The sequence below is a fragment of the Thermobia domestica genome, chromosome 2 (genome assembly GCF_964235325.1).
Source record: "Thermobia domestica chromosome 2, izTheDome1.hap1.1, whole genome shotgun sequence".
NCBI classification, from domain to species: Eukaryota; Metazoa; Arthropoda; class Insecta; order Zygentoma; family Lepismatidae; genus Thermobia; species Thermobia domestica.
In genome coordinates, this window is record NC_137455.1 from 140,211,121 (window position 1) to 140,283,209 (window position 72,089).

General features: G+C 35.2%; 1 protein-coding gene across 3 annotated transcripts; it reads right to left on the minus strand.

The window, feature by feature from the left end:
* Nucleotides 1-1,262: 1,262 nt before the first annotated feature.
* LOC145675736 (putative monocarboxylate transporter 5) lies at nucleotides 1,263-54,147 on the minus strand. 3 transcript variants are annotated; one of them, XM_081746368.1, is made up of 7 exons: nucleotides 53,918-54,147; nucleotides 35,595-35,696; nucleotides 25,662-25,788; nucleotides 18,424-18,567; nucleotides 11,018-11,935; nucleotides 9,002-9,193; nucleotides 1,263-5,831 (listed from the first exon to the last, which is right to left on the minus strand). In XM_081746368.1, exons 2-7 carry the CDS (start codon nucleotides 35,679-35,681, stop codon nucleotides 5,689-5,691), a joined length of 1,611 nt encoding a protein of 536 aa, XP_081602494.1. In that variant the 5' UTR covers nucleotides 35,682-35,696; nucleotides 53,918-54,147; the 3' UTR covers nucleotides 1,263-5,688. The 3 variants fall into 3 exon arrangements, with proteins under 3 accessions (XP_081602494.1, XP_081602504.1, XP_081602514.1); XM_081746378.1 differs by lacking the exon at nucleotides 53,918-54,147 and adding an exon at nucleotides 53,615-53,894; XM_081746388.1 differs by lacking the exon at nucleotides 53,918-54,147 and adding an exon at nucleotides 53,356-53,502.
* Nucleotides 54,148-72,089: the final 17,942 nt, after the last annotated feature.

The window sequence follows — 72,089 nt, forward strand, 5'->3', positions numbered from 1 at the left end:
GGATTGGAAACAACTCAAGCAGAATGGACAATGAAATTCACGCTTCGGACTCGGATTTTCTTTCGATTTTACCACTATTGAGAAGATCTGCTTTTTTCTCTGATTTCTTTTAATTTGACTAGTACTTCTAGTACCTAGAAAATTAAATGTCATAAATCAATAAGGAACGCATGTGTTTTACATAAAGCTCTTATCTAATACTGCTAGGTTCGATGCTCGTGAGGGACAAGGGGATATTTACAATACATAAAAGAAGTTACACCATTGATGATCACTTGATTATGACACTGTTTTCTTTTTCTTTGCTCTCCACGTTCGAAACAATCAATAAATTCAGTTTCATTTAAACTTAGTTTCAATTAAACATTCTTTGGCTATGCTCTGGAGTTGCTTCTACTCGATCGGATAAAACGCACTGGCTTGTTTGTTTTTGTCGAAACACAGTACCTCTTAAACAATGAAATGACTGATTTGATTTGATTTGATTTTTGAGTTTAGCGTGCCTTTCAACAACAAGGCTATAGAAGACATGGACCCACAGCTTAACGTGGGATCAAAACCACGAGCTCTTACCGGAAATCGAAACCGGATGGATCTCCTTTGCCAAAGGCGAGTATTCTAACCGCTTAGCCATGAGGAAACTCTCAAATAATGAAATGAAGGATAATAAAACGTGGCTAATTTACCACTCCCCTTAAGATCTTCATACACTATACTTTTTTCCATGTTAAATTGCATAAAAAATGCAATTATACCTTACAAACCGTCTCCCTTCTGCTCACGAGTTTATGTTAAATGTTTTAAATAGTTGCTGAGTAAAACATATCAATGTTCTGTATTATCACTACTGTAGTGTGTAAATACAATTGTTTAAATATCCAGCGTATCTCGTTCTGACAAACAGCCCATCGGTGTAAGTAATGGGAAATAGTGTATATATTATCACTTTTAAAGACATTGGTTCACACTTGTTTTTATTGTTGAACTGTCTGAGTTTGCAGTTACGGAGTGTGAAAATTTGCAGTAAAGACACCAGTTTTTCGGTAACGAAGACCGAAGTAGCAATTGATTAGTAGTGTGTTTCACCATAATCCACAAAGTTTCGTAGCTATCTTCACAAAAATAAATCGGGAACCGAGTTTAACAGGCAACTTTGTGCTTTAACTGAGTGAGGTTAAACCTACAGAACAATAGAATTAATAAAATAGATACAAAGAAAAAATACATATCAGATTTATAATAAGACAACTTAAAATACTGTGTATTTTATATAATTTATTACAGTAATGTCTTCTTAAAACGAAGTCAAAATATTACAATATTTTTCAAGTACTGGCACACATTTTATAACAAACAATACGAATAATACTGATTTGTCTATTTAAAAAAAGTCTACATATTAAGTTTACCAAAAACCTGATAAAGCACTGCATTATATAAATACCAACATAATGTACAGTACTTTACGTATACTTTGTAATACTGTTACCTTTCTACAGTTTTATCACATCTCACGTTTAGAATAAGATATAAAAATAAATATTCGTTGCTAAATATCATTATGTTGAAATACATTTTAACCTACCATATATTAAAACGCAAAAACCTCCTTTATACACATTACATTTGTGTATTTTTATAATATATTAATTTATACAGTTATTTTCTTTATTATATTGAACAAACTAAATAACGAATAAATAAATAAATACAGTAATATTTAACAGACAACACAACAAAACCAAATAAATATTTTATACTGTTTTAGTTTATCTCACCTATACAGTTTAAAATGTTTTCTTCTAATACGTGTAAAGATTCTCGTGTGGAATTTATATCTGTTTCAAGTACGATCTTCGTTTAAAAAAATTCTAACGACCTATGTCTCTTCAAAGTCATTGAAGTGTTATCCATAAGTGGAAGTATAGGGCTTCCTTTGTGGGTACATGGTTAGTGTACTCGGGTTCGATTCCCGGTGACACCTCATGTGGCTTGAATTTTACGTTAAACTTAGGTTCACGTCTTACATAGCCTTCCTTTTGAAAGACGCTCATATCTAATCAACATAAACATAACATATCATCAAAGAAGTGTGGATCTTCTTTGCCTGTTTAAGCTATTTATTTTGAACAAACATATTAAATTGTTTTACGCACACATGTATCAGAGAGAGGTGGAAAGCTAGAATTTTTTATCATCACTGTACTTTGTGTGTTCCTATTTAGAAAATAATTTAAATCAGATATGAATATCCCAATTCCTAAAAAAACGAATGATTAGCGAAAGTCTTATTTATTTATATGTATGTACAAAATAGACCTAAAATTCATCGATACGTATTTCAAAACCGTTCCTCAGAGAACAAGAATGCGAAGAAAAACTCAGAGCAAACGAGATCTTATTTAGGAAATCATTTTAGCAAATGAAATAATGTACATAAAGTTTTTAATCCAAGAAACCCTAAGAGGTTCTCAAAGACTCACTGTTTACTTTTAACACCAGATTATTTACTATGTATATTTTTCTTCCTTCTTGGACTCTTCTTCCTATAGGGACTCATATTTTAATTGCATATTCTTGGCATTCTCTAACTTATTTTTTTCTAAAAATGTAATTCCCAGCAGTAATAAAAAGGATCAATGGGTGGTGTTATTATGTTAGACAATTCGTTGAGCCTGGGCACAACTGACCCACTCCCCAGTACCTCGTAATCTCAGTAACCGTGTTCTATTAAACAAAGTTGATCGTAACTAAATTCTGGATAAGTTTTATTCTCAGAATCGCGTTATCGCTTGTTATATAGTATATTTTTGAATCAAATGTCCCAACAAGAAATGAAGCATTGTAACACAATGTTCTGCAAGCCCTACGGTTTGGGTAAGTGTTTTGTTTTCTTTTGTAGAGGAAGGTTAATGGCGACTAACATGTTTATTTTTGGTTCAAAGCAAGAGAAACAAATGCTTAACGGTTCGTTGCATAGTATGCCTCATAGGTACCTTGTGTTTTGTTTTGCTTTTCTCTTTTCTTTGTCTTGTTTTGATTGGAATTACACTCACGCAATTTTTTTTCTTTCAAAAACACTCAATATACCTCTGGTGAAGAAAACAACAAGAGTTTTAAATATGTCAGCAGCAAAACAGCAGAAGTTGACCAACAAATAAACGAACAAATTACTAATCTCTACAAAATCGTGTTGAGAAATTTACTCAGCGTAATTTGAATGCTCGCTTTATAATTTAACGATTGATAGTAAGATAAATTATGCAGTGACCAACACAGGAAAGAATTAAGCTTGATTAATCTAATTACGTAATGAAAGTGCTCTGACAAGTTAAACAATATATGGAAAATTGTAGTTACCTTGCTACCAAGTATAAACCGTTATCTCAAAGCATGAACTTAATACTCAATTTACAGTAAGTATCTATAATTTTTGAGAATCACTTGTTTCTGTTTTGCTTCATATTGAACTTAAACTTGAGATGTTGAAGCTTCAAATTAAGATATAAAGTCATTAGCATCGATGCTTTATTTCACTTAAAAAAGTAAAGTAAAATATCAAAATGAGACTAAATATTCATTATGTTAACTCTTTGGTTTAAAGTGCTTTGTATGCATTAACCTTTACAAAGTAATGTGATATTATTCTATTTCATTACTATTTTGATTTTTGTTCTAAAACAAATTAGAATCTATTATGGTTTCCATTTGAGAACTCAAATAAAAGTAACTCATGTTTTTGCACGATAGATAAAACTAAGAAATATAGGTTTCAGAATTATGCTCTGTTAGTGTTAACAACAAGAACTCCAAAAAAGTATAAATTTACTTATATCCAACATATTCTGGATTTTGGTACAGAGAGTTTTACAAAGCAACCACCTTATATTTTAATAATCATATTTCATTAATACCTGATAAATAAAAGCAACGATTTTAATGATTAAGCAAATCATTTTAATACTTTCAAGAAACAAATCGAATTGGTGTCTTCTTTAACAAAAAAATCGTGTGGGAAAACTAATTGAGCAAATCGACAAAGGAAAATTAAGCCCATCCTTCTGTACTGAAGTTTCACATGAATCCACAACTTGCTGAAATCAAGTTGAATACATACATATAAAACGATACAGTATTTTTTAGTCTCTGTAATTAATTTTTAGTCCTTCATTTGACGTTTCTAATCAACATCAGAAGGACCGTACCACACGGGATCGATGAAATCCATTAATCTGGACCAAAATTGGGATGGTGATAGAACTTTACGAGCTTAGTATCCGTATGAAAGTGTGAAGGGGTCTTTGCTTCCAACTTATTGGCCATCAAATTTGGGGATCGACTTAGTGATAGATTATTATTATATGAAGTATAATATTGACGGTACTGATCCGATCTTGACCAAATTTGGTATGATTATAGAGCTCGTGCAGTGTAGTATGTAAATGACCTTATGGTGTACGGGTAGTTGGTTCTCGAGTTATCGGCCATCAAATTTGGGTTTGAGCTGACTGACATCAAGAAATTTCACTCAGAGCAATTGATGGAGTTCATCCGATTTTGACGAAATTTGGCATGATGGCAGGTCTTCATGAGATTACGTCACATATCTGCCGTGTCGTGACAAAACGCTGTAACTTTGGCGCAGCAGTTTTGCGAAAAAGAGCCGTAAAGTTTTCATCCGAAAATGTGATCTGTATCGTGTAGAACCAGTGTAACTAGGCAATAATGGTCAACCAATCAATTTTCACCAAATTTAATCACACAACATGCATTTACGTAACATTACATGTAACCACGTGTTTCCAAAGTCAAGATACACTGGTTCTATACGATACAGATCACATTTTCGGATGAAAACTTTACGGCTCATTTTCGCAAAACTGCTCCGCCAAAGTTACAGCGTTTTGTCACGACACGGCAGATATAATATTAGGTTGAGCAGATATTTGGTTCTTATTTGCCATCGAATTTGTGGTTTGGACTCAAGAAAGTCTAAACCCAAACTTTGAAAGCCAGTAATTCAAGAACCAAATGCTTGCACGCTACGGTGTTTCACACGCATATTAAACTTGTTAATATTTTAAATTTGGTCTATTGGATATCTTTAGTTCAAGAGTTCCTGGCCAATAGATTTTAGGCTTGGATTTAAGAAACTTCTTACAGGAAGAAGTGCTGTGCGTATTTATAATCAAGATTTTTCTAAAAACCACTGAAGAACGATTTGTTTTTCACGATAGGGAAACTTAGTAGTTTACGTTTGGACATCAAAATATGTCAATCCCAAAATCCTACGAGATTTAGGTGTTTGAAATCCTAGCAATTTCAACCATTTTACTATTAGTTGAGCTCTGGCCTAAACAACAGAAACATTGTATACCAGCTCATCAGACCTGAAACTTTAAATCCTGCTCATTTAGATTTCTGTTCTCTGCACAACAATATACTTGGCTAATTTTGATTATATATATATATATATATATATATATATATATATATATATATATATATATATATATATATATATATATTGTGTGCAAGATCAAAGCACAGTATAGTAACAAAAGCATTACACTTGTAAAATGTAATACTCAGAACAAAATATAAAACTAAGTAAATAAACAATAAATTAAAACATGGTGTTAAGTTAAATATTCCTTCTATTTCGTATTTTCTGCTTATAGCAAAGAATCATGCGTCTGTGTCTGATACTTTATCCTTCTTCTTACACGTAACGAGGAATTCAATTGCCCACGACACCACTGATAAAACTAGAAGTAGTGACTGGACGTGGACGCAAAGAGGATAGCTTTTAGTATAATCACGAAGGAACCCTGTCAAAAATAGATAAATTAAGTTTAATGATGTTAATTCTATATATTTAATAACATATTATTGTTTATAATTTTAAATATAAGTCACACAATGCATTGTAACTGAAAGCTTCCATATATAAGCTATGCGGTCATCTAATTGACCTGGAGTGGTATTGTTGGTCTTATAAGAATGTACGATATTATTAGAAAAGGGAGAAAATGCACTATTTGGTTGCCTTATTTTCTACGCACAGATACTCGGATGTTACGATATTTCTTGAAGTTGGCTCCAAGTTAGTGCTAACCAGTGGCATTGCTGTTTTAATATACCATAGTTTACATACTATTTCAAATAAAGTGCTACCTTAACACGAATGGAATCCTATCTTCGTAAAAAAAAAAAAAAAATGTTTTGGTATTTGATATAGTCCAATGTAGTGGATGAAATAATAACCTGCTTGTTCAAATTTAAATTATATAGAATAATTAATTAAGAATGTAAATAAATATAGTATAAATGGCAATTCTGTACTCAAAATTAAGTTCATAAATAAAAAATAGACATACACAATATAGGAAAGCAAAGGAGTAAACATAAAATCATGCTGTTTATCACGCATATAATAGTCTTAAATGAGGCCTTCTCTAATTATATAGTAATCAACTAATTTTAATCATTTCTTTAAAAGTGGAAAAACTGTGCTTGTTGTTCTATGTTTTACGTTCGTTCAGTTTACAGTGTTAACATTATTAAGAACTGGTATTAATCATGAAGATAGCGTAATTTTGAAAAGAAATAAAACATTGAACTCTTCCTGATGAAATTTAGGAATAAAAGAAATGGGCAATAAAAATCAATGATTACAGAAAACTTAGTGAAATGAGAAAGTGAAAGAACTGACAAAATTCATGGACACAATATTATCCATCATAAATCCACTTGCCTTAAGATTGGGGTCGACCCAGGGAACTTAAGACCAAAATTAATTCTCTTGCCATCAGTAGAAATATCGAGTATATTTAGAAAAATGATCTAATTACATTTTGTCTTCTACTAAGTTCGCATCGTACAATCCTCAGCAAAAGTGATGTGTAGACCCTATATGTTCTCTTGTCAATAACTTTGGAATAAGTAGGTTGATTTTAGTTTACTTTCTTCGTTGGAAAGAGAAAATTAGTCTCTGATACATTACTGAAAACTATTTATATTAACCAATACAATGAGAAATTATTAGCAAAAGGACACGTACAATATGCACGTCTATTTTTGCTTCTGACTCATTGTGCAAGATAGATTTTAACTAGCGGCTGTCTTTAGAGCCTTTGAAACAATATATTACTAAACCGACATGAAACCAGATAAAATAATTATATGTAATAATACTAGGTAGTGTTAAATGTGAAAATTGTGTTTCCATGAAAGAGTTGCAGACTATATACAAAATATGTTATTACTCCATTCCAATTAGAAGTCAATCAATTACCTATTAACCATCATATCCAGTATTTTTAATGAAGAATTTCTTCTGGTTTAATCAATACTGGAACATGTGTTGAAAAGTTAGCTTTCAGCATACCTGAAAATTGGGTCAATAGGCGAAATTGGATAGTTATTGCAGAAATACCAGAAATTCAAAGCAATCTTTTCTATATGCAGGGTGAATTTCGAAGTTGACTTATCACGTAAACAGTCTCAATATAGAAAAAAGATTGATGATTGAATCTATTTTTAAGACAGAATCCATATTTTAAAAAAGAGAGTTTCTCGTTCCTTTTTACGGGTTTCCCTCTATTGAAAACAAGTATAGCAGCTTTCTTCATTCTCTTAGTTTAAATAAAAGGACAGAATATACTAATATAAAGGGTGCCCCCGTACAGAACGCAACTTTTGAAATGCTGCCATTTCAGTTTTAGTAAGTTGGCAGCACTGAACGTTACACGACTTTCATCTGTTATCTTTATGGTTAGTAGTCACGGAACGCCGAATAGTGCCATGATCGTAATCTCTTTTCTGTACGCGTAGTAATGGAGCGCTCACCACATTTGTAGTAGGTTTTCATTATGGCAACACGCTGTTCCGTCGTGAAGCGCTCCATTCCTACCCCATTGAAAAACAGATGATCATGCGCTATTCAGCGCTAATCACAAAGACAATAGATTAAAGTTGTTTAACAATCAGTGCTGCCAACTTACTAGAACAGAAATGACGGACATTTCAAAACTTCCGTTATTTATAAGACACCCTTTATATCTCGACAGATGAACGGACGGACATAACTATTCTATAACACTTCTCACAGTTACACTCTGGAGACTAAATCAAATATTTTTCTCACATATTAAATGATGGAATTACACCAACTCATCAGGAACAATGTTTAGGTAAATGGGACAATATTTAGTCCATTCACATCGAAAGTAGATGAAATGGACAAAACACACAGCTATCGTTTCGGACAAATTCCCGAACCGACATAGCGAGTGATTGGCTCGTATAATAAACAGAAGGAAAGACAATGAAATGTGTACGAAGATGAAACAAGAAATTAAGAATATAATGGAAGAAGAATTAATAACAAGGGACGAAGTTAGCTCTCAGTTAAGAAGAGATTGGGATGAAATAAGGAATCAGTAGAGTATAAACGATTACTGAGTATATATAAAACAAAACTGTTTTTTATTTTAAGGCGACCACTGAGAATGTAGGAGTAGGATGGAAAGGTTAAGTATATGTGTTGATATTGATGAATACGAAACCGTATGTTAAAAAATAAATATTTGTTATTGTCATCTGTTTAAATTTAGTGCCCATTTTTCTGCACCAAAGCTATATGAAACATCGATGTACAATTTAAGGTGTAATTCAAATCACCGTAATATGTTTCAATTTTGATGTCCTTTCACCGGAATCGAACCCGGCAAAACTGAATGTTTGGTATAATTATTATGCCTATAGTTACCAACTGATTTACAGAGGAAGAAGCTCTTTAGTGAATTTAATATTATCCAGAATTAGCTGAATTGCTGAAGATATGGTGGAATTAGTAAATTGTGGGGTTTTGTTTATGTGCTAATTATCAAAAACGCTCTGATTGCTCTGTTAACAGTTTCATTATGTTATTTAAAAAATTGGTCTTAACCATTATATTATATATATATCCAATACTCTACTATAATTGAATTCTTACCTAGAAGTGGGCCAATACTGATAATAAATATTCCTTTAAGTACCATATTGATGCCCAGTGCTGCGGGCAGCTTCTCATGTGTACAATGTTCGGAGATTGAGAGGTTGAAATTTACAATTGTAGCTCCTCGCACAAATCCACTCAGGGCTGACACCACTAGGATAATAGTGTAGTCCGTCAACTCAACCAGTGCTACAAACAAAAGATTCACACTTATTAAAATGCTTAGAAATAAACGTTACATTTTAATAATTTTTATTAAACCAAATAAATATATAATTGTTAAGAAAGGAATCATTTAAGAGCTACGCTAAGCCAACTGAACTAAGGGCAACTAAAATTTTTGCAAACTTTTATTTGATACTACTAGCAAAGTTAGCTAATACTTCTAACAATATGTTACATTCTAATATCTACATCACTTAGAATACATATTTTAGAAGGTGCAAATTACAAGTATAATGAAAGAATCATTGCGACGACTAGACATTCATACTTCACCGAAAAAGGTGTATTTTGAGGTTCTTGTTTCAGGCCCCAATCATTTTGTGATTATTTCGATAGAAAAATAAGAAATATTTCTTTAGTGTGTGCACATTTCACGTTAATCTACGTACTTACATCATAGACTAAAATACTCTGGCGGAAAGATAATTTCAAATTTCTTCATTACAATGTAAAATTTGGAAAAATATTTCAGCTCGATATATTTCTTAAGAAATCTTTTCGAAAACTATATGTCTTCTAGTTCTTTTTTTAACTTATTATATGGATATCAAGTTAATGATACATTAATGCAATTGTTTCAATGTCTAGGTGACAGCTTTAATAAAATCCGAATATTTATAGTGTTCTCTCTTACTGCAAAGGTTTTTCTGAAGATTAATAATGGTAAAATCATTGAATACTAGAAAACACAGTACACCATTCTTGAGGTCAATTGAAAACTTGAAATAAACAAATTGCTAAACAGGATGAATAGCGTATACCTAGGTAGTTTTGCTTATTTGATTAGGGTGTATTTCATATTTTATGAATTATTTTCTTCATGATCCATAGATTAAATTTAGTTTTGTAGCCCCGTTTAGCGTAATCCCTAACGCTCTCGCCTTTGGTGCAAGCGGTCCCAGATTCGATTCCCGGTGGAGACACTCGGTCGAAGAAGTGTAAAAGCTTTCTCAGGACAGCCATCCTGAATGAGGTTTTCCTGGGTTTTCCTCATTCAAACCAAGCAAATGCCGGGGTGGTACATAATTTATAGGTCCCAGGCCGCTTCCTGCTTTCCCCAATCATTTCTTCCTTTCCTTTCCCCGCATAGTGTGTTCGCCGAGGGGCTTCATCCCTCATACGTGACGGGCTAACATGGCCATAGATGCCGAAATCCCATAAATCCTAATCTTTAAATTTAGTTTTATTGATATATTATGAATTTGGAATACGAATTTCTCTGAGTCGCCCTATATCAACAAGCTGAGTCGTTGCTCAAAGCAAGAGAACGAAGAACAATTGCAATGAGGCAGGATCACTTACACCCTTGACTAATAAGTAGGTTTCTCGTGATGGAAGATCAGCCCAACACAACTCCGAACCTGGAGGACTAAAGGTAATGTCGGTGACAAAGATCAGCGTGCACGAATACTCTTATTAATATGCGAGAGATTGATTTTCATTACATGATTAGTAAACAATGCAATTAGCTGCAGCTTTGAAGTATTTTAAAACCCGATGAATCATTTGTAATAAGTACATAGTTACATCAGCAGAAAATCACAAAGGAAATCAATTTACCAATTTATCTCCAAAACATTGAGACTAGATTCCTAGAAAAAGGAAATTAGATATTTTAATTAAGTAGTTCAATGTTGTATATTGCATTTTTTTCTTTGTAGTATCGTGTTCCGCTTCTAATGCAAGTTACTTTTTTACGGCGGGGGGGGGGGAATGTTTAGTCACTTCAAAATTTTGTGAAAAATTTTGAAGAATGATAATATTGCAAAAATAAAACTAAGTGCTTACCTGATCTTGTGGCTGCTAAAGCAATTGCTCCTAAAATAAACGTCACTCTCTTCCTAATCTGCAAGCGGTCAGTGATCGAAGGGAGGATAAGTCGAGCGACAATATCAGCTGCTGATAATGTGGACATGCAAGTAGCAGTTTCTTGTTTAGTATAACCTTTGTCCATTAGGAATAGTGGGAAGATAAGAGAGAAATTAACACCTACTGTGTACGCAAGAGCCAAACCCACTACAATGTTTATAAATATAGGATCACTAAATAGATCCAAGTCCATAAAATGTGCAAAACGTATCCAAAAGCTACGTTTAGAGCTTTTTGTTCGTTCCGCATTCTTAGGAATGGATTTAGTAGAAGCACTTTTGTCTTCATCCACTTCACAAACATTTTCATATAACCTCAAGCTACTACCTAAATCTATATTGGACTTTATGGAGTCAGTTTTAGTGCGTTTTCTTCCAGACATTACTTCCTTTTGTTTATGACAATTGGCAATTTCTCCGTTTTGATTACTATCCACTGAATCTACTAGAAGTTTCACTTGCGTCTCATCATCCGAACAACTTGTCTTATTTGTTACTCTTCCTTGAGTTACGAAATTTTCAGTTTCTTCACTCTCTGTAATCTGATCAGACACTCCATTGCCACTGTTTTCTTCAACTTCACTTCTTCGCCGTGAATGCCATTCTACTGGTTGGAAAAGCATTGCACCAACAATCGAGTGAAGCGCAATGCCTCCAAGAAGTAATACAGTTCCTTGAAATGCATAATAGTCCAGTAGAATCTTCACTGCCTGAGGCATTAACATTTGACCTAAGCCAGTACCAGCAAGGGCAAATCCTACTGCTCTGCCTCTCTTGGACACAAAATAAGTATTTATTGCTACGAAGGACGATGGTGTTAGAAGTCCACTGCCTAATCCTAGAAGAATGAAAAAACAATCAAAATTTTGTCAAAAATATTCTTTTCCAAGGGAAAGTACGAATTCATAAAGTCTACAATATAACAAAAATATCTAAACCATCAGATTTAAGTTTTTGTTTATTTATTTATTTATTTATTTATTTTTCATGTTCATTTAAAGGACCAAAGTACAAGCAAACTTAATTTCGTACATGAATGTTGAAATAGAATTAGCTGCGCTAATATTTTGTGTTGCTATTAAAACAAGTTATTTTATTGTAGAAATCTAGGGCACAAGAATAGCTATTTCCTTCTGTGGTCATCGTGGCAATACCTGCTGTCTGTGTATTGCAATCTCGGTATAGATTCCCAGTGAAAACGTTAGGTTCAATTTTGTTTATTTTACCTATTCAGCACCACGACTATACAACAGGTGGAACTACAATTTATTGTGGGGTTACGAAACAGATGCAATTTAGCATCTTATACTAAAAACAAAAGCTACGAAGAAGTCGATACGTACTTCTGCTGAAATTCAATTTCGATCTCGTATAGTTTTAATAACTAACTCTAAACAAGAAGACAGAATCTCTTAGTTGTAAGTCACGACTGAATTAATTTCCTGTTATAACTTCAAAACTTAGTAAACTGTCTCCAACTGTGCAGGTGCGAGCGTCAATAATAGTGGTCTGACACTTCCAGTCTTTTCGTTAAACTTCCTCAACATCAAATGAGCAGAGTTACCATCCTAAGGAATTTTGTTGCTCGTTTAACAAGAGTAAAGAGATCTTTTTTCGATAAATATTTGCCATGTTTACACTCCCTGACTTTTTGTCTAGGATAGCATCTGAATATTTGATTTATTCAGTATGGGTCATTCCATATCAGTTCAACGAAGTGACTTAACCTCACCATCTCAGATTTTAATTAAATTTGGTACATAGGTGCCCTCTAGATAGACTAAGAAAAATACCAAATTTAAACTGTATATATCGACCGGTATTGAAAATAGGGCTATGTAAAATTGGAACAAAATGACCAAAATAGCATGTTCAGTGTATTTTGAAATTGGAATTGCAGATCTAATTGATCTACCGAGCTGGTTGAGTGTCATTTTACAGCATTTTGCATGCCCATTCCTGTGGTATACAACAGCATATACGCTAATACAAATTTTTATTTTCAAAATCAAAATCAAAATTTTACTTCAAAATTTTTCAAAAAGTACATATTTTAAAATTTTGAAAATAATTCCATGAATAGATAGTATTGTTGTAAAGCACCTGGCAAAATATGAATTTGAGATGACAATGGGTTCATTATTTTAAAAATTCAAAACTAACCCTTGTTTTTCAAGAATACTCTGTACGTAGGGTAATAATACAAGAATACTAAAGTTTACACTTCTGTAAAAAATAAGAATGAACACTAATCTGAAGAAAGAGTACAAATGATTTCATAGTAAAACTTTTCAATAAGTACTAGGATATGTTTATCACTTGACATTTGGAAAAGCCACATTTGTTCGGCATACATCACTTTCAAGGAGGGCATAACTTCTTCCGTCGGGAGTTACAGGATTCAGTTTTGTCAGAAAGTCCACGAGGGTTGGATTAACCCATCTGGAGGCCTGCGGCTAAAACAAAAAAAAAAAGTATGTGGCATTCCTCTGATTTCACCTTATACATTTCTGTGAAAGTACAGTAGGAAATTTAAGGGAATATATTTCATATTTTTGGTCATATTTATGATGATTGTATCTTCACGATTCTTTTTAGATAGCCAGTTGAGATTTTGATCAGAGTGGAGGCACCTAATCACCTGGAGGTCCGGGACTATAGCCCCCCTAAGCCTCCCTTAATCCGACCCTGACACTCACTACAGACATCCACACAACATCAGCGTTTCTTTGATATGAGAATGATGGAGATGGCCCAGGTGGACGAAGAAAAGTTACTTTTACTTCATCGAGTCCTTCATTTTTCTGTAAAACATACCCGAACCCCCAATTTTCTTCATAGACAGTGGTGACATAGCCTGATGTAGCTTCTAATTGAAGTTTATTTGGAGATTTTGAGACTTCCTTCTCCCAATTCTGCAAACCATCTGAAAAGTGTCTCACCAATAATGTTGATGTAGTTTTCGGAATGAATCCATGATACTGTTTTGTTCCTTTGAAAGTCAATGCTTGATCGAAGCGACTTTCCAGGAACATTTCAGCTACAGTATATTCATCTTGGGTTGAGTAGGTAAAATTTACTTTGGTAATGTTTTCTACTGTCCACTCAAAAAGTTGTCTTGGAGTTGGAATTTGATTGTCATAGGATCTTTGCAAACTAACACAAGCTGCCAGTCTCTTTACTGAACCGCCTACTCCATCGCAAGGCCCTTTGTTGTGTGCTATAGCCGAGAAGTACCACCCTCCTTTCACTTTAAAAGCTGCCTCATGAAGCAGAGGTTCAAAAAGTTTTTTTCTTATTTTTGTATTGCTCGGTAGACCTGTTGGAAAAAATAAGAAATCTTGTTTGCCATTTTTTTTAAATTTGGATGTCAGAAATGATACGAGTCTTGTTTTGAAACAACTCTATTGTGCTCTAGGTAATCGGAAACAACTAGATATTTAACATGTTCAACTTTGTTTTCCTGTTTGAAATATAAAACAAAAGGATGGATTGTGACCTGTTAGCTTGTCCAGTGGCAGCTCTGTGCTTCATCTTGTAGCGCTGTACTATAATTTTCGGAAAAATCACAGATGACAGCAAATTCTGATTTTTTGAAATTTTCTTTTGTGTAGTTAAGGAAGGCTCTCTGTTGCATGCCAATGAACCCATGCCTACCCGCTAAAGCTGCTTCAGTTCGTTTGGTTTGTTTACGCTTAACGTCCTTATGTAACAGCGAGATTATGAAGGATTTGACATATTACTTGAAGTGGCATCTGAACCACTACTCGGTTTCCACCTGGGAGAAATTTTGTAAGCTCATTGGGACCCCTTAATAACAAGGCGAAAATTAGATTCAACTAACACAGATGACTCGACGTATTTGAAAACGTCATTATGAAATTCACGTGGCATTTGTGATTACGATTTGTGGCATTTCTGCATTGTTTTTACACTATTTTTTTAAAATAAAAAAAACACCTGGTTTAAACCAGCCAACGCTGCTGTTGTACCAGTGCTATATGTATACTTTTTACAAACCGAGTTTATTTATAGTAACATTTTTGGATCAAAAGATCCAATATATTTCAGACAGAAAAATATTGTAGACCTTATATCTGGAGAACTACATATAGTGTATCCAAACCAAAACTACCACTTAGTATGATGTGCTTATTCCGTAATAAAAAAAAGTATGAAATCTCGATTTAGGGTCCATTCAAAATATTTATGGCCTCTGATTCAAAAAAAATCCAATTAAAAAAATCCAATGTTTTTCATTCAATCAAGTATTTTCTCGTACGCCCTATATCTCGATAACTACATGTAGTGTAGCCAAACCAAAACTACCACTTAACTCAGTATGATGTCCTTATTCCATAGAAAAAAAATACAAAATCTCGATTTAGGGACCATTTAAAATTTTTGTAGCCCCTGATTCAAAAAATCCAATATATTTCATTCAACCAAACGCTTTCATGTACGTCTTATATTTGGAGAACTGCATATAGTGTATCCTAACCAAAACTACCACTTAACTCAGTTTGATGTGCTTATTCCATAAAATATACGGAAACTCGATTTATCTAAAGGTCGTTCAAAAATTTTGTGGCTCCTGACCCAACATCTAATTATTGGCCAAGATCACAATCTGTTGATCCATTTTTTGTATCATTCCTAAAATTCTTGTTAATTGTGAAACTTTTATTGATATAATTTTAAGGTTCAAAAGTATCAGCACTTTAATTTGCTTTAAGTTAGTTTTTAAATTATAGTACAGCCAGCAGATTACAAGTCGGTATGATATGTTTTAGATCCATTACTGTAGTCTTCATGTTAGTGTTCATACTTATTCACGCAAGTTAAAAGAAATAAATGCATTCGTGTATTTTTCAGCTAGGTACAGGGTATTAATGAAATTTTTAAACAATGAACTCGTTATCATCCCAAATTCATATTTTGCCAGGTGCTTTACAATAATACTATCTATTCATGGAATTAATTTCACAATTTTAAAATATGTACTTTTTGAAAACTTTGAAGTAAAATTTTGATTTTGATTTTGAAAATAAAAATTTGTATTAGTTTATATGATGTTGTATACCACAGAAAAGCGCATAAAAAAATGCTGTAAAATGACAGATATCAACCAGCTCGCTAACTCAATTAGGAGATCTGCAATTCCAATTTCAAAATACATTGAACATGCTAGTTTGGGCATTTTTTTTTTTTCAAATTTTACATAGCCCTATCTTCAATACCGGTCGATAAATAAAGTTCAAATTTGGTATTTTTCTTAGTCTATATGAATAGTACCCCTGTGCAAAATTTCATGACAATCTGACATGGTAAGGTAAATTTTGTCTCAAATTGTGTTGATATGATCTGGAATGGCTCGTCTGTAATATGCTGAAATATCTTAAAGGCCATGTATAGAATAACATACTTTCAAAAATAGAAGTAACGCTATAAGTAACAATAAAATAAAACAGTTACTTGTTCACTAACTTGTTCTGTCAACATGGAAATTAGAATACGCGAGGATGTTTTTGCCTATTGCCGGGTATGAAGGAGGATTTAAATTTTGTTGTAAAACAAACTCGAGGTCGCTACTCTTCTTGGTTGTCGAGTTATATGCTTTTAATTACGTGCTTTGCTCGGCAAATCTGTTGAGTGGTTGCCGCGCAGAGAAATGAGTAATCTGTAAATGGAGTAACAAAAGCATAAGCCAATGAACTTTGTAATTTAATTAGTCTTAGAAGCAGGCAGAATAAACCATAGTTACAAGAAGAATGAAATCCTATTTTATATCGTAAGTTCAAAATTCAGCGTCTGAGAATTAAGCCTACAATTCCTCAATTAAAAGAAAGAGAACATTGAACTTGGAAACATCGCGAAAGTCACGCTGTTATTATTATTATTATTATTATGCGTTATTGAATGTGTCCTTATAGAAGTACAAAAACTACATTTCAATATTGATTTAGTTTTTTAAAAATACAAATTAGAAATTTTCAGCTTTGTAATATTACTTTGAAAAATTATATTACTGTGAAAAAATATTTTAACTGGGGGAGTTGCTACAGTGAAATGGAACTGATTAACGAAAAATAAATATTGTAAATTAATATTAACTTGGGTCTTTATCATAGAAATGTTAAGAATCCTTAGAGCTCATTCCTGGAAGTGACAAATACACTTGTTTTGTTCTTTATTTGTCTTGTAAGATCTCGAATGTAAGAAATACTTCCCATTCTTTAAAACTTGTTCGAAACGTAGGAATGAACTCAGATAAATTGATTAAATGACACCAAGTATACGAGGTAGGTTTAGAAAAGTACAAGATCCTTGCCCACGGTTTCAAACCGTAATCATGACAGAACAATAATGGATTTATTAATTCAAGATTCTGCAACGTCATAACGAACTGGCACTGCTCTAGCCAACCGTAGGAACAGCAAATGATTATGCGATATTTATTAGCAGTAACGTACTTCAAATATTTATTGAGCAGCCAGTAAACATATATTTTATGTTTAAGAAATTGATATCTAGATAAATAAAAGTTGTATACGAAAGCAACGCTCACAAGAATGCTGTCTTTTGGAGATCAAATTTATGTTTGATCTATCACTATTACTACTTTTGGTGATCCACAAGTTTTGTTTTCAGTATAAATTTGGACCATATTTTTCTCTATAGCGATCGTTAAAACGAGAAATAGAATAATTACTACCATTTCCGGTTTGAGTATTCGGCCCAAATTCTCTACATTCTGACCAAATATAGTGATGATTGATCAATAGTTCTCGAGACATTTTGTCTCCCGAACAAACAAAATTTTAACCCTTTATACATGGTAAATATATAAAGGAGTTTTGGAAAACCAAAATCCTTTTTAAATAAACGTAATCTACCTAATGACCGGAATTCATTCAATTGAGAAATTTAATACTTGATATCTTTGTAATAGGGATAACTGTTTCGGAAAGAGATTCGCTATTTTAGTCCACCCTGTGGTTGCACCATTGATTAAGTAAAAATTTTGAAACTTCTCTTTGTTATTGAGAGCATCTGTTGAGTAACAACAAGCATAGTCTTTTCCATTATTGAAATAATTAACCTTCCCGAATTCAACTTCGCTAGTTTTGTTTTGTAAAAAACAAAATTACTACCTTCAATCAGCACTAAATTCAAATGTCAAATCAGTAGATTTTTACAATACTAAATATCTATTTTTCTGTTTATAATAAGATATGTCGAGCATCATCTGGTGTTCTACGTTCACACAACATAGCGTTTGAAATTCAAATTATTGCAAATTAAATCAGAACATAATGGATTTACCTCCAATTAGACTGTATGAAGCAATAATATAAGCAATGCTATTAGCTTCACTGGTAAGCATCATCCCTAAAGCGCTGAGAATTCCTCCAACAATTGCAACTTTTCGGTATGAGAATTTTCTTATCACTGGCCCCGTAAATAGACCTGAAAAACAAATATATAATTTAAAAATAAAAGAATTAACAGAAGTAAATTCCTGAAAAACAGTAATATGTTACAATAATTACTATTTGTTTCAAACTGCAGACACGAAGATCAACTGTATAGTTAAGAGTTGTTCTTTTGGTATAGAATCAAGTAATGTGACATAACGTTAGTAGCAGAAGGAAATCGGCCATTAATTCATTTTCATACGATAATCAAATTAAATTTAGATTTATGTACTAACACTAGTCAGAAATCATAGAATAACATTTACAAACAATCTTTTTGACCTATGATTCGAGTTAATTCAAGCTCAGCTTCATTTGAAAAAGTTTAATTGTTCTTCAAATATGTTAAAAATAAGAGCGTAAAATACTCCTAGAAATCTACGAAATTTCCAGATACACATAACGTAATAGAATAGATGTTTAGGCAGTAAAACTATGGAAAAGGGAAGTTCAAGAAATAGTCGGTAAAAAAAAGTACGAATTATTGGTAACTTTCGTATAAATGTCTAAATTATTAAATATCTTTTTAATTTAATACATTTGATGTCAGTAAGAATTATTGGTTGTGATTGCATGTAATTTTATCTTTAAGGTTCTTTTTTAAGTATCTCTGACTATACATCTCTTCTTCCAAATCTAAATCAATTCTATTTTGAGAGACATACTCGGAAATATTCAAAGCAGGAAAGAACATTCGGATCATATTCATTCTTTGTTATTTGAAATTTCTCAGAACAAAATCTTTTCTCCAAAAAAGACATTTGTGTAGTTATTCCAATGAAGTACTGATTTTGAAGGAAATGCAAATAGGTGGTATTAGGCGCTTAAAGAATAATTTAAGCAATATACAGTGAAATAGGCAAAACTAATTTTGCTGAAATTGACGCAAAGACTTGAGCTTCAGCACATTTATTTATATCATATTTTTCACATTAAGGAATACGCATTTTGCCTGACATCTGGTCTAATGGTAACAAAAGATTTTTCCAGTACAACCGAAGTACAAATTATTCAGTTATGATTAGTGAGCGATTTTCAATTCTTAGGCCGCTGAAATAAGTACATTTCTGTCAGCTTCCAAATGTCTTTATGATATGATTTTGCCCAAATACTTTTGTCGAAATCACTCGATTGTGATGCAGTATGGAGATAGTTTCTTTGAAGCTTCGTAATCGTCCCATTGCTTGAGGTTGAAATCTGCCAGGAATGAAAGAGTTTACACCTCTCTCATTAAAACGTTTCGTAAATGATTTTTATGTAATACTAGCTGAACCTGCGCTCTCTACACAGCGCATCATTCGCATATGAGCATAAATCTCCTTTTCATTCCTCACAACATATGTACATGTCCCTTTACACACACAAGTGAAAGACGTATTGATTTAAAAAAAATGGCAAGGGGTATCATAAACGGTTTTCGATTATTTTTTTCTCAATATCTCGCACCGTTTGCAAGATTTGAGCCTACTTCCGGTTGGAGTTTCTAATTCATGTATGACCAGTATTTTCTTTCTTCTTGCATGCAGTATGTAATAAGCAAATACATAACATATACAATTAATTATAATGTCAGTTATATATGGTGTTCATTGGGCAAAACACTCAAAAAATAAAGATTTATCTTAAGACTCGAGAAATTATCCTTCCTTTTTCACTATTATTTGGCCATGGAACAAACGCCTGAGACATATACAACGCCAATATACAACATTGTGGTGTTGGAATGAATAACGCATAGGTTATGTTTTAGTTTTTTTTTTTTAATTTCAACGCTTCCAGCGTACCCTAAAAAATGTAATAAAGGAATAACGGCCATCTCTTTTAAATATTCAATTAGAGCTGGACAATCTACGCAAAATTTCCAATCGATCAGTGAAAACGTCATCTTTCTAGAGCCTGTAGTTTCCGAGATCTCATTGTCGAAAGGATTGGCCAGAAACATATAAACATAGTTTAAAAGAACTCGGAAGAGGGCAGCACAATTCACTTGCATTTATTTCGGAGAAGGCTTATTAAAATGCAAAGGCTTAGAACAATAATTTAAAAAGATAAACTTTGTGAAAAATATCTCTAAGTAATTTACTTAAAATACACCTTTTTAAAAATATCTGTCTTTGTTATAAACGTGAAATCAAAAATAACCGTAAATCAAAGATTTGAAAGCTAAAGTTATAGGTTGGAACTCGGTCGCTCGTAATTGGTATCGTAGCATTTTAATAGATAGATTGCGTATATTGTGTGTTTTGTTTAACTATATTTTCTACTATTGTTAGCGGATGAAATTAGCGAAATGGAAACGGATGAATTTACCTTATCTTAAAGTACGTTAACCATATTTTTCTCTTTAAAATTACCGTAGTTTATGAAATATTGCTTATACTTTATTTTCAGCCTTTCCAATGGATCTGTTGCTTCCAAGGTAAGGAAGGATATTTACCCGAACATTAAATGCATATTTCAGGGTAACTTTCGTATACATGAACATTTGGTGCGAGTTTTCTTGGAAGCTTAATAAATTACTCGCTTAGTTGCACTGGCGGATCTAAGGGAGGGCGGAGGGGGCGACCGTCCCCACCAAGGTCTGTTTTTTACTTCCAGTATTTATCGTTGGAAAATACAAATATGGTCTTTTCCCGACCGATTCAATTTGTGTGACAAGCCTAGCAGAGTCTAATCAAAATGTGTGGTACTTAATGCAGACACATTTGAATTGTTAATACTTCTGTCCCTAGTTCCTTGAGGCGATCACCATAAGCTCCAAAGGAGCAAGAATATGATTCATTCGTTGGACGAACAGCTGGGTAGGACAGTTCACTCTTTGAACTAAAAAGGTATATTTTAAAATTGTGTCCTAGAAAAAGGATATGCAAATGGAAATCGGGTCCCGAAACTTCAAGTACTTCTACCTTGAATAAAGAGAAATATAGAATTTTCAGCAACCCTTACCGAAAAAGCTCTCTGAATCTGAGACTTTTCGGTTGGTTACGTCGTTTGTCAAATGCGATGCTTTACAGAACGAGAACTAGAGTTTAAAGTTAGATCTGAATTACTGTAGTGCGTTCGATGCTCATTCACCGGGAATCAAACTATAGAACTTCATATATCAAAGATACGTTCGCTAGCTACTATATCAACAGAGAGAGCCGTGACTTTTGGGGTTCAACACGGAAACATTAGGAAGGGACCAGGGATTCATTGTAACTTTTAATGGCATTTCATCCTTTCTTGGGAAATAACACAAGCTACAAGCTGTTATATAAAAGACGCAGTCCTGAGTAAATAACTGATCGCACAGGCCATACCGTTCAAGCTAGAATCTTGGAATTCGGACAGTAGATAAGAGTTTTTGACGTAGGGTATCACTAAGGAAGAATTTCTTGGAATTCGAAGAAAGGAAGGGGTGGTCATCTCTCCGAATCCCTTAAGGATGGAGGTTTGAAATTTGGAATTTGGATTTCTCATTTTAAATAATTTGACACGCGTTACAACGTTTATTGATACTTTAGTAAAATGGGAAAAAAAGAGGTGAAAAGAAAAGGGGGCGGGGAATGCAATTATTATAATATCAATATCTAAGAATCTTTGAAAGTTAGAAACATGTTGGTGTATGGACTTCTCACTCAAATAATTCAATACGCATTTCAGCGTTTTGGATATTTTACCTAGAAGGAAAGAAAAGGGATGGAAATAATAATAATAATATTATACCCATATCTCGGGATCCCTTACGGTTAGAGACATGAAAGTTGATAGTTTATTTTTTCATTTAAAATAAATATGTATTTGAGCTTTTTTTGTTACTTAACATAGAAGGGAAGGAAAAGAGTTGGGGTGGTTCACTAAAATGCCTTACGAGACAGAGTTTTCATGACAGAGTTTTAGCTCAATCCAATTCTATATGAAAAAGACAGAAGGAAGAACGCGAAATATTGTGCCACAGTAGCACGTAGGAGCATTTTCTATTTCGTGCGAGGCCGTATGTAGAGCAAATTGGGGTCTGGGGGCGAAGCCCTACCTAGGCGTAGGCTAGTATAATATAACTTTATTGTTGTTGTAAGCATAGCTATAATTACACTATGTTTATAAAAACTGCATTTAAGAAATTACCTAATAATGTCAATTTCCAACTCCCTGTTCCTAGTCTGGTCTAATGTTTTTTTTTTTTTTTCTTAACATACTCAATTACACTACTACAAAAGCGGTGTAGTCAGACAAAATACCCTATACAGAACATCAACCGAAAGAACATTTTCAACACTAAAAAGGTTGATGACATGGCTACGATCCCGGATGAGTGCAGATCGACTTAGCAGCCTGGCACTACTGTATACGCACCGGGACAAACGTGGCTTATGATCGTGTCGTCGACAGATTTGCCAGTAACAAGAAAGGACGTAGAATTGAGTTTGTGCTGTAACTTTCACAGAGATGGACGGCAAAGTGACTAAGGCCGTTGTGTGGTTTCCGCCCGTCGTGGTTTTTGCCGTAATTACTTTCAACTCGTAGGTATTTCCCAAAAGTCATGAGTCTGAGTATAAAGTTGAACTCCTTGGACGTATCTGAATCGCAAACAAAATCAAGAAAGATGAACGAACTCCAAAAAGTTTTTTTAAATTACTTTTTTTAAATCTTTAACTGAAACAAAAGGGCACAACTACAATCGTAAAAAAATGTGTACCGGCTTATAGGCTATATTATATTTAATGAACAGTTATATATTATATACAGAGCCGTGCCGTGGAAAATCAGCGCCCGGGGCGAGAGTATACGACGGCGCCCCCATACATATATTCCAAGCAATTTTTCCTATCTTTTTTCCTTTTTTCTCCCGAATTTTTCGCCCCCCCCCCACGGCACGGCCCTAATTAAATATATGATATTTGTTTGTTTAACGTCCCACGGTTGTGCCAGGACGGCTAAAGGAGACGTGAACCTACAGATTATAGTGGAATCCGAACCATTATTTTCGTTCAACTGTACCCTCTCCAGGAATCGAACCCGAGGTAAGGCGCACAAAAGACAAGCGTGTTAACCATTAGACCAAACGGGGTCCATGTTATATCTGAGATAAAAGAAAAACAACAAGTTTTACGTACTTTATTGGTAATTTTGTTTAAAGGTGAGAATTTTTCAAAATTAAATTTTAATTTGCATTTTTTTTTTTTCAAATATCTGATATTGTCAGTCGGTATGTTTTAGAAAATGTAGTTTGTGTGCTGTGATGAACGGAAACATCACTTTGGTTTTACATTTCCGATCTTTCGTTAATTTTGTTGTAGGCTTTGCTAATCTTTTAGTTTTTTTTTTTTCTATTTATACATTATAATGGCTTATATTATGATTTTATATAATTTTAATTCATATTTTAATTCATGTAAAATTTATACACATTTCGTGCTATATCCAACAAAATTTCTGTTGAGTTTGTGTAAGAGAAAGTTTAGTATTGATATTTTTGCTATTACATTATTTGCAGTATTTTATGAATAAATTGTGCAATTACTTTCGTAGTGATTTATATGGTTAAGGAGTACTGCAATATATTATATTTATATAGGATTTATATTCATAAATAATTTCCATACATGTTCATAAATCATTTCCACAGTTTAACTTCAAATGGTCGCTCTGGGTTACTGTTAGTACAGTACAAGATTTAAATACAGTGAGGATTAGTATTATGTATTAGGAAGTGTATCCAATTCATTCTCCTGTACGTGATCTGTGCCCTTGAGTGCGCAGGCCAGTTCTTTTAAGGTAAAAACCATAACATTCTTGTTTGGGGGGAAGGCCACGAAATTCATGTTCGGGCAATCACTATCACAGGGAATAATCACTAATCACAGAGTCACTAAAAATCCTTGGAGTTCAGTTTGAATATTATATTTTTTTCTTTTCAATTTTCAATCTGCTGAATTATATCTGATATAAACAGAAATGAAAGTAATCTGTAAAGATTGCTCCCTCCATATTTTGGACCAGTTTGAACACTGTGTGCCATATACTATTAAACATCACTTTATAATTAATTATTGTAGTATTTTTACTACCAAGAAATGTACAATCATGTCCAAAATTATTGTCGCATATCTATAAATATGTTGTTGTAGGAATATATACAAATTCGCCCGGTATTTCTTATAATGTTACTATGTGTATAATCGTCAAAGACATGTATGTGGCAAATTTCATGTCAAACGAGCAGTAAATAAGAACAATAAAACTAAAATAAAACTTTCTTGTCAGCTTGGCAACATTTTGTTTTACTCACTCTAATTTTCGTATTATAATTTTTTTCCTATGAAATTTACCACAAATATACATTTCCCGATTATACACATAGTATTAGTATAAAAGTACCCTGCAAAATAATTATCAAATTATATTCGTACAAGAAAACAGTTATAGATATGCTACAATCATTTTGAGCATGAGTGCACATAGAAATATCATAATGTCTTTTGTTATTTGTTGACACCTGGTATTATTCCTTATGCATGTAAAGTTTTGTTATCTATCTTTGCGTAGACCGAGTGTGTGTGTGTGTTTTCAACTGTTCTACCGCAATTGTTATTCAAAATATAAATGATTAGTACAAATTGTACACTCTCGTTAAAATGAATGCCATCGTCAATACAGTATTTTTTTTTTTTTTTTTTTTTTTTTTGTAAGTACTAGTGAATCATGACACCGCCATATCTCCGAAACGAAAGTGCGCATTTAATTTAAATCTACAGAAGGAATATACTTTCATTTAGAAAAAAAAAATACAAATTCGAGTCCCAAAATGGAATCTGGTAATCAGGTTTACCCGCGCCTCCTCCAGTCCCGCATTCATATGCGTCAGATTCTTGCAAAGTAAAATTATTTTCACCTTGGGGCTATGCTCATCTTCCAGGAAGCGGACCCCCTGCCCGCCCCCCCCAAACGATCCTTCTGGATCCGCTAGTGCTTACGTTAGTTGGGATTGAAATTGGTGAAGAGTAATGTTATGAAAATTTTCAACTTAATAAAAACTTCCGTTGGCTTCTACAATGTATATCATCAGTACTCCGTATTAATATATGACAAAACATAAAATCTTACCTGAGAAATTCATAACAGCAGTCATGATGTTCAATATGAAAGCAGCTCCCGTGGTTTCAAGACCTAGTCGTTGCAGAGTATCGGAAAACAAAAGACCAAAAGATCCAACACACGAGAGAGCTGATAACTAAAAGAATACAATAATAATAATAATAATAATAATAATAATAATAATAATAATAATAATAATAATAATAATAATAATAATAATCATAAAAGATCATTATAAGCTTAGAGTATATTATGATTATGAAGTGTGTGGGTCTTCAGTAAACATTCACTTAATAAAAATTAATTGAACATGATAATGATTTGAATCAAGCTTTTATTCAGACTTCAAAAATTAGGACTGTTTATCTCGTTTTCATATCGGCAATTATTATTAACCTTGCTGCTGACACTACATTTTAATTCTTTGTTATGACACTGTAAAGGTTTTTTGAAATGAGAGTAACCAAGCTTCTATCTTACGACTTTTTTGGGGGGGTCCATTTTCCACCTGTTTCACGATAAGTTTTGTAAAGCTTCCTGATTTTAATGAAACTTGGTATGTACTTCTGTTAAAATTTAGAAAATAAGTCTATTGCTTTTATTTTAGATTAGTCAAGAATAGGAAAATCTCGCCGCATGCTGCAAGTTTGCACATATACAAGACGTGATCAGAAGATACGATGAATGATTTTCTTTACCAGCAACTGCTGACGCTACAACCATTTGATGTAATTTCACAGCCTGATACGTTGAGACAAGCAACGTCAAGTTACAACACGTTCTGACTTGTCAGTCAGCGTCCAGAGCCGCTAAAGTGAAGTTGTATTTACCTTGTCTGTCGCGCATCATGGACTTCGAACAACACGTGAACATTACGTGTAAGTTCAAATTACAAAAAAATGTCAAAGAAAGTCATGAAATGCTGAAATTGGTGTATGGCAATGCTGTAGCTCTGAAAACTGTTTACAAGTGGTATGAGTGATTTAAAATCGGAAATGAATCGGTAGAAGACAAGCAAAATTTGGGACATCCATTAACCTCAAAAGTAGAAGAGAACGTGCAAAAAGTGACAAAAACTGTTCGTTCAAATAGGCGAATAACTATTCGAGATCTTTTCAAAGAACTTAGCATCTCAGCATTTTAACCGATACTTTACAAATAACAAGAGTGAGTGCAAATTTCGTTTCCCTACACCTCGCTTTTGATTCGCGAATTTTTAGCCGAAAAAAGAATATTCTTGCCTGTCCAAACCTACCGTACTCTTCGAATATAGCACCATGTGACTTCTGGCTTATTCCAAAACTTAAAACCGTGCTTAAAGGGAAACAGTTTGACACCATTCCCGACACACAGAGGGCTACGACAGAACAACTGAGTGCCCTTCCAAAAGATGCCTTCCAGAAATGCTTCCAGTCATGGATTTGATTATTGCATTGCTAGCCAAGGACAATACTTTGAAGGAGATTAAATCAACTTTCATGTGAGGCTTATTACTTTGTTTCTAATAAAATTATTCACCATATTTTTTTGATCACATCTAGTACATAATTAGATTATACGATTTTGCTGTTTAATCTAAGGGGAAAAATATTCTACTTTGACAAAACAAAACTTCCCGCTATTACCATTGTCTGATAGTCTGATTGTCCGTGATAGTCAAAAATGAGTGGGTAAAAGGATGTCTTCCCAAACTTCTACACGCTTGAAAATTTCCTTGCTCAGAAACGAGAAAAATGCATGTTCAAAACAAAACAACTAATTTTTCCTCATATTTGAGACAAAATTTCTCATTATTTTCAAATATCTTTTCATGTGTGAGCTTAAGGCAAATTTTCAGGTTCCCATTTATGAGATTTTCTCATTTCTTATAAATGAGAATGAAATAAGTGCGTTGTTTGTAATATAATAGATGATCTAAAAGTAACGGTAACAATCTTACCGCAATAATATTACTATCTTTTACTAGGGTGTAATATTACTAGGGTTTAATTACTATAAAGAGAACGACAAAGGATTTCAGTTGTAGCAGAGTGCGAATGGATATGAGTACGCAGTAGAGTGATTCGGCTGAGGTGGCGTATGAGTACACCATACCATTACGAGATCGAAGAAGTTAACAGCATGTTAAACATAGATCTTCCTTCAGATCAAGAACTCGTTCTGATATAATTCTCATCAACCCAGTAGCATCTCTGGTATTTTTCCTTTCCGGAATTTAAACTGATCTTGTAACATCTCTTCTATCTTATTTCCAGTCGCAATCACTAAATACGTTCTCTAAATACACAATAACGTCTAATCAAAACGTATACGCCTATATATATAGGTGTATTAGACCAGGAGCCTTCGCCTACCTGGAGGAACTTCTACTATTCTGTTCAACCAGTATTTCTATATTATCTATTCCAAAATATATTCGGTAATGAAGCTTTGTATGTTTCTTCTCCCAACCTTAGGAAACATTGTCTGAGGTTGAATTCAACAAGGAGTTAAGAAAGGAAGAAACAGTAAAATACATGGATGTCGCAGGTTTGCACATGTACATGATGTGATAGGGAAACAATTTTCTTACGTAAAAATTATACGAAAAATATCATTGAATATAGTGCACATTTTTTCCTTTAGAACTGTCCGATTACTCCCATTCCTTGCGGTTAAAATCCATGAAGAATAAACAGATAGGAGGTAGGTACCCTAAACCAAGAAATATCCTTGTATAAAAAATAATTTTTTGTCGATAAGTTCCGTCAAAATTATCCAACACTGATTCAATATGTTGTATATTTTCTTTAGGACTCCCACAGCCACCACCTTTGGGTTGAAGTCAATCAAAAATGATCCCCAACCCGAGTTGAAGAATTATTAACTCAAAAATAAATAAATAAATAAACCGCTTTTGATACAATATAGTATATATTAACACTAAATATATTATACGAATACATTTATGAAACACGCACTTTTTACGTCAGATAATCCTGGAAAAGAGCGTATGAAGTTCTAACATAGAGGTGATAAAGTGCATAAAATTTTAAAACAAGACGTCGAAAGCCATTATTCCAGACTAATAGTGTAATAAATTTTCTTCTTAAGACTTCTTAATTGATTCATAGGTATTCATATACATTACCCTAAATAAAGTTAGCGAAATTATGAAACGACTATATATTTTCATTTCTAGAAGAAAAACTACGTACGTAATTGCACAACACAAGAAAAGCTTACGTAATGTGACTATAAAATTAACATGCGCATACAAAAGATTTTTTTTATGTATTGAAAAACTATTTAGAGAAGCTATGCACGCCTCTTCTATTCGGAAGAATGATTTTATTGCATGGTAAACAGTGAAATAATATGTTACATACCATCTTCTTGCTTCTGAAACAACATCGTAACTGATCGTTGACTAGCTAAAATAATATTTTCCCCCTTATAATTCTACATCAATTTGAAAAACAAAACCATTCAGGAAGTATTATTACTCAGGCTTAAATAACATCTTTTTCAATGTATTCGTCAGGATATGTTGACGTTATAACATATACAAAACCAAGCACATAACTGCATTACCCAACAGACGGAAATTTTTGTTATTGCAACTGAGCTGAACACTACGTACAAATGTTATGTCGTACAAAGACGACTAGATTACATTAGCATCTGGTAGAGTAGTCATCGTCCTTGTTGCTGTCCGTCTCTCTCTCTCTCTCTCTCTCTCTCTATTACATATTTTATAAATGTAGCTTAAATTGATACAGTAACATTTTAAGCTACTTTCAAGTTCCTGTAACTACTGTAGTAGAAACGTATGCATGGTGGAAAAAAGAAATCGACCTTTACTTTATTATCATTCTACGTAAACCTAGGAACTAAAGGTTGGCAAATTGTAATATTTCACAAACTTGTATAGAAGGTCAAGGTCTATTAATTATGCCAAGTTTGATCCAGATCGGATGAGTTCGGCCAAAATAGTACGATATAAATAGTACGGTGTCCTTGGCATTGATTTTTTAAGAGAAAAACAAGCAAATGAAGGTTGAAAATAGTAGTTGTTCTCTTCAGACATCATCTCCTCCTCCTTTCCGATTTTTTTCTTCTCGATATGACCTTCATTCTTACTATAATCAAACTCAATTATCTGGCACTTACTATTACAGAATTTAATTAACATTTTCCTTATTTATCATTATTATTATTACATACTACTACACGTTCATGTTACTATTACTAGGAAACTAGTGGTTAAATTATTAACGAGCATCATGACCTCCCCTTCTGTAACTACGCAACGAAAAAAAAAATTAATACTATATACGAGTAATCCTTCAGTTGGTAGTTTTCTATCGATTGCTTACAGTCAATTTAGATTTTACTGTTAGTATATGGCAGACCATTATCATTAGATGACATAATAAAAAATATCCAAAATCCACCAATAGGCTACTATAAGAGAAAGCTATAGGAGCTAGAAGAGGAGTCTGAGTTGATTTCCACAAAGGTTTATCACTATGTTTGCTGTCCCAAACACGCAATAATAATAATAATAATAATAATAATAATAAGACTATCAGTAAGCATCAATCCTAAGCACTGGTACTCACTGTACAAAAGTTTTAACGGAAGAACGTATTTATGTTGTTTTTCAGTGGCGGCTCTTGAGAGAAGTCACGCCGTTACTTCAATCACTTGAAACAAAGGAAGGAAAATTTGCCAATTAAGTTGGTACGAATGATATGTCCACCATCCTTCTGCAAAGGCCAAAAAATACATAATAAAAACTACAATATTACTATTATTATTAAGTACTCTGCCTGCTGGCAGGTTCCGTTTTTTTTTATTTTTTACTTATTTAAGATCTTCGGCGGGTCTCGATCTTCAGTTTCCTCTTTTAACTCCCTATATTTTCATCTATTTTTCAAATCATTGATCAGTTGTGTTGTTCTTCACACTCCTCGCTTTCCTTCCGTCTTTTCCTCTGTAGCGGTATGAAGACAGTTTATTCGCAAGATGTGTCCAACCCAATTCGCTTTCCAACAAAGGATGTTAGCTAAAAGCGTCCTCTTCTCTCCCACCCGTTTTAAAACATCTTCGTTTGTTACTCTCTTCGCCCAGTATCTTCTCCATCTTCCTTCAACATCACATTTTAAAGTTCAGTAAATATTTCTTCTCTAGCTTCCGTAATGTCCAAGTCTCGGCAACATACAGTCCAATATTCCATATATAGCACTTCTTCAACTTCTTTCTTAGCCCAATGTTAAGTCTGCTAGTTAATCATAAGAGTGATCTTTCTTGTTGAATGCCTCTTTGGTTACGGCAATTCTTGACCTGTTTCTTTGCTGCAGTACCGTAAGCGTCTCTCGTCAAAATACTTACCAGATATTTGGAATTGTCTACTTCTTCCAGTTCTCTTTGTTCTACTCTGACCCTAAGGGCGTATTTCCACGTGATATTCTCATGATTTTCAATTTTTCAACATTGATTTCCGTTCCATATTGTTTCCCAGTGTCAACTATTTTATCCATGTTCTATAAGCCTTCTTCAGTTCTAGTTATAATAACTGTATCATCTGCATGCCTGGCCTTGAATCTGCCTTCCAATCTTGAAATCTCCAAAAACTATAACGCGTAGTAAATTAAAATAGTCGTCGTCTGCAACCACACACTTTTGCCATAGTTCAGCTAACGATTGAGGTTCATGCCCCCCTTCCCTCCCAAAGAAAGAGTGAAGTTTATGACGTGAAGAACATGTTTTGCCGCCCAGTTTTCAGGAAAGATCTCTCTGAAGAAAGATCCAGATGTCGGAAGAGGTGGTAGTGGAAGAGACAGGCGTCACCAGAATATGGTAGGTGAGGAAGGGTTTCATATCGTAATTCGTGGAATCTCCACTGTGCTTTGAGCGATATGTGAATATAACATCTGCTACATGAGAACAGTATGTATGTTGATTATTGATGGATACTTGCGGTCAACTTTGAGCTCCACTTCATGGAGTTCAGGAATATAACGATCTGCAATTATGGTTTTACCTCAACGAAGAGATGCATGATCGATCACATCCACCATTACAGCAGCAACATTTTCTGTGGATAGACGGGTGGTTTGATGCACTGTTCTGGGCATTGGTCACAACCCACCATTATCCAGACAGTTTACGATGGTCGTAAGGAATCCATATTTCGTCAGAAGTGACAATCCGAAAGAGAACTGCACACCTTCAGAGAGTGATTCTTGTTGGGCGGCGTCAATTTATGTGGCATCCCTGAGTAAATTTTCAGGGCCCACTTCCACAGTGTTCTTGAGGAGGTCATTCTAACATGATATTGGTCGGTGTTCTCCATGTGGTTTACAGAGAAGGAAAGCAGAAAGAAGGGATTTTTTTAAAACAAATAGTGACTATACGGTACATTGTTATGTAATAAAACATCCGAGTTAGCTAAATCTTTACACAGTACAATTTCTAGATTATCAGTAAGAAAAACCCTGATTATTAGATAATCTATAAGATTGAACAATATAATAGACGAGTGGCGATCATGAAGTGTGTGATTTGTAACTCTTCTTAATTCCACGCGTGACACGAAGACTGTACAGACTGATTGGTAATCATAACGTGCCTGAATTGATATTTGGCTTAATTGTGAAAATACAGTAGGCATTGGGTGGAGCGGCAACCACGGGTAAGCGAGTTCCACAGATTATAATCCGCAAAATGACCGAAGAACCCAAATAAACACAAAAATGCTTTTGAACATTTATTTTTACTTACAGTGAGGGCTTATACAAACAATTGTTATTTAATAAATAGTAGTTTTCTGTACTTACAAGTTTGTTGGTTTAACTCTTCAGTAAAAAATCGGTCATTTTTTTCGTGTTAAAACACCTCTTTTTTTTTTATTTGCGATTGAAATTTTTATACCGTACCGTAATTTATCGTCGCAAGAAAAAAGGAGAGAAAGACTGCGGACAATCCACAAAACGATAATCCACCCGCAAGTTAATAGAGAGTTTATTGTATTTTCTTTAATCTTTTGTTTCCAAGCCCATTCTGCTCGGTTAGTCCATTGGTACCGGGACGATTTTTAGACAAATGAAAGATTTCATATGGTTAGTTTCATTTACGTAGATTGGCAGTAATTCACCTATAGACACATGAAACAAGAAGCAAGATTCGCAGAATTAAACAAAAATTCAAAAAAATGTTTGAATTGCATACATTGAGTGAACCACTACCTCAGGATGGGGAAAGAAAAATGTCTCCCAATCATATGGTTCTTATTTTGTTCTGATCTACAAGCACATTCTAAATTGGGCATCACTGCAATAATGCGTTCCGTTTCATCACCACCATAATAGTCGTCTTAATGGAATAGAATGAATATTTCAGTTTTACGTCCCACGATTATGCAGTGTAAGCTAAGACACAATGGTGATGAGAATGAATGAAATGGTGGAATGAACAAAGTGGACGAAACTGGAGAACCCCGAGAGAATTCACGCACACGGTGCTTGTCTACCACGAAGCCCACTTAGCACGAGTCGGGATCGAACCAGAGACCCCACGCACCAGAGGTGAACGATTTATTACTCACCACCGCAGCCCCATAAAAGTAGTTTAAATAAATAATACTATTATATTAACACTAGAACGGCGGGTGGGTCATTTTTGACCCATTTCAAACTTTACGTTTTAGCAACTTTTCTATTTTCGTACGAATCGGATCGAATTTTTGTGACTTTTACTCGTTCTCAAAGAAATATTTGTACTATGTATCACTCTCATCGACACTTTGCCTTTTGAAATAATAAACAATTATACTAGAACGGCGGCGTGGGTCAATTTTGACCCAACACTTTTGTTAGTGACATTTTGTTGCATTGTAGCAATACTGCTGGCTAGCGTCTTTATTTCGTGACCGTTGTTTCTCCTACCACTCTCCCATTCCACCTCGTGTTCAAGACCAGCTTCTCAGCAATTTTGTCAGTTTAGTTGGAGTTAGTAATACTTTAGAAAGTCTGTTGATTAGGAGAATATCATTATTTTCGAACTGATGTGCTATTCAAACACTCATTATGAGCAAGAAACTGATGACACTGGATGAAATACTTGCAAATTTCAATGACATAAGTGAAACCGAGTCTGACGCTGAATGCCTTGATATTTCTTCAGATGAAGAGTACCTGCCGAATAACAACGAATACGATGATTCGGATGAAATATTGAAAGAGGAAGAGATAAGCACAGAAAACCATACTTCTGCAAATAAGCGTCGTAAAATAGGTAAGACTATTATTATTATTATTATTATTATTATTATTATTATTATTATTATTATTATTATTATTATTATTATTATTATTAAACACAAATTATATGTCTTACATCGTAACAAAATATTCATAATAATTTCAATCATTTTAACAAAAAATTTGCAAACAATTTGCATGCTATTGAGAAAATATAGCTCGTGTTTTTTTTTTTTTTTTTTTTTTTTGTGTGTGTGTTGGTATCACTATGTTGGAATGTTTCATGAGACCACGTTTATAACACAAATAAATAATAATAGATAAACCACAGCCATATTCAATCCACTATTGGATGAGGCCTCTCCCCGGAGAGAGGACTTGGTCTACTGCTCTCACGCTGACCAGACGGGTTGGACAAGATTCCTATATACCAGTCGGGTTGGGAGAAGAAATCCGAAGCTCTCATTGTTATCGTCACTATATGACCGCCCTGCTGGTCTAGTGGTGAACGTGGCTGAGTACGGCTTGAGGGATCCCGAGTTCAATTTCCGGCGCTACCAAGAATTCTTTGACTACTAGCCTGTGGCGTAACCAGAAATTTCAAAGCTACCGACACCAAAAAGTTTAGAGGTCTAAATGGGAGACAACTTACTTTCTCTTATGTTTGTATAAATTATTTTTCAACCAAAGAAGTAGAATCTCTAAAGCAGTTGTTCGAAAGAACAGGTAATTTACCATTCTTTTCATGTCAGAGCTTTCATGATTAGAACCTAGCAAATCTTATTTATAAAACAATCACTCTATACTGATTTTTGTTGGTTTGAACTACTGCAAGTTTACTACTGTGTATGCTATTTTAGGTTATGTCAGGTTATGTGTTTCCACAAATTCTAAATAAGGAGAGGAAAGTTATAGAAATGCATAGATGCGTATTACAACCATATTAGTAAAATATTTTTTGTGTAATACGTCATGTTTTTATTTGTGAACAATGTTTTTGTATGACCCTTCTCCTTGTAGAGGAGTGACTGAACTTTGTTCTGTGTAAGACTGCAAGTTTAGATGTGTGTAGATTAGGTTAGTTTAGTTCAGTTAGGTGATGCGCTTGAACAAACTATCTAAGAATAATACTTATCTAGGAATTAGAATGATATATAACATTACTACATAATAAACTGAAATTGTATATAATCCATTCAATAATATCATTGTAATAATATTATATTCATAAAAAATGTCGTTTCTTAAATTTGTATTATTGGCAAAAAACACATTTATGAATAAATATTAAGCTAGAGTTCAAAGAAGTTTCTTGTTTTATTGAATGAAAGTCACGTTTTATAATGCAATAAATGTTAGTGGTTTAGAATACAAATATTTAATAAAAATGGAATGGGTCATTTTTGACCCACTCCCGCCGTTCTAGAGAGTATCAAAAACACCGCCGTTCTAGTGTTAAAAGAAATATTTTAGTTAGTTCTTGAATTACATAAAATGATCATTATAAAGCAGTTTTTCCATCACTGACAGAGGATTTGCCTCAAACGTTTCGATGAACGCCAGCCTCTTAGTTTAAACTTTAAATTGTTCTCTTTATAGTAGAAGCTTCGGGTCTCGATACTTTTGATATTTGCTTCATCTTCAACTAGTCTAAATATTGTCCATCTATAACTTGTATTTGTAGTGCAATACTTACGTTAATAAGGGCCACACCAATAACCACCATCCACCCCCAGCCACCGTCTGGCGGCTCCAAATCATCCTCATCCTTTCTGGACTTCATCACATCTCTTCACCTCTGAAGGAAAGAGAAAAAGAAAGAATTAATATACATGGAAGCTTTAACCCATCACTACAGATTACGTAAAAGTTCCGTATGTTTGTAAATGGACAAAAGGATGGCTTACGAATATTCTCCGATTCATCTTCATCCATCCAGTTTCTCCTACACTAACTCAAATGTTAATATGTATATTGCATTACTGAAATCACACCTGAAAGTGCTACCCTTAGAACGCAAGATAGGCGGGAAGCCATATCTTACGTATCATCCCTTGCGAGTTCAAACGAAACCATAGAAACATTTTCTTGCTCACATTCCACCAACAAAATCTGAGCAGTGTCCATCCAGGTCATGGTGTATCGAAAGCACACACACACACAAAAAAAAAAAAAAAGGCTTGATGAATGTGCAAAAAATGTCAGGTTTCTTTATATTTAGAGGAATGTTTTGAAAAATACAATTTTTGACTACTGAAGTGTCAATTATGTAATAACGCGACAGTCTATTACTGCAAAACTCCACATAGAACATAGTTCATAGGTCTCAGTCACATACATGAACATATTTCATAGTAGTCCTTATCATTTATGTTCATGAAAACCTTACATGAATATTCTTACAGTTTCCAGTAAATGATCATAAAATATAATGAGCAGTGTATATCACTTCATTACATGAATATTCTTACAGTTTCCAGTAAATGATCATAAAATATAATGAGCAGTGTATATCACTTTTTCAGAAAAATCACTTTAAAAGAACTACCAAAATTAATTTCCAGAAAACTTATGTGCCATTACTTAATTACAAAGAGAAGCAAGTAGAAGAGAGAGAGTATAGAAACATAGAAGAGCTTTGTGTCTATTTGTATTTACGGAAGGAAATATCGATTCCAATCGCACTGATGTAAAATGATATGCATTTGTATTGTGCTAGTAAAGTCAACTCGGTTTCCAGTGTCAAGTATCCTTAAGTTTATTGACGATTATGTAATTTACTATTATTATTATTATTATTATTGTTGTTGTTATTATTATTATTATCAATATCCCAGATGAAACCGAAGCCATTTTACACTGAACATATTAACAAGTTAAAATACTGGAAAAACATTTTCAACTCAAAAAACAGCTCTTCCTATTCATTGTCACAGGTAAGGAAGTATAGAAACAGCTTTTTTTAATAGAAAAAGCGGTGTACGGACAAAATCCCGCGAGTCTAAATATTGCGTGGGCGAAGCATCACCGCCCATATATCCCGCGGGCTATATTCGTATGTGGTCGAGACATCACCACCCAAAATTTCGCATAATCTAAATCTCGCCGCCCGAAGCTTCTCGTGGCCAAAACGTCCTAACTCAAACCCTCTCGTGGACAAAACATCGCCGCCCAAAATCTCGCTTGGCCAAAACGTTGTCGCCCAAAATCTCTGCTCCCAAAATCTGGAAGGCCAAAACTCTCAGACCAAAATCTTGTACAAATCCTCGCTATAACAATATACGTATATAAGAGTATCTGAGGTCAAAATAATAAGAACAATCCGAGAATGCTGAAATTTAGACATTGGAAGGGAAAATTTTGATGGTTCAAAATGAATGAATTTATAATTGTAAAAATAAACCCAAATTAAAGTAAGCATTATCTATCGAATCTATTTGTTAAATTATTTAGTAAGATTGAGCTGCAAATTCCACCACGTGTTCACGAGAATCTAGTATACTACGTATCCTGTAAGTTAAGAAAAAAATTCTGCGTATTTCATTCACGTATCCTCATTAGTCGAAAGTAGAAACGTATCCCAGAGTTTTCGCAAAATTCATCTTTTAGGGAGACAGGAGGCAACTTCTATAGTCTTTTTCTCCACATTTAAATTAACGTTGTCTATGGCATCACCTGAAAACGCATGAACCATTTGAAATTAATCTTCTATCTATTGTACTGCACCTACATGTATTCTTAAATACAGAAAGCCGAAGTTTTCTGTGCAAAAATACGTTTGAACTAAGAATAATATATTCCTTTCTGTTATGAAGGGGTAAATAGCATGTTAATGACATTGCGTGAGAAAGGAAGAGAGACTGTCCGTGTCCATATCTGAGTGTGTTCGTTATAGGGATCTGCCCCGTAATAATACGTTATTTTTGTCTACCAGGACAAAAGAAAATTGCCCATTTATGGAGGTAAATTTCGTTCCGTGATATTTTGGAAGGCGATATTTTGTCCTAGGCGAGATTTTGGCCACGCAAGATATTGGACAGGCGAGATTGTTGCCCGCGAGGTTGTGGGTGTAAGGTTTTTTGTACGTAAGCCGGAAAAACACGAAGTATAGTATATTTGTTCGTTCAGGTTCAGTTTTAATTCCGTAAACTAATACTGCAAAAATAGTAAGCAAGAATGATTTTACGAATAAATAATAGGGTGTAGACCACTTCAGGGGAGCGATTTTAATCTTTGCAATGTTACAATTAACAGGGACGGTAAAATGGCAATTGCTTCCATGTGGGCGAGAGTGCGAGGGAATAGGGGTATACATTCAGCTGCGATGTTTTTTTTTTACACAAAACCCTCTCAGCCTTCAAGATTATTTTCAATATATGTCAATGAGAGTCATTTTTGAGTAGTGTTACTTTTCTGCTAGAGGAACGAATATCTGTTATCACAAACTGATATGCTGTCAGGAAATGCGCAATATTTTTAATTATGGTAGCCAATGGTAGTGTGACAAATATATATAAAAAAAATCCTCCTCATAGAGAAGCAATGGTGATAGTAAAGTCACCACAACATTAATCCCTAATTACAATTGTTTCAAATTCCCATAAAATAACATATTTAGACTGTCGTTAATAAGTTGTAGTATTTACCTATTCGGGCAGCTATCAGTCTTGCTTCAAAGATACATAAAAATGGACTCAATAAAAGATATCCAAAGCTTATGATTGGATATTGAATGAGTTATTTGACTAATTATAATGTTAATGTTAACCTGTGCATTAAGTAAGAACAATTTGTTTACACTTCATTGCAACTATTCTAGAATACTTATTCCGTAACGGTCAGATAACAAGGGGTCAATCCATACGAAGTGGTCCAGAGGTGCTTGCTCAAGCATATCCTAAAATTATAAAAATTTGTGCGTGACGAACCTCGGTTATGAGAAGTAAATAACACTATTCACGTTGTCGTATGTACAAGTGTTTCTGAATGGCGGTCATCTTTGTTGTCGGTGGATTGCTATTTTTTTTGCATTTGCAAGTGTTTACGAAAACTACAGTTGCTCAGGATATACGAATCAGACAAACACCGAACAAAACCGAATGTTTAGAGGAAAGACTGAGGTACACTGACAATATATACTCTTGATTCTAAATAAATATGCAGGGTTGCAAACTAATACATGAAATCACTAGAAAAAGCACACTGATGTAAACTATAAGTTGTGCTTCCAAAGAAAAAACAATTAGTTTTAAAGTAATTCTTATTCATTTAATTACCACAATACATCTAGATTCTCCCTATTACCTTCAAAGCAACTTATATTTATGAAAAATACAGACAGTTAATTTTCTAACAGAAGGAACCTATAATTCATTCCAGATAAGCTGATAGGCAATCAAAATGAACTCCCCTTCTCCACATCTTTTAGCTATTGCGGAAGGGGAAACTGTTATAAGATTAGTATCGTGTAAAATCTAAAATCGTTAGTTTACCCCTGATGGTAAGAAGTCATTACCGTTCCTTTTATCTACCTCCAAATCCTGCTACAAGCAATTAATATTGTTTAGTTTTTGACTTGAAAAATGAAATCTTTTTCTTTAACTCCTATGATTATGATTGTTAGCCTAAGGAAGATGATGACCAAGGCAAGTGAATTATGATGGAAGAAATGCTACAATGAGAAAGTGGGAGGAAACGGAAGTACCCCGAGAAAACCACGGACACGATGTTGTCCACCACAGATTTGCTTGGGCGGGATCGAATTAGGGACCCCCCGCACAAGACGTAAGCCACCGTGCCTCCCTTGACTTAAAAAGAAGTACTGATTATTATTTATGTACTAAAAGTTTGACTTTATTCATATTCTTTAAAATTAAATTTCTAGAAATAAGAACGGATTCATTATAATGTTAATTTCCGTGCATTATTCTTTCATTTTAGAGTCGGATGAGGTTTATCGACTCAATCAAACCAAACTTGTTGAAATTATTCTTCTTTTTAATATACCGGTAAGAACATCTGTTGATAAGAAGGCGAAAAAAAACACACACACGTGTGTTTTCACTCTTATCATTTCAAGTTCCGTCATTATCACTCTGATATTTCTAATAACATATTGTATTTGCTCTTGGACTGAATATTAATATAAAATTATTGTATGAATAAGGTACCCACTCAATTAGCAACGCCGTCATTGCTAGTAATTCGAACGTCATTTCACAACCCTAACTACCAAGAAAGCAACTGTTCATTTAAATTTACTGTTATACTAAAAGATGCGTTCCTTACCACACTAATGAAGATAAATGCAATAAAGTTTTATTTTCTTAAATACATAGAGCTATTATGAAGAGTATAATTAAGGGTCTTCACTACAGCGAAATTAAACTACCGCTAATTTTAGATTTTTTCTCTTATATCTTCAAAACAAATAAAAAAAATATTCGAAAAGCAGAAACGTAGTGAACTAGACAATACTATATTGCATGTGATATTGTTATCACAACTCATCTATCAGTTTTCGATTTGCATCTGTAGGTAGATTTAGCATTTTTTGCGGGTTCTGTCAATAGTGGCATACAAAAAGCAAATAGGCGAATTATGGTAAAGGTATCATATGCAAAATCGTATTGTCTAGTTCACTACGTTTCTGCTTTTCGAATATTTTTGTTTGTTTTGAAGAAATTACCAAAAAATTAAAAAAAACTAAAATTAGCGGTAGTTTAATTTAGCTGTAGTGATAGATAGAGCTTACACACACGATATTAGTACAACACAAGTTTCACTTGGTGATAGAAGGAATCGAACCAGGAATCAGAAGTGATTGTTCTAAACTGTAGTCAACACTATTTCCAATTTTATGCTTTATACAGGGTGTTTCAAAACAACACCGACAACGTTTGGGAGGTTATTCCTGACACCAGGATAAAACGAAAAGTATAGACTAACCTGGGTGCACAAATGCTTCCTTTCGGAGTTATAGGCTGCCGAAAACATGAAAAATGAACTTTAAAAGTCAATAGCTCCAATAGTATGGGACCTACCGTAGTCGGGTCAAGACTTTATTTAGGAACTTTTATGTGTCCTATCCAAATATCAATGTTTCACAATCCTGTGGTACTTCCGCAACATTTTTTATAGATGTAGTTTGTATTTCAAATTATATGCCTGTAGTCAAACTCTCTATAAATATTGTTGTGCGAGTATCTTAGGATTCTGAAACATGTATTTTTGAATAGCGCACATATTAGTTCCTAAGTGAAGTTTTGACCCAACTACGGTAGATCCCATAGTTTTGAAACTATGGGCCTTCAAAGTTCATTTTTCATGTTTCCGGCAGCCTATAACTCCGAAAGGAAGCATTTGTGCACCCAGGTTGGTCTATACTTTGTGTCTTATCTTGGTGTCAGGAATCACCTCACAAACGTTGTCGGTGTTGTTTTGAAACACCCTGTAGATATATACATTTTCATCTCATTATTTTATACATGGCTTCATATGTAAATCACACGTTTGTATAACCTTGGAAACAACAGTTCTACATGTAATAACCTAAAAGATGTGCTAACGAACCTTAGAAACCTTCTCTTGTTCTCTTTTGCAGAAAGCCCAAGTTCAAGGTCAGAGTTATTTCCAGCTGTTTCCTCTATTTGAACTCTCTTTCGACGTAATACTATAATTTAAAGAGTAACAACAATAATTTCGTCCATTGCCCTCTACGCAAGAGACATTCATATGCTCTTTATCCCATCGTTTACTTTAGCGATAAAATAAGACGTTAAGGTACAACTCAACACACGAGAAGACTAAATTCTCATGAGTTTCTCTATAGCAGTGTTGTCCAATCAATGTTCTTCCATGACCAAGCGCATGTGGTTGATGTCTATGGAAAGTAAATAGAAATTATACAAGTAGACTGAGAAAATGTATCAATCGAGAATGGATATTCTCTAATCGAGAATGGGATCGCCAATCAAAAACGCTGAAATAGACGATTAGCCAATCAAGACATCCGAAACAATTCCCAGATACTTCTAAAAGAGATGCTATGTCCATAAATATGTATCTCTCATTTACTCCGATGTCTGTGTATTTGGCGATTTTACCACTTCGACCACAACAACTACTACCACATTTATTATCATTATTATTATTAAATTGATGAACTTCTGAAGTTGCCATCATTATCGGGAAAAAATATATGCCTATACTTCATACGTGAGTTATAATTTTTATTTGAAAATGAAAAAATGGTACATTACATCCCACGATTATGCCGGCTACGCTAAAGGAGACAGTGAGGATGAGAAATGAAGGACATGATGGAATGAGAAAGTAGAAGGAAACGGGAGAACACCGAGAAAACTCACGCACACGGGGTCTGTCCACCACAAAACAAGCTTGGCGCGAGCTCGGATCGAACCAAGGACTCCATGCACCACAGGTGAACGCACTACCACAGAGCCACCGAGGCCCCAATTTGTATTCGATTTTACACAAAAATCAGTACTTGTGTCAGAAAGAATATAGATTTCGAGATAATATTTTACTTTACTACGTTATTGCTTTACTAACTCTGTTGAATTAAGCGTTCCATTTTAGCCTTGAGGCGTAGACCTTCAGCTCAAAATGAAATCCGAACCACCTTAGAAAATAATGCTTTCAATGCTCTCCATTGAGAATCAAACCCGGGACAGCATGTACCAAAAGGCGAAGCGCTAGCACGAGATCAGCGGGAAGGAATAATTAAATTAATTGTTTAAAGGGATATAAAAATGTTGGTAAAGTTACTTGATCTAAGGAATGAGTAGAAGTACATTCAACTTACATATTCAAAAATATGTTTGCCTTGAAATATGAAATGTCAGCAAAGTTAAATTTGATTTCGTAATGCGTCAGGAAAGCATAGCCTACTAAGGGTGCAATTGGCGCTGTGTTGGATAGGGATGTTCTTAACAGAAAAATTACATGTTAGTCTAATTTCATTTTTTTACGACAGTAATTTGTTCTGATTCACATTATAGCATTGAAAGTGAAAGTTAAATGTTATACTGAAGTTATAGTGGATATAATGAAAATTAAATGTTTAGCATCATTTGTTTTGTTTCATAGGCTGAGGAAGAATGAAAATAAATGAATAATGGACAAATTGATAAAATGAAGATGTTGATATATATATATATATATATATATATATATATATATATATATATATATATATATGATGTCCTTAATCAAAAAAAATTGGTTTGAAATTCAACCTATGTTGGGTGCTCTATATCACTAAGACATCGTGGCCACTTTTACATAAACAGAGCATGAAGAAATCACGCTACTTACAGCAATCAAAGCGTTTATATGCATTACAATCCCACATGCACTTTTTCCTAACTTATACAAGAACTAGCAAACGTCCCCGCGTGATTACTGCGGGCAATATTTTCAGTTCCTCTTCCTGGATCTTTTATATATAAAACTAGTCTGAAGTGTCTCGCACGCAATTCGAACACCTCTTTATTATGGACATCTTAGTAAACCACCTCTTTTCTTCCCTTATAGGTCAAGTATCGAAAAGAGCTTCAACATATTAATTTAAGTGAGAATTTAAGTACCAAATTTTACGTCTCTAACCTTAAGGAATTGCATGATATGAGTATCATCTTATAATTAAGCGGCTCGGGAAAACAGCCATACAATGGTATATCATATTTTAAAACTTTCGGCTAAACTGCAAAAGAATATTCAACACTCCCATGCAATTCAATGCAATGATACATACCAAACAAGCTTCTCCTGTAGGAACATTTTCGAAATTAAACCATCTTGTGGTTTGATTCCAACTTATTCCACTTAGAACTCAATTTCACCGGAAGTGGCGCTTATCAGTGTGCCGCTCAATTATAAAATTCATTTCACCCTCTTTCCACGTTGAATTCTCAAAAGAAATGATACCTTAGAGGTCCCTTGCATCAGGGCCGCCCACAGGGGGGATGTATGGCGCAAGCTGCGCCATTGAGAAAAATTTTGGGGGGGATTTTTCTCTACTTTCGAACTAGCAATTTTACTGTCGGAATAGCATTAAAACACGATTTTGAGAAGCTAATTTTCAAAGATTTTCCAGGGTGAACCCCCGTACCCCCTGCTTCGATACTCGATGAATGAAGTACCGCGCAAGTAGCCGTATGAAAGGAAAGGTTGGTTTGTTTTAAGAGAGAAGGGCCGCCCACAGGAGGGATGAATGGCGCAAGTTGTGCCATCGAGAAAAAAAGTGGGGGGGAATAAAAAAATTGGGGAAGAATTTTACTCTAATGTCGAATAAGTAATTTTGCTGTCGTCAGAATAACATTGGAACACGATGAGATTTTTTTTAAATCTCGAGAATGAATCCCCCTACCCCCTGCTTAGAAACTCAATGAATGAAGTACCGCGCAAGTTGCTATATGAAAGGATGGGCTGGTCGGTTTATCGCTTTGTGGATATATCTGGATCAGTCTGCATCAGTGGGTGAAGAAAGGATTCATTAGGCTTTACAGGTCTTTGTTGAATATGTCTGGTTTTCCATACCTAACAATATTATACCAGATACTTCTGTCATTACCAGCAACGAATTGCTCAACAGAGAGGATTATGAGTAAAGTAAAGATTGTAAAAAATAGACTAAGAAACAGCATGGGAGATGTATGGCTCTTCGACATGATTGTCCTTTCTTCCGAAAAAGACATTTTAGAATGCATTTCCAACAGCGATATTATAGACAAATTTTGCTTTGTCGAGTGAGCAAAGAAAAAAATTATTACTCTATAAAGGACATCAAGGGTAGGTTAATGTCACCACCACGACCAGTAATAATTTAATCCAACAAAATCATTCCTGTAAAAAAAAACAAGTATGAGCGGCCTTAAAAAGAAGTGAAATCACAAAAATGAGCGCCAAGTTCTCGTGAACAACAGTTACAAACACTCAAGGAATCACTTTCAAATTTAGATTTGAAACTTGCCTATGTTGTCTGTTGAAAATTATAAAGTAGTTTGACATAATTGTGAGCTAGTGGTAACCATACAGACAACAGCCAAGTTTCAAATCTAAATTTGAAGTGAGCCAGTGAGTGTTTGTAACTGTTGTCCACCAGAACTTGGCGCCTATTTTTGTGATTTCAATTCTTTCTAAGGCCACTCGTACTTGGCTCTTTTACAGGAATGCTTTTGTTGGATATCACTTCTTTTTGTAGGCTAATTTCGATAACATTTTCTTTTGGTATCAAACTCAATAACTTGTAACTTGCGTCTTACTTTTCATGTATACAAGGGAATTATATCAATATTTTGTAAAGAAAAAAATACTACTACTAATTGTAAAAAAAAAGAATACCTGTGCCATACACAGTGTGTAGAAGTTTTTATACCCTTCAATATCCTTATAGAACATATTTAGTATTGTACACTACCAAGACTACTAACAAAAGTAATGCCATTTTTATGATTACTACTGTTCCTACTACTACTACAAGCATTCTATAATACTACTACAGGAAATAAAAACAACAAAAATAACAATTACTAGTACTATAAAAACTACTGCTACATTGGGCAATTGTTTTTAGAGGACTTGAGTTTTGAGGAGGGAAGAGATTATTGGTTTTGGGGGGGAGTGCGCCATCAGCTTTGGGGGGGATGGGCACCCCTGCCTTGCATCACAAATCCTATATACTGCCTAAACTTCTAGTTTGAGCAGTTTGCGTAGGCGTTGACCAGTGAGGACAGTCCACTAAAACTGCACTAACGAAGTTGGTCATATATTAAATTCTGAAGATCCTAAAACTGCATTTCTATGTTTGCTTAATTTCTCAGCAAAAACAATCCGGAAATAGTAGGTTACTAATTAGAAACTTAAACTTAAAAAGAAGTAACTACTAAAACTAATAAAATAACTAATGAAATCTTGTATGATGAAACTATACTCATTATTCAGCTAAGAAAAAAAGGAACAAGTGCAAATGATGTAATTTGTTACTCTTCACTTGAACTAGTGCAACTAATTTATTATTTTAATGCCTTCAGGAAGAAAGATCTAACAGGAAACAATTACAGGACAGAGTTTTATGAAGAAGATTCATCAGGAACATCGACTCGACACAAGTAGAAAAAGACGGAGAGGAAGAAGGATAACTTTTATTATTATTACCATCCAAAATCTATAGTAAAGCATCCATAAATATTACTACGTGGATCTTTACGAACAGTTTTACAAGAAATCAGATTGATAATATTTTGATTTATCAATGAATAGAGGGACTCATTGTTACTCGGAGATATATATATCATTAGCCACCAGGGATGTACGCAGGAACTTATTTCAGGGGCTCCAAATCCAATACGAGGATAAATTATATTACAATTTTTAAAATAACCCCTAAAATTAGACTAAACTTACAGAAAAGTCGGGATTTCCTGGGGGAGTTCGCACCCACAAGATCTATACTCTGTGTACGTCCATTAGTGATGATAATAGTATTGTATAGTATGCATGGATTGCCAGAAGAAACTATATAAACTATTTTCCTATACAAAAAAATATATTCTGCTTACCATAGTTAAAAATCTTAAAATATACTTAAAGCTTTCTAGGTTATCCATTTCGAGCTAATTAACTAACCTTTTAAAACATGGTTTTAGGTCAAAACAAAATTTAAAAAAGCACGGTTCGCGTTATCTTAAATGGATATGGAATACATAATTATAGAATTTTGTTTCATATATATCGAATTACAGAAACTCTTTTTACATTTCAATCTGTCCACTATAACAGTCTTTGAATTTCGGCAACTTCTTTACATTTTGATTTGTTCATTATAGCAGTCTCAATATCGGTACGTATGTACTTGAAAATACAGAGCGACAAACAATAGATCAAGATTTCTTAATATGCAATTTTCACAAAAGAAACTAAATTCATATTTTTCAATTGATTTTGTTCTGTCTTCTAGCAGTGGCAGGCTGCTTATCTGCAGTACATGAGTTCGATCCCAGACCATGTGGATATCATGGTCAGTGTTTCTCCCAGGCACACTTCCTGTCGGGTTTTGCTAAAATTACTATTACAAATCACTCCTGTGTAAAGCATTTTTAAAAGCAAATATTACAGTGACGTGACGTTTTCATTTTGCCCTCATGGACAATTTTTATTTAGAAGAAAGCCAGAACATAACGGGCGAATACCACTTTATTATACCTTCTGTTCGTTATTGCATTCTACATTGTCCTCTTTAGTCTACGGAGCAGAATGACGGATATGTTGAAGATTTACTTTGGTCAATTGATAAGCTAATTTTTTTCAAAAAGAACAGAATAAACACTCAACTGAACATCTGCTACCTTTCTTACTGAACTCTACATTAAATAACTACCATTACGTAACGTATCTGTATACGGATATAATTCAATCTTTCTCATAGGATTGACGTCAACTTGGACTTTAGTCCGCTTACGAACTTGAGGAAAAAGAAAAAAAAACAACTGACCCGTTGCCTTGATACAAAAACCCCATTGCCTTTGTCAATTTCAGCAACATAGACCTCTGGCGTCAGAAATTAGCAACTGATGAGTTGTGAAGTTTAGTTGCAACAGATATTATTTACATTTTCATATCACTGTAAAACTTTGTCAAAATAAATATGAAAAAGTACATTTTTGCTGTAACGCTCAAATATAAATAAGTTTAATTTGCATATCTTTATCAAGAATACCGAAATGAAATCTTTAAGTTTAACGTCCCACGGTTATGCCAGTTAGGCTAAAGGAGACGGTAATAATGAGAAATGAGTGAAATGGTGGAATGATGAAAGTGGGAGGAAACGGGAGAACCACGAGAAAATCCACGAGCACAGTGTTTGTCCACCACAAGGTCCACATGGCGCGAGCTGGGATCGAACCAGGGACGCCAAGCACCGAAGGTGAACGCTCTACCACTGAGCCACCACGCCCCCATCATGAATACCGACATTGTAACTTAATACAAAAGTCTAACAGTGATACAACGCATAGAAAAGCTGATCAATAGATCGTGTTATCACTTTAGTTCTCCTATTTCAGAAGGAATATCCTCGTTCGTTAAATTGGAAAATTCGAAAGCCTTAAGTTTCGTTATCAATGTCACACTAAGTCTACTTCTTAGAATTGAATTCTGAGTGATTTTTTTTTAAAGTTTAACCTTTGTATACTACCAAGAACATTGTTACACAGGAATTACCATGGGGTCTTCTAGAGCCCCATCTAAATTATGTTCTTTACCCAAAACCAACAAACAACTGCAATTTTTAGTAGGCATCATTAGCATACACTCGAGATAGAATGCAAGAAAAGACTGAATTGTAATCTCACTTGTTTAAAAGATATACTATCATGATAAACACTTCTGGGGGCCCAAAAACGAACAAAAACAAACGAACCTTACATGGTGTATATAAACCAAAAGCCACTTGGTGCGAGGTGGGATCGAATAAGAAATTAAATGAAATATTTCAGTTAAACGCCCCATGATTATGGCCTTTAGACTAAGGGAGACGGATGATTAACGGTAAGTGAATGATGACGGAAGGATTGATGGAATGAAAATGTGGAAGGAAACGGGACTAGCCCGAGAAAACCCACGGACAAGATGTTGTCCACAACAAACTTAGTTGGTTGGGGATCCAACCAAGGACCCCACACACCAGGAGCAAGCGCTTTACCACCGAAAACACCGTGACCTGACATCAGAGTCTTTTGCGGTAATCTGGGCATTGTGGGGATCATTAGTTAATATCCCCTCCTTACTATTCAAGATAGAAGCTTGAAATTTTGTACACAAATTTAGTACATCCTTAGTATTTTTCAGTTTATTTTCAGATTCCTGTGTTAACACGGGAGGTCCAGAGGGGCTGAAAATTTAAAAACAAAATTAAGAAAAAAATCACGATCTCTCTCAAAATTTCCCACCTCAGGGAGATAAGGAAATGTGAACAGTATCGTTTGAAAGGTTGCTCTATTGTGAGAAAAAAACGAGGTATGAACCATGATCTTACGATAAATAGGGATGATGCTGTAGCTGCTTGACTGAAAGCCTATAATTTACCTTTTAAAAACCCGAATTTAAAAGGGTTATACATGCATAAAGAAAAATAAAAGTAAAAAAAGAATTATAAAAGTATAATGTTGCCGTTCGGATTGTATGGATGTGAAAGTTTGTCATTGACAAGCAAAGAAGAACAGAAGTAACTTTCCGAGAACTTAAGTTTTGAGGATTGCCGCAAAAATAACAAGAAGCAACACAACTCTGCAAAAGCTTCAGGCCAGTGAATATCTTACAGATAATAAAGTCGAGACGTCTGAAATGAGCTGAATAAGTCGCTTTTATGAGTAGTAGGCTCGAAGTGTACTGGGACCTAGTCGAGAAATATAGGGTAGTGACAAGCTTCTTTCCATAAAACTTCGTCCAGGAAGGGGGAGGAATGCACTGGAATACTACTTACTAAAGGGCGTGCCCTACATAACGTTGACAGGTAAATGCAATTCATCTTAGCTTCCAAATTGGAGGGGTGGAGGCGGTTAGCTAACTCTGGGGAGAGGATTTTGACGCCGGAAAGTACACCTTAAAAAAACATAGGAAAAAGACCTTTGGTAAACCAAGAAAGTATGATAATAATATAAATCTAGTTATATATCAGAAAATTAACTAACTAGGGCTCGGATTTGTATTTCCTCAAAACTTTGTGAACTCCTCTAGAAAAGGTAAAATATATCAGAATAACTCAAGAATAAATAAATATGTAACAAAAATTCCTAAGAATAGCAATTTATTAAGTCTTTCAAAAGTTATTTTGTATCGAATAAATATAAGTTCTAAAGCGTCGACCACAGTACATTGCTGATCGCATAGGAGAAAAGCTGAATGACACTCTCCTCTTGAGTGCTAATACTGGTAAATACAGATACTTATCAATTTGATAGAAACACCTGAAAGAAGTGCAACATAGCTATACCAAATTAGTCTGGTGTCGGATCACCTTTCGCTGTGAGAACAGCCCTGATGCGACGTGGAATGGAGTCCTAGAGGTTGTTGATGGTAGCAAGTTGTATGTATATTCCACCATTTCGTGTGGCGTGCATCAATCACTTCCGAAGAAAGGATAGAGGCGGAAAACTTCGTAGAATTCGTGTCTCCAAAACGGGCCACAGATGTTCAATTATATTCATCAGGTACGGGAACTGAAAGATGTTAAACTTCATCCCAATATTCCTCATAGCACACCGAAACAACTCCATGTGTATAAATGGGAGCATTATTACCATGGATTTTGGCGTAATTGCCTGGATTTGGGTCACTGGAAATACATGGTACTCTAAAATGGCGACATAATCACGGACCGTGACGGACAAGTGTGAGCACAAGACCCGCTCAAACCAGGATATTACGGCCCACAGCATCACAAAGCCACCGCCATGTTTCATGGTTGGATGGAAACACTGCAGATCATACACATCTTGGAACATCTGCTACACACAACACGGTCCGTGATTTGAAATAAGATGAATGATAATTCATCCGACCATTTCACACGTTTCCAGTTATCAGAGGTCCATGTTGCATGCTCGCACTACCATTGACGTTCTGCTAGTTTTCGCCCTGTAAGTCGAATCCGTGTATCCATGTCATGTAACTCACGGCGAGCTGTGATAATCGATACACGTATGAGAGGTGCTACTTGAATTCTTCTGTCATTTACACTGCAGTCACACGGTGGTACAAAGTAAATCCATTTTAATAGTCGATAGGTTCTGTCGAGTGTTTTCTTTTGATCACTGTTCTTATTTGTCGATATTTTCGCGTGAATTTGTAGGCCTCATCACCCTGAACACTGTCCCTCGCAATACATTTGCCACTTTCGTCACCCTCGCACTACATAGCATAGCTCCAAAAATTTGCCCACTCTTGATAGAAGTCGCTCATTTTACACCACTATATTCGGATCAGTCTCTATCATAATCTGGTCCTGATGTAGTACATAGTTTGTACTAACATACGGCTGTGGACGCCGTCTAAGTGTTGCCAACCCAGAATCTGACGTGTTTCCATTAAACTGATAAATATCTGTATGATTCTGAGCAAAAAGTTAAACTCATCTAAAATATTACCAAAAATAATTTTTATAACACTTCTGGCCCAAATACGATCTAAGGCTAAAACAGGGTTTCTCAACCTGGAGGTCGCGAAGATAAGAGGAAGAGGTAAATATAGTTAGAATCGAATACCGGAAAATATTTTAAATTTCATTTTGGACTTTGTTCTGATAGGCATATTTGTTATTTTTATACATACTGTTAAGAACAACGAAAAATAGGTCTACTAAACCTTTTCAACAGGTGCAGAGTTGTTTGAAAATCAATTTAAATCAAAGAGGTATGATATGAAACTAACGAGAACTACATATTGAAATACCAGAAAAATACAAATGCAACAAAACCTGCACATTGAAATACAATTAAAAGCTGATGAGATACCTGAGTATGATATAATTTCACTAGTGCGGCAATGTCCGGTTCAATCTTCGTGACGCAAGTTTTGAAGTCATTTAAAACACTCAATAACTTTTTAAACAACTGTCCAAATTTTTAAACCAAAATTAGAAACCGCTTTATTTTTTATCATATGATCCTAAATTAAGGGAGTTACGAAGTTTTAAAATTTTCAAATGTCTTCCATTTTGAAACATTATGATGGAGTGGATTTTGTATGTGTAATATGAATGAACTGATCAAATTTGGTTCTAATTCATTCGCTTTTAGGAAAGTTACTGTATCCACTATATACAAGAAAGGATTTTACTATATGGAAATGGATGGATATCGTGGGATCTCCGCAATAGGTATATTAAAAATCGCACACAAGATTATTACAACCAGAAATTATAAGGAAGTCCCTTGCAAGAGGATGTGACAAAATGGGGGTCGTGATAGGAATTAGGTTGAGAACCACTGAGCTAAAATATAGATCAAATGTGCATTTAACTAATAGAAAAAAAAAACGGTAATAGACTGAGTTCTTGCCCTTGTACTTAGGGTGTTTAGGTAGTGCAACAGTAAGATGTATCCTCGTGCACGAGAGATGAGAAGTAGCTGTTCTTAACTATTACCTCTATTATGTGGCAAGCCAATCTACAATAAGCGCTCTTTAAATACTATACGGTATTTTGTGGTTCTTGACATTCCTTAATCTGGGATCGATCGATCCACTCGCGTAAATTTTTTAAAGGACGGATTTCAGCATTTGTTGACCTTGACTGCCAATTCACGCCACTAGACTCCACTGTTTGCTCAGTGTTGACCGTGACTCAATTTTCATTTCAGTATAGTATTTCCTGTTTTCTAGCAGCTTACATACCACGTTTGTATATGTTCTAATCGTTTGCATTTTTATCTAGAGTGATTTATCTTTGGAATTCTCATTGAAACTAGATTGACATTCGATAATCCGGCAACATCGCTAATCCGATACGGGCTGTGGTCTCAAATCTGCCGGATAAAAGAACACGTACCGTACTATGAATGTTATTACTAAACCTCGGGTTCGTATGACGTCATTTTTTATCCTGGCATGTTTTTTTTTTGTATAGTTAAATATAAACACATTTTTGGTTCTTGTGAACGCGAAAATGTTTTTTTGGTTATAGTTAAGGAGCCGTACTTCCCATTTAGGGAAGGACGAGAAACGCCATACTTTCAGGAATTATTCAATGACTATCTAGGATGTTAAAAAGTAGGTAATAGACTGAGTTCTTGCCCTTGTACTTTAAGTGTTTAGGTAGTGCAACAGTAAGATGTATCCTCGTGCACGGGAGATGAGAAGTAGCTGTTCTTAACTATTACCACCTACTTTTTAATATCCTAGGTAGTCAATGAATAATTCCTGAAAGTATGGCGTTTCTCGTCCTTCCCTAAATGGGAAGTACGGCTCCTTAACTATAACCCAAAAGCAAACGCGACAATTCAATTACATGGGGACATTAGAACTGATGATGAAAAATACGAATGTCAAATGGCAATAAAATAGAGGTGAGAATACAAGGATAAGACCACAACGTACCTGGGGTCATCTGCCCACGTTGTAGGATCTAATTCCAGAAATAAGTGATACCTTATTTAACAATGGTGTATGCGATATACAATTTCGAGAGTGTATTAGTTTTAAATAGACTTAAGATATTTATTCTATTTTATTTTTATATTTATTTTATTTATTTATTTATTTTTTTACTTTATTTTATTTTATTTTTTTGGCTTCTAAATGATTTACAATTTAGCACTTAAACTATCGATTCATTTGGGGGAACGGGTCAAAAATTCCGTGAGTCTCCGCCTGGCTACGTGCCTGCTGTCACTGTATTTAAGGCACCACTCAATTATCATTATATATCACTGAATTACCATAATTTATTATTCTTATCACATTCACTAATAAATGTCGATAATGTCTTTATTAACACTTTAAAATACGCCTTCAATCAACACACGACTTCCGCTGTTATCTCCGATGAACGGAACTAGGTCTATGTCACATGAAGCCACACAGCTGCTTCTAATCATAAACAGTGCCTTCATAGAATTAAACTCCTTCACCGCTTCTAAAATTAACATGACCTGCTACGAATACCTAAATAATGACACAAAAAAATACAGCACTTACCTTGACTCGCGTTAATCCAACTGTTACAATGTTCACAACACATTAACGAAAAATTTCTTTTTTAAAAATAGGAAGTGCTTGATCTAATTTTGCCAGATAGAGTTTAATAGCAGTAAAAGCAAACTTTTGAACTCTTCATTTGTTCTTATCAGCTGATCGAAAGAAGTGTCATTACATACGTAGCAAAATTTTCCCCATATAGATATCATCCGTTGTTATTTACACATTGCAAACGCACTGATAACGCGAAAATGACGTGCTGTTTTATAGAAATGGTAATAAATTCTTGTTTTAAATACTTGCCTTTTGATTCCGCAGCTATTTCTTGACGTGTAGTCGCCGGCATGGACTCAAGCCAGCAATCACGTGCGCTCAAGGCCAGTGTACTAAACGCATCGCTTTCCTGTGTTGTATATACCAGCTGACCAAGTCAAGAATAGCAGTGACGAACGGGGAGAGGGGTATGATGATGTAACGAATATGTAGCATTGCTTTAAACAGGTTTCAGGCAAGTGTTGTTTGCAGCAGGATCAAGGAATGACTAATATTTTTATTACCTTATTGCTCTATTTGTTAGTGTAATGGAACCTTCCCTTGTTGACGTACAGTCAACAAACTGTTGCTACATGTGTAACCATTGTCAGTCGGCGTAATCTACGTAAAAATGGTGTCACATCAGAAAATTAAAATGGGAAACGAATTCCACTCACAAAGCCACCAAGCTTCTTGCCCATGTGCTTTATCAATTCTTCTTGATTCCAAGGGAATGTAAAAACTCTAGGGTAGAGAAAATATTCATCAACTGCATACTACTTGCTACATTTATATCTTGAGCTCCCTCCTGGCTATGTGAATAGCCTGAACGCTTTTGGAATGGGAAAACCGTGTTCGATTCCTGGGCAGGAGTTAATGTGGTTTCGGATCCCACGTTAAAAATGAAATCTTTGGGTTTTCGTCCCACGGTTATGCCGGTTAGGCTAAAGGAGATGGTGATTATGAGAAATGAATGAATGGTGGAATCAGGAAAATGGGAGAAAACGGGAGAACCCCAAGAAAATCCAGGCACCACAAAGTTCACTTGGCGCGAGCTGGGATCGAGAGGTGAACGATAATATCTTCCATGCACCAGAGGTGAACGCTCTATAACTGAGTCACCGTGGCCCCGGATGCCACGTTAGATTGTAGGTTCACGTTTCATATAACCTCGCTGCTAAACTGGATGCTAAACTCATATCTAGTGCTGTCGAAATCTGTTTTTGAAAAAACCGAAAACCGGTTTTTGAAAAAAGTGAAATTTCATAAAACCGAAATGTCGGTTTTGAAAACCGCATTTGCGGTTTCGGTTTTGAAAACAGCTTTTGCGGTTTCGGTTTTGAAAACCGCATTTGCGGTTTCGGTTTTAAAAACCGCTTTTGCGGTTTCGGTTTTGAAAACCGCATCTGCGGTTTTGGTTTTGAAAACCGATTTTCTCAAAAAACGAAAACTGCAGAAGTCACAAAAATTCGAGAGCACTATTATCAAGTAACGACGAGGAAACAGCAAAGAATCTTTCCCATTTTCGGCTCACAGTTGCCAGATGGAAGGAAATTTCCCCCGGCGTAGGGAAAAAATGCTCAAAATTTGCAGAGGTGAAAGAAGATATTTTTTCTTAAAATGTCTTAACGTGTAGGGAAATTCTTGTTTAGTATTCTTTTACAATTGGCAGAATAAAAAAATAAGTTGCAGTTTCTCACAAAGAGGCACGGCTATCGTTATTGGGAAGTAAAAAGATATAGAATAAAATATGATCGGTGTTCCCTTCACGTATGAACTATTGCAGGTGTCTGGGACTTGCGATAAGAAACCAGTCAACACATGCAAAACCACAACATTCACATTTATCGGAGTGGCAACAAATCAACAATAAAATTGTGTATTGCGATCTAATTTTTTTTCTTTTCTTTTTCTTAAGAAAGAAAGGTGGTGTTTTTTTGTTAACAAAAGAAAGAGAGGCAGTACTATTTAGAAACAAAGTGAAAGAGTAATCTATATATATAAAAGAGAACGTACAAAATCCTTTGTCCGCTCATCACGCTAATACGGCTGAACCAATTTCTTTCATTTTTGGGGGGTTATTAGGATTTGGACCCTAGATGGTTTTTATCATATCACTTTAATTTTTAATTACCAGTGTCTTGAGATAATTGACCATTCAAGTGTCCATAACGTACAAATCCTTTGTTATTAGTTCATCATAGGTAAAAATAAACGTATTTATATGCAACCCGCATGACCGTGTCACTCGGCGGGTTAACATAAATGACAGGCGATATACAGCGGAAAATAGCTTGAATCTTCTGTTTAAAATTTTTTAATTGATTTGCTTATTTTTACAGACACTTTTACAATATGCCAGCACCGGGATGACCGCAGCGAAGCGGGGCGGGTTAACATAAATGACAGGCGATATAATGTTAAGATTTACTGCAATCTTCTATGGTTTTTATCATATCACTTGAAAGCGAAAAAGTAAAAATTATCTAAGTAACAAAGTTTATTGCGTTCCGGGGTGACCGCAGCGAAGCGGGGTGAACGCTGCTAGTGATAATATAAAAGATCTCAGTCTAAGTGGATGAGATTTCAAATTGGATTTCATGGGTTGCAGGTGTAGTGATCTTAAATAGGGATCTACCTTATTTTCTATTTAGCTTAGTGTTGTCATATTACCCGATTTTTGCAGGTACCACCCGATTATCAGGTTCTATATTCGTCCCTCGCTATCTTAATCACGAAAAACCACCCGCTTTTTGGGATTGGAGAAAAAGCGGGAACTGCTACCGGCTGGTCAGAGCAGAACATTAATGCAACTGTCTACTGTCAGCAGTTGAGCCGTGTTCAAGAAAAACTCAAAACTCTGGAGCCAGCACTTCTCAACCGCTAAGGGGTTCTCCCGTTACGGGACAACGCTAAGCCCCACATGATTAGAGTGACCCGGGACACCATCCTACGCCTTAAATGGGAAACACTATTGCAACCACCATACTCCTTGGACAGTGCACCGTCCGATTATCCCTGAACCATTTCTTGGACACTCACATTAGAGAACTAAAGTTCAACTCCGTAGTAAAGGTGCAAAATGCACTTGATACCTTCTTTGCTTCACGGCAAACCAAGTTCTACCGCGAAGGAATCCATGCCCATCCCGAACGTTTTCAGAAGGTCGTTGATACTGATGGGTACTATTTTTGATCTTCCAGGTACGTCTTAGGCAGGGGTGTAGCCACGGGGGGCCCATCGGGGCCAGGCTCCCCAAATGATTTCCTGGCCCCCCTAATGACCAGATGTTAAAACATCATCGTGAGATTACTTCGCTTCAGTCATTTAAAAATAACAATGCTTACATATAATTAATAATTTACGGTAAAATAGTATGGAAAAATAGTATTTTACCATACCGATCACAAAATAGTATGGTATTTCTTCCTTATAGCGATCCAAAAATGGTATGGTATACTTTTTGTGACAGTAGATTACACAATTTACGGCGATTTGTATTTGACAGTTTGAAGACAAACGTTTGACAAGGTACTATAAATTCTATGAAATGAAATGAAATCTTTGAGTTTAACGTCCCACGCCTATGCCGGTTAGGCCAAAGGAGACGGTGATTATGAGAAATGAATGAAATGGTGGAATGAAGAAAGCGGGAGGAAACGGAACCCCGACAAAACCCGTGAGCACGGTTGTTTGTCCACCACAAAGTCCACACGGCGCGAGCTGGGATCGAACCAGGGACCCCAAACACCGGAGGTGAACGCTCTACCACTGAGCCACCGCGCCCCCCACTATAAATTCTATCATAAAACAATGGTACTATACTAAATCGTAAGTACATTATATTATTTATATGCTGTAATTAGTGTTTCAAGAAAACTTTTTATCAGATGGAAAATTTGGTGAAAAGCAACGTTTTTATTCAGTTTTTCAGTTTGGATTTCATTCGCTTTTTAAAATGCTATTTCGTGTAAAACGGGAAGTGAGATATAGCTGTTAATAAAATAATTATGTCTTTTTAGTCACGAATAATAAATAAACATTTTTTCAGAAAATCTTAAAATAAATTAAGTGCAATTTCAAAGAAAATCAGTCTTATGTATAAAAGTAACCAAGAAAGTTCTGTCGCTTTTTGCGTAGGTCTGCGATAGTTGGCCCTAACTGGCGGCCGGGTTTCGTCGAGTCGAAACATATACATATCTCGCGTCGGGGTGTTGAAGTACCACCGCGTAGCAGCGACCAGCGAGAACTTCGTCTTGGTCCGCACTTCTTAGATTCTTCGCGGAGAATCGTGAAGGGACCAACACGAACTGTCGCCAGTCATGTACATGCGGTTATTATTATATATTATTTTTTGCTGACGAATTGTTCCTAAAGTGAGCTCCGAGGGTCAAGAATAACCTCTGCCTCAACATCATGACGTGAAAAATCTTGAGATAAGTGCGATAATTGTATGAATTTAGATGACAACTGTCGTCGATCATTAGAGAGTGAGTATGCGAGAACTATGGAATAAAGTAAATAGACACGCGTCATTTTGTTAAATTACATGGCGAACACATTTTATCTAATTCCAAACAGTTATCGTCGAATATACACGGTTAAAGGAGCACTGTGATTGACCAAATTAAAAAGATCTTAACGATTTATCCCTTTACAAGCGACGTTTCCTTCATCGCCATCGTAGCGAAGTAGGAAGAACACTTGCCTAGTAATCATAAGGTTGGTGGTTTGAGTCCCCTTCGGGGTAATTTTTTGGTACTTTTTAAAAGTGTTTTTTAGACTCACCTTAATGTAACTAAATCACACATATAGCCGATTTAACATTTTGGGGGAGTAATTTTGTGGTTCATTGGCGTTTTGTCGCATGTCTGCCGCTGGTGGCATAATTTTCAAAACGGTAGAGGGGCCACCGGGGATCGTCGCTGCGGCGCCGCCAATGTTTGGCGTGATGTCGCTAATTGCCCATTTATGGTCCACCGACGCTTACGGCATGGGGACAATTCAGTGTGAGTGGCGAAACCATACAGCAGCACCTTCAACTGAGGAAACACTAGAAGTTGGGTCGATGGGTCCCACATAACTTGATTCCGGGTCAAAAGGCAACGCAAGCGGACACCTGTGTTTCTTTGCTGTCTCGTCTGAGGAAGGAGCCATTTCTGGACAAGGTGTTGTCATGTGATGAAAAATGGGTCCTGTACGAAGTTCCACGGCGCCGTCATAATTGGTTAGCATCCCATGAACGGTTCCAAGACAGCCGAAACCAGTACTACACCAGAAGAAAGTCCTCCTGTGTGTTGATGAACTGCTCGTGGCATCGTGCATCGGGAACTGCTACCAGCTGGTCATCGCATCAATCCAACTGTGTACTGTCAGCAGTTGAGCCGTGTTCAAGAGAAACTCAAAACTCCCAAAGGGGTCCTTATGTTACAGGACAACGCTAAGCCCCTCGTGGCTAGGATGACCCAGGACACCATTTTACGCCTTGGATAGGAAACATTATTGCATCCGCCATACTCCCTGGACATTGCACCGTCCGATTATCATCTGTTCCCTTCCTTGGACAATCACTTTAAAGGATGCGAGCTCAAATCCCAAGTAGAGGTGCAAAATGCATTTGATAACTTCTTCACTTCACGGAACACCAACCTCTACCTCGATGGAATAAATGGCCTTCCAGAACGTTTGCAGAAGGTTGTCGATCTATTCTTGATCTTCCAGATACGTGTTAGGTGACATATGAATGTCCGGAGGTGGTGAGTGAGAAAGCGATAGAACTTTCTTGTTTACCTATATAGATCGGTTCTGTGTATTGAAATAGTTATGCACAAAGGTATAATGTTTGGTCGGGGGCAGTAGTTCTTGGTTAAACATAATACAAACTATCTGTAATACATGAAATTACGAATTTATTATTATTATTATTATTATTATTATTATTATTATTATTATTAATAATAATAATAATAATAATAATAATAATAATAATAAGCTAAAACAGTGTTTTTAGTTTTCCGGAATTTTCCAGTTTTTTTCAGGCTTCAAAAACACTAGCTGTAACACATTTTTTTAGATTGTAGCTGCCCCCCTTCAAAAACGACGGGCCCCTCCTACAGAAACCTGCTGGCTACACCCCTGGTCTTAGGTGACATATCGATGTTCTAAGGTGATAGGTCAAAAAGCGACAGAACTTTCTTCGTTAATTTTATACATACTATGTAAAACTACTGTATAAGTTCTAGTATCTCGAGTTCAGGAAGTCGGAATGTCAAAATTCCTTAAGATTCGTGTTCCTCGTGCTCCACTTTACAAAATATATAAAAATCAGGTGGGGTCCAGTTTGCTTCCCTGCAACTGAAAAGTACCTTGGATGTGTCATCGAAGAAGTAACTAAAAAAAAAAGTGCAAATGATCCCAGGTCAGTATTTGTAACACACAAGTTCACATCAGTACTTACGGAGTTCTAAACCGTAAGAAAGTGGGAGGAAACGGGAGCAAATAAAAAAAGTTGAAACACAGACATAAATCAATACAATTGTCTCGATCGATAGATGCTTTCACAATTGTTAAAAGGTGTAATTAAAAACATTGGTTTCGGTTTTGAAAACCGCATTTGCGGTTTTCGGTTTTCAGAAAACCGGTTTTCTCAAAAACCGAAAACCGCAAATGTCACAAAAATTCAACAGCACTACTCATATCCAATCGAAAATTGAGAGGATTCTAGAACTTTGAGGGGGAAATCCTCCTAACATATGTCACTAAAATACTACATTAGCACATTGACGTGCTGAATTTAATAGGTGCCCAGAGTGCTTATCTTGTTGGATCAAAAGATCCAATAAATTTCAGGCAAAGATTTTCTTGTAGGCCTTATATCTCGAGAACTACGTGTAGTATAGCCAAACCAAAACTAGCAATTTACTCAGTACGATGTGCTTATTCTGTAAAAAATAATAATAATAAATAAATAAAATAAAAATAAAAAACGAAAACTCGATTTAGGGACCGTTAAAAAATTTTGTAGCCCCTGACCCAAAAAAATCAATATATTTCATTTCATCAAACATTTTCTTATATATCTCATATTTTGAGAACTACATACAGTGTAGCCAAACCAAAACTAACAATTTACTCAGTATGATGTTCTTATTCCGTAAAAAATTAAAAAAAATGAAAACTCGATTTAGGGGCAGTTCAAAAATTTTGTGGCCCCTGATCCAAAAACTAATTATTGGCGAAGATCGCAATCTTTTGATCCATTTTTGGCTCATTCTTAAAATTCTTGTGCTTGGATCCTTTGATTATCCATTTTATTATGCACTGAGAGATCCCGGAAACGATTTCAGAATCATGAGTTTCAAAGTTACACGTGCTAAACATTCAGTTACTGCGGTATATTAACTATTATAAAATGTCATTAGCGGTTATAAAATCTTCAAATTCAATAGACAAGTTCGTGACGGAAAGTTAAGATTATATAAAGAAATTGGATGACAACACTAATTACCGAATTTCCTTCATTAACTTCCCTTCCAAAGAAACCACTGTCGCATATCGTTGCAAATTCAATTCCACCATCTTTCAAATCCGCTATGTCTCATCTATGTAGAATAAATACAGAATGAGTAATAAGCAACATGAAGTCAAAAATGGTTCACAACCTGTAGCCCTCAAACCGTTGAGATTAGGGCCCATCTTCATATGAATGTTTTTGCTTAGAATCACCCATACTACGGTTTTCCGAAGTATTGCCCCTTCCTCCTGAGATACCCTGTATATGTTTCTACAAATCAAACTAACATGTGCAAAGAATATGAGCTAAACTGCAATTGGATATTAAATTGTACTAGGCATAGACGCCGATTATACGACAACAGGAGGGCGTACGGTTATGATATGTTTGTCTATAGGGGATATTACACTTTGCTCGAGAAGTAATTATATATTAAAAATTGGTTCCCTTAGGTTAAATGAATACTAAAAATATCTACTGTTTTTAAAAGAACAAATTATAAATAGTAATCATTTCAAATTATAGTGTGCGTTGTACAATCTTTATTAATTAGTGATGAAATATGCTTATTTAACCATGTTTCATATACTCCCAAACTTTTTTTTTTTTTTTTTTGTATTGACAATGCCATAACCCGTCAAGTAGTTTAGCAATTGCGGCAATTAATGATCAGTTGCTACATACGCGCACAGATATCCCTCCACATATGCTGTGATGATTTCAAGGAAGCTGAATTTTTTCCCCCGGAGCTAAAAAAAAAAAAAAAAAAAATACAAAAAAAAACCTCTGGCAAATCTTCAATAATGCTCAAAATAAATTGCCACCATTTTCACAGTTCTACTTTAACCCCTTGTTGAAGGATCCCCTTACCCGGAGGAAATCTTCTGAAACCGCAACATGGGTAATTACTATTGTATTGTATGCATATATATATATATATATATATGCAGGGCCGTGCCGTGGAAAATCAGCGCCCGGGGCGAGAGTATACGACGGCGCGCCCATACATATATTCCAAACAATTTTTCGTATATTTTCTCTTTTCTCCCGAATTTTTCGCCCCTATTTCTTCGACGGCGGCACGGCCCTGTTATGTAGTCTCAATTTAAATATCCTTAACAGGACTAAACGGAAGTTATATGAGTAATGTCATAGCAACCATTTTGGGGGTTATCTGGGAATTGTTTCGGACATCTTGACTAGCTAATCTTTTGTCTCAGCTTTCTTCATTAACCATTCCATTCTCGATTGGAGAATAGGTTTAACTACTCACACAACTTAGTTTTTCTCGTAGCCTCGTGGCTAGAGCTCTTGTTTCCTGTTACTGTTTTAGTGTCAATGACGTAACTGTAACTAGGGATGCATTCGAGTCGAGTCGAGTCGAGATTTAAGCCTGTCTCGACTCGTCTCGAGAAAATGTTGTCTCGACTCGTGTATCGACTCGAAAATATGTTTCTGTCTCGACTCGTGTCTCGACTCGACAGTCTCTGTCTCGACTCGACTCGAATTCGAGTCGAGACGTCTCGAAATTCGAGTCGAGACAAAATGTACGAGTTAAAATATACGCACACATCAGCCAGACCATCATGACTACCTACCTAATTGTCAGTATGTCGAATTTTGGCATGGATAAAAACGGCGACACGTCTTGGCATACACGCAATGATCCTTCATAGGTCACTGGAGAGAGCTGGCACCACATGTGCTCACTCAGGTCACCTAATTCCCGTAAATTCCGGGAAGGGGGGCGATGTGCTCTGACGTCACGTTCAATCACATCCCACAAGGGACATCACTCAAATGTCCGGCTCCAATTTCAATGAAACTTTTTTTGCTGATAGAAGGAATGTATGCTTCATTACTTGTGATGACAAATTTTTGCCATGGTGCATGTTTTCTATTTTTTTAAATAACTTTTAAGAGTTGTGATGTGGTTATTAGAGATTACTACAGAAGTCCCTTACTACCCTTTGTAAACGGAGCGTTAATGAAGAAAAGTGAAGAAAAAACATGTGGATACATATAAGTCCTGGGGGGAAGTCGTATGGTAGATATGACCCTGATGGCAGCCATCTTGAAATCCACCATTTTGAATTAAGGTCAAGGTTTCAAAATGGGAATAGGGTAATATGATACATAATTTCGGGCTAAAATTTAATTAGAAAAATAATGGTGAGGTTAGTTTTAAGATACACCCATTTGGGGAAAAGTTACAGGCATATTAATTGTTTTTACTTACTGTGTGCGTAAGTCCCTTCTTACTTTCGTCTCAAGATCTGTAAATCGATCGCAACGGCAGAGCCCGGTTTCGCACTAGTATTTAGAAATCTTTAAACTCACTTGAGGCAATATTTGTGGATTATTGTATTGTATTTTGCCTTTAATTAAATTTGAACCCACTTCATGATCTTGTGTAAAGTATCACTAAAAGAGAATTTCTGTTTTTATGGAGAACGTAAGCATGGCAATTATAAAAGGTGAGTAAGGTGCGTATGTATTTATAAGAAAGTCTTTTGTGGTTCCGCTAACCTATTCTTTAGTAGTTTTTTTTAAATACTCATATCTCATAAATAAAAGAGCTATTATAAAATCTCTTACCACTATTCTTTAATACTTATAAAATTTTATTTATTGTAAAAGCACTGGCGAGATATTTCTTAACGCCCACTAAAATTATGGTGGAGCTCCTTCGTGGCTAACGGTTAGCATACTTGCCGTTGGCGTGGGAAACCTGGGCTTGATTCCCGGTGGGAGTTCATGTGGTTCGGATTCCACGTTAATCAGTAGGTCCACGTCTCACATAGCCTCGCTGCTGAACGGGACGTTAAACTCAGAATCAATTCAACTCAAAATTATGGTTTTGACTTTATTATGATGTCATTAGTTTAAACGCCCAACTGCCCAGTAATTATAAACATTGACTACATTATAAAATTGTAATTTGTGACGACTAAAATATCAGAAATTAAAGATGATTATTTGGGTTTTGGAACATTTTGAAAAATGTGAAAAACTGGTACTGCACCGATACAACACACCTTTTGGATTTGTCATAACATGTCTTACATAGCTTTGGTTCGATTCTCAACACGGACTGCAACTACCCGTTAAATTGTGCATCCGAAAGGCACTCTTTGTTAAACCTCGCTTATCACCGCTCATCTTAATAATATATATAACTTCACCGCGAAGCAAATGTTGCATTTCTCTCTTTCATCCTAACACAAAACAAAAATAACCACAGCTGTGGCACGAAGGAGCTATTTCGAAAAGAAAAAGCTGTGCTTCATAGAGATGTGTACCAAATGATAGAAGTATAAAGTATTGTTTTCTTTCCTGTTTACTGATATCAGTTGGTGTTCTTAATGAGTTTACTCATTAGTTTAGAAAGAGTATATATGGAATTTGGACATATGTTGTACGTATTCTCCTGAGAAATTGATGAGACCAGAAAATTTATAAGGACAGATGGAATAGGTTTAAGCGCATCTACGTGCCTTTATCAAATATTTATTCTCCGTAATGGTACCACGCGGAAAACTTGGTATAGGCCTACTTTTATCTTTGCCTCCCTCTGTTAGCTGTTTCGTATCATATATATCGCATGGTTTTGATATTTCTTCTGATCATTAAAACAACAATGGTACCTGTGTGCGTGCAGAAATGCAAAAGCACAAGGTAACTTCCTATTTGTTTTGGAAACATCAAACCCATTTCACGTGTGCGAGAGAAATTGAGCACAGCGAGATCGGGTGTTTACTCAAGGTCAGTTCGCAGCAGGAGTCCATGGAAAAAGATTTGGCTATCTCGGAAACACTCGCAAAACCTTACAAATACAAAAGACTGCGCTTCAAAGAAAGTTTAGACACAGTTGTTTCAATTTTCTTTTAGCATCTTTCTTTAGCAAAAGAGTCGGTTCATTGTATTCGAAAAAGGGAAGGGAGAAAGGGTTAATTTATATTTTATGTGGGGGGTAACGTTGTAAGTAGTATAAACAATACATACCGCTTCCGACTCTGTACTGAAGCACTTCCTTTAGCGGTATATCACTAGATCTATCCTGACCCTCATCCCACCTCAAGTTGTAAAGTAGAAAGGGACAGACGTATTCAACATGACTGCGCACTTGAGTTTCAGTTCACAATACGAAAACTAGTGAGCAAGTAAACAGTCTTTTGTAGGATCGTGTTTTACTTCTTGAATTTATTTTTGAACATTTCTGTGAATTCAAGAACAGAACGCAGTAGAAGTACGGACTAGTTTTTACTCCAACCATTACTTTCGCTCCAACCCAGGGATGCCACATTTATGATTTCGTACTAGATTTAGTGATTTTACTATTGAACTAGTGATCTAGTACGTACTTTGGGTAAATAGGCACATTCTAGTGATTTTTTTTTTTTGCATTTTTTTCTGAAGCAGACAAATGAGAAGGAAATGGTTCTTAAAATAAAAGGAAGAAGTATATTGCAGCTCAAAACAAATGTAGAAACCTTAAATTATTTTTTCTTTTCCCTCTGACTGAATGAAACCCCTGCTGTGTAACGACCTTAGGTAAACAACGGCTATCTTTGGTCCGCTACCTCCTTTTGTTAGCCGACATGAGATGGGTTACTTTTTTTTCTGGAAGAAAATGAAGAAATAATTATCCAGTACATTTACGTTTTGTCAGGCACACGGGCGCAGTCTGTACTTGTTTCCTAACGAATTTTAGCAACATAACATAAATGAAACATATGTACCAGAAAATAGAGGCAGTACAAACGGAAATTTTCATCTGTGACACATTTGATGAGAAATATAGTTAGATGTCACGTGCAAGCAATCTAAACATGTCCTATCCTGTAATTCTATTCGTATGTTTATTTAGGTGAGACTGAGAAATCAAGAAACAATAATAACTGGTTTTCTTCCAGGGGAAAGATCTAAATGTGAAGGGGTGTTACACTGGGACTTTAATTGCGTCCTTTGTACAAGATTAACAAGTAATAGCAATTTTTTAATTTATTTTAGTTCTTGGGGAGAGGAAGATAGAAGCGAACCCTCGTAAGGACCTCTGCAAGGAAACATGAATACTATCCGCCACTGTTTGTTACATTACACAAAATAGTTATATATATATATATATATATATATATATATATATATATATATATATATATATATATATATATATATATTGAGTTTTAGTCATTGTTTTCATTCTGCAGGAGAGGGGGGATAGTAATACCTGACGAACATTTTCTATTCTCAGAGTGTTGCAATGATAGCATTTCCTCCATTATGACTTGGCCAAGCTAGATGCATTATATGTAAGGATTAAGTTAGCCTAAGAAGCTTAAATTTCTATGGCTTTTTTACTATGTACCCATGTTTCTCATTTTCGGTCTACGGGACTCTGTGTCCGGAAATTTTCGATGGCTTCCAAGTCGGAAAATAAGTGTATCAAAGGCATATATATTATATCTATGGTTATATGAGGCATGGATCTACAGTTTAAAGTGGGATGCCGGTAACAACTTCATGAGCTTCCACCGTAAATCGAACCAGAGTCTCCCGCGATCAAGGCGTATGTGTTAACCATACAGCCACGAGGAAATTCACATAAGCACACACATATATATATTGTTGAGTTGATTTTGACTTTACCGTCTCTTTCAGCAGCGAGGATATATGAAATGTAGACCTACTGATTAACGTGGAATCCGAACTACATGAGTTCGCGCCGGGAATTGAACCCGAGTCTTCCACGGCAAAGACGCGTACACTAGCCGCGGAGTTCACACACACACACACACAGAATCAGAGTCCTCACACACCAAGGGTGAGAGCTGTGCCACTGAGTCACAGCGGCCACGGGGCTAGGTCGAGTCCACTTTACGTTCATAGTTTCTTAGTACATAAATGTTACGATTATGAAATAGATTTTCCTTAATGAGCTGCATAAAAACAAAAGTTTTCGAAATGCATTAAACAATTAGCTCGATTTGAGTGTGAACTTAAAGTTATATCAGAGTGTAAATGCGGATACGCACCAAAGCTCGAAAACTTAATACACTATTTCTCCTATATAGTCAGCACGTATCAAGCAATCGTTCAGCTTTCATTTGAGAGGATGGAAATCGAAGGCCCCTGAACAACTATGTTACTAATGTGCAGAATGTATTTATCTTACAGTAAACTGCTTTGATGCCAAGTGGCCTAACTCCAAAATTGAAATTTTCCAGGAGTGAAAGTTGAAGTTCAATATCTCATGAACAATCCATATTTCTTTTATGTTGGGAACCAAAACCATAACTACTGTATGTAGTCCATTGTTTTATAACTTAGTGTTTACAAAAATTCTTTTAAAAAATACCTATTCATAGAAGTGAATGGTACTTATCTGTACTAGTTCTTGGCATCCAAGCAGTCCATTTATTGTAATACTAGCTTAATATACCCATTCTTCGCATGGGGGCTGTATTTGGAAGTCAACACCTGTGGAAGTATCACCATTCATTTCAGTGACCGCGAAAACTATGGATTTGACACTAGTATCAATCAATATGGGCTATTTATACATGTCTCGGTATTCCTCACCCGCTGACACCCGGCCCGCATACAGTAGTAGCTGAATTTGCAAGTCATCGCTGATGGAAGTGTCACCATTGATCTCAGCGACCGTGAAAACTATGGATTTGACACTAATGTCGATCAATTTGGATTACTTTTACTACATGTTTCGCTAAACGCCCCCCTGAGACCCCCTGGTTCCAATTTTGACAAAAACGCTTCGCCTTAAACTGGGACCTGAACCAAGGTATCCGTGACCAAAATTTGGTAACTCTCGGTCAACTTGTCTGGTCCCCAGGTCGGTCCCGGTAAACGTCCCCCCCCCAATACCCCCTGGTTCGAAATTTAAAAAACGCTTCGTCTTGATCTGGGGCCTGGACTAAGGTACCCAGTGGCGTATTTACGATTTTGTTTCGGGAGGGGCTTTGCTAACTTTCGGGGGTGGGCTTTGCCTGAAAATGTGAAAATTCTGCAAGATATTTAATATACTTTACTATAGTAAGTAAGATTTCGGGGGGGGCTTAAGCCCGGAAGCCCCAACCCCTAAATACGCCACTGAAGGTACCCGTGACCAAATTTTGGGAACTCTCGGTTCACTCGTCTGGTCTCCAGGTCGCACACAGAAAGACAGACAAACACACAAACAAACTCTTTATTTTATTTATATTAGATAAGATATACTATGTAAAATAGTCTCGTATCATAATATGTGATTTACAACAAATGTTACATTATATATTATCCGTAGCTCGTGATATGCTGCAACATATTAAAGCCTCAGAATAGTTGGGCAAGCGAATAATCCAGAAGTTACGTTCATGGGAACTATCCCTATTGCGTTCATGGGAACGAAAACACAATAATTATAACTATGCTAAATTACTATAGACTACCAACTGCTCATTCAGAGAATTTATGAAGTTCACTTTATCGCAATAGTTTTATACAAACTAGATTTAGACTACTGATAATAGTTTTATACAAAACTAGATAATCAATTATTATTATTATTATCATTATATTTGCAGTACAACCAAATACAACGTCATTAACTGTTAGTTCTAATTAACTGAATTAAGCTGAAAATTAAATCTTGATCTTTAAAGATTAACTATTAATTTTATGCGTTCTGTACCTTTCTGAAGAAATAAAAGCTGGAATTGGTTTCAAGGCTGTTTCTGAGTGAATACTTTCTTCAAAATAATATTAAAAATTATAGAAAGATTTTCGAGACATTCGAGTCGAGTCGAGATTTTTAAGAGCCGTCTCGACTCGACTCGTGTCTCGACTCGAAAATTCGAGTCGAGAAATACGTTTGTCTCGACTCGTCTCGAATTTTACAAAGTGTGTCTCGACTCGAATCTCGACTCGAATTCGAGTCGAGTCGAGTCGAGATTCGAGACATGTCTCGACTCGAGCGCATCCCTAACTGTAACTATGCGGATCCCTTCAGGCCACCTTAAAATCTAATAAAAACTTAAGGAACTAAATAATTTACAATTAATTATCGCATATTGCAGGAGACAAAAGTTCAAAAATTGTGTTTATATCACTTCACTGTTATGTTACGTATCAAACTTACTTTATTTAGCAGATAAATTATTACTGTTTTACATTGATATAGAGGACAAAAATCAAGTTTCAATTACCATTCATTTTTATCTCCTGCATGCAGGGCCGGCTCTACCATATGTGCAACATATGCATTTGCACGGGGTAGCAAAATCTGTCATCATTACACATAATTTAAAATAAATATTTCTTATTGGAAACAGACTTCATGGTGATGGTAATTAAATTTACTAAGCTGACTTATTTGCATACTACATTCATAAATCATGTTTAGGTTCCATTAGTTTAAGATCACATGGACAATGCTAAACCAAATACTCAAATAAATCCCATGATGTGTGAATTGCTGATTGTTGTTAAATACAAGAGACTCAAATCTCGAACAGTAGCGAACACCTGTTCCATCTAGTTAGTTATCACAGTTTTGATATGATAACTAGTCTTGTCCTTGTCACAAACAAGTTCATTGAAGGTGGAAACGAGATTATTATTATTATTATTATTATTATTATTATTATTATTATTATTATTATTATTATTATTATTATTATTATTATTATTATTATTATTATTATATGTAGAATGAAAATCAAGAAATAAAAATAAATGAGTTAGGTACACTGGAATTGCAAACTGATATATTGAGATTCAAGCTTGATATTGAATTCTATAAACAGGATTACCATTTTTTCTCTGCAGGTGTATTTGTTTTATCATTCATTAACATAATACCTTATTATTTAAATAAAAACAGACACAACGAGATTGAATTCGTGGTGTTTAAGCCTTTCTGAATGCGAGTGCTTTTTTTGTCCTCCTGTTCGTTGTTCATGATGGGGTAACATACTTAAAATCATGTCTTTTAAGATTTCTTCTTTCTGGGGAAAATGTGGCGTTAAATTATGCCATTGCATGGGGAGACAAATTGCCCAAGGCCAGTCCTAGCTGCATGTATCTTAAATATTTATAAACCGGTACCTACACTGGTCTCTACTGAAAGTATACCATGCACCGTGCGTCTAGATGAAAAATAAAATCCGTACCGCTGTTCCAAGTATTAGGTATTTCTGCTTTATTTGTTGTTCATTGAGTCTTTCTGAATTTCAGTGCTATAACCACCACCAGGTTATAGAAGTATTTTTTGTGGACGCTCTGTATATTTCGTAAAGACAGTGATAATTTTTTCGATTTATACTTTATTTTGCGACTCAAATAAGTTCTTTCTTCGGTGGGAATTGCTTCCTCCCCACGCAACTGGACAAAGATGTTTCTCATTGTTTATATATATATATATTTAAAACATTGATTTTTGGTGAGAACATTTCAGTGAGCGACGAACCTATTTAGTGTTTCTCCCTGACTTATTAATATGCACAGTATATATTCTGCAGTTACTTGGAACTGAATTAAGTGCTTTCTTTAATCATTTATGGATATACTAGCTGACGAGATGTTCAAGTGACCAGAGTGACGCTAATCACATTGCTTTTCCAGTTCCTTATCTGTACTTTCACACGCCTGAGTTATCACAATGTCTCGTGCATCGTGGCCAGTGGACTAAAATTAACATAAATGCTTGTCCGTATTCCGTTTGCATGTGCATGCAGGTGATTTAACTGAGTGGTTTTTAGAATGGACTGCCAACACTCTTCAGTCAACCATTGCAGCACGTATCTCGAACCTTTGCGCTCGGAGAGTTTGACTCCAGATTTGGAAGCCGTAACCACGCACGTTCCGTCGGGAATTAAATAGGATTTTGTGTTAAGAGGCACAAGCTATTAGCCGGCGAAGGACGTTTTCTTACGGCTAGCCCCAACTAGTGAAGTGCCAGGTTCACATACCTTGTGCGTACATGTAAATTATAAACGCGCCCTCCAACATTAGCATTCCACTATAGAAACTTATTTTGCTGAAGACTCATCTCAATTCTTCAGGAATGTTTGGAGCAGCAACTAGATTGCTACGTGGGATTATCCCGGCAACTTTTCCCCCAGTGCTAATCCCCCAAGTGCATCAATGGTGTGAGAAAAATATTTATAGTGTAATCTCAGTCATAATCTCCTATATATATATATATATATATATATATATATATATATATATATATATATATATATATATATATATATATATATATATATATATATATATATAAATCAAAGTGATAAAAAGGGCTACAGTGCATTCAAAAGGCAAAGTGTGATTTTAGTAATGAAGATTATTATACATATTCTGTGTTAAGTATTGTGTTCATTTCTCTTCGTTGTTTTTTTTTTAAATAATAGTATTCTAATAAGTATAGTGTTATTTAATCCGGTGCGTTTTCGTTGTTTGTGTGAATGATGTTTGTGTGCGTTATGGTCTGGATGACCGTCTGATCGTCCGTGAGGTTTTCGGGACGAGACATCCGAACCTCTCGGCGTCATCTCATCATTGAGACCGACGAGCGATTTTGGAACAATTGGTAATCCTTTCTTGAAGAGGTCCTTCAACATCCTACCCAGGTAAGTCAAGGTCTCCAGCAAATACAGGATCACGGAGGACAGACCATTATTAGCCGGTTATAGTGCTACAATTCAATGATTTTTTAAATCAGGTAATTTGATAAAATAATAATAATAATAATAATAATAATAATAATAATAATAATAATAATAATAATAATAATAATAATAATAATAATATGGAAAATTATGGCGAAAGATTAATCTTACATTATTGACTGGGTGGGGGAGAAGAAAATGAAATGAAATCTTTGAGTTTTACGTCCCACGCATATGTCAGCTAGGCTAAAGGAGACGG

What these genes read in the sequence shown, in the direction of transcription:
- LOC145675736 (XM_081746368.1), bottom strand. Translation starts at nt 35,681, where the DNA reads ATGAAGTCCAGAAAGGATGAGGATGATTTGGAGCCGCCAGACGGTGGC. An exon ending in TTGGTGTGGCCCTTATTAAC is followed by an intron (nt 25,789 to 35,594) that starts GTAAGTATTGCA and finishes GTATTCTTTTAG; the next exon opens with TTATCAGCTCTCTCGTGTGT. An exon ending in TGCTGTTATGAATTTCTCAG is followed by an intron (nt 18,568 to 25,661) that starts GTAAGATTTTAT and finishes TTTGTTTTTCAG; the next exon opens with GTCTATTTACGGGGCCAGTG.